The sequence below is a fragment of the Gossypium arboreum genome, chromosome 12 (assembly GCF_025698485.1).
Source record: "Gossypium arboreum isolate Shixiya-1 chromosome 12, ASM2569848v2, whole genome shotgun sequence".
NCBI classification, from domain to species: Eukaryota; Viridiplantae; Streptophyta; class Magnoliopsida; order Malvales; family Malvaceae; genus Gossypium; species Gossypium arboreum.
Window position 1 is genome coordinate 5,037,581 of NC_069081.1, and position 72,089 is coordinate 5,109,669.

Sequence of the window (72,089 nt, forward strand, 5' to 3'; positions counted from 1 at the left end):
CCCCACACGTCCAGTCACACGGTTGTGTGACGCATATGGTCTGCCACACGACCTATCACACAACCGTGTGACAAGGAACAATTTTAAATTCCTTGGGTTTTTTTTCAAATTTTCCAGATTTATTCGCGGGGGTTTCGAGTTAAAAACACACACTTGATTGTTTTCCGATGTCGACTTAAAAGCAACACTACCAACTCCTATTACAACACCAAAATATCAAGTAAACTAATATAGTTTCAACGAACTCAAAACATTCATTCAACTAAAAACGCTAGAAAAACCAGCCCTTACCTAGAAAGCAATTACTAAGGTACTCAATTAGTTGAAAGAGATTTATGTAGCTCGAGATCCTCCCTTAACAGAAACCCCCAAAAGAAATCATCAAAGAGCAATCGAACCAACAAGAATTCCTCGAATAAAACCTTACCAAAAGAATTTTTTTTTTTTTACTAATAACAACAATGGCAAAGAAGACCATACTTATACATCACTTACCACAATTTCGGAAGCCCAAATCACTCACCAAAGAACAAAATCTAAAAACTAGGCATGAAAAACAACAGAACAACGACAAAATAGAAGCATAATTGATCAAAAAGAAAAGATTAAAGGTTGCAAAGGAATAATAGAAAAAAAACAGAAGAAAAGAAAAGAAAAGAAAATGGAAGAGTGGAGAGTGAGAAATAGTCGGTTGAGGGAGAAAAATTAGGAAAATCCCTCGTCACCTTTTTTTTTAAACTACCCCACTAACTAATCACATCAAATTTTTTTTCTCGGAGTTTAAAACAAAAAATAATTCACTTTGCATACGCAAGAATTCAAACACAAGACTAAAGAGTAAGTTGAAGCCTTGTCACTAAACCAACAAACTCATTCTTAATATTAGTTGAGCAAAAATAATTTATAAATCAAAGGTTCAAAGATTGAGATTTTGCAAAAATTCAAGGGAAATGATTTAAACTCAGAACCTTACACACACTACTCACATCTCTTAACCACTGAATCAGAACAAATTACTTTACATAATTTTCACAACCTTAATTCAAAATAGGGCGTGACCACTTTTGATTTCACTAACCCAATTTCTTCTAACCCGATTTTCGGGATGTGACAATATATTCACCTGACCACATTAAATTCTTAATATATGATTATAATAAATTACAATTTTAATGTGCAAGAAGAAAAATCGATTTATATGTATTTATCTTTTGAATAAATATAATATTTAGTACTTGAAATTAATTTTTAAAAATTTGATAGCTATATTTTTGGTCCAAATTGTTATCTAAACTTGTCAAACGTTATACAAATTACTCTAATATACTAACAATATAATTTTCTTACAAGGTAACAAAATAATTAATATATAATTGATATCTGAGGATGACATGAAATATTTTTGGCATTCTAAAAGTTCAATTACTTTTATTTTAATACAACGAGTCTCTTTTATTTTAGATTTTTTAGACTCTAATTTTCTTCTTCAACCATTCTTCATGTAAAACTCAAAGTACAATTTTTTAACATAGATTTCCTCTAATACTGATGATATTTTTGTGGAATTGAAAGCTTTTTGAAAACCATACAATGATTTAAGCATGCGATCCCTCTTAAATTATTTAAAATAATCTTAACCCTAATGAAAAGTAAAATTCAAGCATATAATTTAGAAAATCAGTGGAAACTCCAAATAAATGTAATTATTATTGTCATTAAATTTCATTTTATGTGTCACATATCATGCATTAGTTATTTCTATACCCTTAAAAAAAAGTAACATAGTTAATGTTTTTGATAATTTATATAACAATTAATAAGTTTAGATACCAAATTAAGAAAAAGTGTCAAATTTAAATATCTAATTGAATTAAAAAAATTAAGTATCAAATTAGTAAAAAGAAAAATCAAATTCAGGTACTAAATGGAAAAAAACTTAAATAACAAATTAAGAAAAAGTCTCAAAAATTAACACAAATTACCAGCTAAATCCCTTTTACTTTAAACGTTTACGGTGTCGTTTCAAAATTAATGAGTCCGTGCGTACAGTCTTACATCAACACTTCCCCTACCAGGAACAGCGTAGGAAGAGCCAGAGAAAGAAGAGTCCAGAATCTGGGAAAAAGCAAAAGCAGCCGAAATGAGCGGAGCCACGACGGCAGCGTATTTAGCTCGAAGAGCAGCTCAGAAAGAGAGGGTTCGGATTCTCTATCGCCGTGCCCTCAAAGATACCCTCAATTGGGCCGTCCATCGCCACCTCTTCTATCAAGATGTATCTCTCAGATCTTTCCCCTCATTTTTTTTTCTTTCTTAATTGATCGATTCTTTGATTTTAAGTTTCTTTTTTGTAGGCCTCTGATCTTCGCGAAAAATTCGAAGCCAACAAGCATGTGGTTCGTCTTCATTCCTTTCCCATTTTCACATTATATCATCCTCTTTTTTTTTTTTTAATTAATCATATTCAGTGATAAATTGTATGAAGATTTACCTACTGGGTGTTCTTTTTTTCTGTTTCTATTATGACAAAATGATCTCATTGAGTTTCTGCATTGAACTTATTAAGGACTCATGTAAATGGTGATTATATTTTTAATGGTTTAACTTTGCGGTTGTTTTGGCTTTTCACTTCGTATCTTTGATGATGTTGCTTTGTATAATTTGGGTTTTTGCAGGAAGATCTTGACACAATCGACAAAATGATAGCTGCAGGTGAAGCAACCTATAATAAGTGGCGGCATCCTGATCCTTATATTGGTAAGATTACAATAGTATGTTCAATGTTGTTGGTTTTATAAGAGAACTTCTGTTTGAAGTAATGGGATATGAAACTTTTCTTTTTCTGATGCATACACTTGGTCTCTAAGAGACATGCATATTACCAAAGGCAGAGTTAGTGTATTGGAAATCGAATGTCTATGTCATCTCAATAGTTCTCGCGTGGAAGGAATTTTTGTATATATACGTGTGTGTTCTTTTGAAGTTCTTGTGCAACAACTGAGAGGAAAATGGCTCAAAAAATTGACAATGGGATGAATTTTTTATGGTAACTCATTTACTCTTTGTTAGGATTTTGATTCCATCTCAGATAAATAATAGTTTGGTTATTACCAGTGAATTTTCATTGACTGTGAGAAACAAGGTATTTAGGTGAAGAGAATTGCTACCAAACTAGTACTATGGTACTTCACCTCTCCTTGCTTGGTGCCATCTACTTACATTCTTGTATTTGGTAAAAATTACTTGGTTCTTACTGTTAAGTCTTGCTCTTGTTGTGACACTTGACTGATTGACTGCGATTTCCTTATAAGTTGCTAACTTTCCAGTTTTAAACCTGTTATGTGGTTTGAAGCTTAACATCTTAATTCCATTTGCAGTTCCTTGGGCTCCTGGTGGTTCCAAGTTCACTCGAAACCCTGTCCCGCCATCTGGGGTAATTCTTTTAGTTCCATTCTTGCCATTTGCCAACAAATATGTTATTTCTTTGTTTTCGCATGTTTCCTCACTTGTCTGCAATTCTTGTTGTATTCTATGCATTCTTATTTTTATTTTTTTGGAGTATTCATGTGTCTACCTTTATGAATGTAAGCTATCCTTTTCTTGCTTTTAGAGTAGACATCCACTTGTTTTTGTTTCTTCTTTGTTCATGGTATCTAAAAAATCCAGTATTTTAGCTGGAGAAAATTGAGATTGCACCTCTCACATACCGCACTGTTCTGTTCTGTCCATTGGCCTTCTCTACGGCTATCCAATGTTCATAGTGATTATCAACCCATCATGCTGCAGATTAGAAGAAAAGTAATTAGAGAATCCTCTTCACTTGTCTTTGTTTTGTTTCTCTATAGCAGATAGCTTCTTTCTTCCTACTATTTTAGAATCATTTCTTCCTTTGAATATATTATTTATCTCGGTAGGTGTCAAAAAATGATCTAATTGCTGGAGAAAGATAGGGTGAAGGGAACAGGAGTGTTCATCTTGTCCTGTAATGGGGTTTCTACCCTGTTGCTTAGCTACCTGACCTAGATCCTTTTAGGAGCTTTCAAGCAACTATTAGTAAAATTCCTGATTGATTTAATTGCTTTTTAAATTTTTATCCAGTTCTGATATTTCATTCTTGATGCAGATTGAGATTTTATATGATTATGGTAAAGAAGAAAATGATTAAAACATGATCTTTTCTACCCCAACAAATAAAGGTTAGCCATTTACTTTGTTATTTAGGTTTTCTTTGTTCTTTGTATAATTCCCTTGTCAAAGTTTTGGTTTGTGTCTTACAACTTGCCACTGGTTGGTTGCGCTTTTCTTTAGAAGTTTAGTTGCGATAATCTCTTGGATTTATATTGAAAATACATACATGCAAAAATGTATTAGCAGGGTGTTATTGTGAAAATAATTTCAAGGTTTTTCGAGATACACTCTCCTGAAATCATTTAGTTTATTTAGGGAGTGATTAGTGTGTTCTTGTCTCGAAATAAATGATACTCGACATGTTAGTATCTTTTCAAATTTGAATGATATTTGCACTAAGGATCCAATCTTCTACCAAAGCATCCTCTGTTAAGAAAATGCCATGTCAAATCACGTAGGTACTAGATGCTTTGAACATTTTGTTATTTTTTGTGATGCTAAAACTTTCCAATTTTGGTTGATTCAGGTCTAGAGACTCCTTGAGGGATTCCAACGCAAGGATTCAACAATCGTTTAGCCAAAATCACGGAACTATTCATACGCTCTTGGCAGCAACTCCTTTGTATTCATCCCAGTGAAACGTGATGAAGCTTTAATAACATTAATGTTGATGCTCCTTTTGACTCAAGTGTTGTGTCTGGTTTACGATATGAGATCATTGCTCAGATTGAAAGTACCAAATGGTTGTTGACATTTGCAAAGTAATACTATGATCATGAATCCTTTTTTGTCAAAATCTTATGTTTGCATCTTTTGTCTATATGCCTACGTTGGGTACTTGTGCATTGTGCCATTGAAGACGTTGGAATCAAAGGGTTGCAACCTATGAGCTTTCGGGCATACTGGATATAATTAGTATGAAAAAAGTTGTAGGAACCTAGTGAACCTGTTGGTACGTGTTTTTATTTTGTATCAGTAGGCTTTGAAGTGCCATATCCGGCATAACTAATGGGTATTTAAAAAAAGAAAGAGTTGAAGCGGTACTGGCTATAGTTGTTTATTATATTGGATTCAAATATGAATTTATATTCAAAATCACTATTGGACTTATTTGAATTCAGTCATTTATATCCACTGTTTAATTTTAGAAGAGTTAATTTAATAAATCCAGATATTTAAAAAAAAAAATTGAATACGGAGGATATATTTAGTGAATTTGACAAACAAAATCGATTCATTGCCTAATTCGGAAGAGAGGTCAACAATTTGATATCACAAAAAAGAAAAAGAAAATGTCATTTCAAGGAGGTTTATTAGCTTCGATTCCTTAAAAACACACCACATCATGTATACTCTCATCCATACGCCATTGGATTGAATATTCATTCATTCCCTCTAAAGGGAGAAGTGACGTTTATGAAAACGTGATTCCAAATTGGAAATTTCAATTACGTTGGTGATTGATGTTTCATCTCAATTGACATCTCTGTTATTCATGTTCTTCATCTCCATGCAAATTCTATGACCTACCCACCATTTCCGCAAATGCAAATGGAATCCCATCGGTGATTCCTAGACCCAAACCTCCCATTCCAACCTTTTTATGTCATTCTAATATTTCATCTACCTTTCATATATGCCTACTCTTTGTTTCCTCTTGGGAAGACCAGCTGAGATGGATGATGATAAATTTAAGAGAAGGATGAAGAAGATGAAACGCAGGTATTCCAACCCTACGCCTGCAGTGTTGCGTATAACAGGCTCTGTTGTTACCATGGTGTTGCTCTTATTAACCATCTGCTGCGGTTTCCAATTGACCATTGAACCTGGGCGATACCGCGCCATCGGTGCTCGGGCTTTCCATGTTGGCATCTCCACCATAATCTTCGGCTTTCTATTCCTGATCGTTGGCCTTTCCATTCTGGCTGACATGCTTTTGAATATATCAGAACAGTTGCCGGAGCTATCTGGCGTCCATCAAGGTAGGCTCACTTTCTATTTTTATTTTTTGAGAATGAATAATCTGGGAAATTTGTGTGGGAAAATTGCTTTAAACTGCATATGGTTGGTGGATGTGTGTTCCGTGAAACAGGACAACAGGAGACAAGGACGATGTCGAAAGCAATAAGGCAAGGCCTGGTAACTGTAATCACCATGTTCGTGATATTGTGGGCAATGTACACCGGATTTAGGCTTACAACCGAATCAGGAGAGAGCAAACAATACCTCCTTACGGTTTCCATCGGAGTCACCACCATTTTATTTGGCTTAATTTATTTCATTATCGGACTCGCTGTTGTTCAGGAGCTTGTATTAGAATTTTTTTCCTGTTCTCAATAGAAAAATGACAGAAACAATGCAACATTTCATCACGGTTGTGAATTGTAATGCTTTTCCCATGAAAATTCTTTAGCTTTCCAGCAAGCATGGTTTCCCAATTTTCCCTGTTTCACACTTTAGAACATGCAGGTGGAAGACAAGGAAGCATATGGCTGTTTGTCCTGTTAAACAAACAAGAAAATCTTCAGAAATCATGTCATTTCCGAGAATCTGGGTATAGGTAGAATGTTTTATATCATGGACATCACATAGACGAAATCCATATCAGATTTCCAGTAATGATAATAAGCATGTTCATCCTAAAACAATAGATAATGTACCAGTTTGAAACTATCACCACCAGGCAGTTCAGTCAAAGAAATCATCCAGCCATCCTCTTAAATTAGCAGATGTTATATATTGTATGTTACGTGCAATTATTTCGCATGTAAGTCCAGGGTCGTAGAGGATTATTTCGGAGAAGAAATGAAGAATCAGAACTGCCAAATTTTAAAGAAAGCCTGGTTTTTAGCTCAGTCTTCGCATAATAATGGTGAAGAGTCGAGTATTAGTTGCAAATTGCTCTGCTCTTATGAGACAAGTTTCAAACGCCAATCAACAGCTTTCTTCACTCCCAAAACACAGTAATTTTCAAGAAACAACAACCCATAGGCCTAAAACCTGAACAGAAATTTGTACATAAAAAATGACTCATAAAGAAGTTTTTAGCTAAAACCATTTCAGAAACGTTAGCCATGGAAAACGTTTGGGCCTGGCCCATGGATCAATTCAATTCTAAAAATAAATGATTTCACTAGTTTTTGTAAATGAAAAAGCCATGAAAATGGAGACGTTCAGCAGTCCCATAGGTTTTGTTCTAACAAGTGCATTTTAAAGGATGTTGTCAATTTGTGACGTTAGATGAATAATGGTTGCAGACAAATGAAATGGCTGTTCCATAATAAATAGATAAATTCAAGGTAATCGTTGTGGAATCAAATTCCAATATCATCCTACTTCCCTAGAGTATTAACAGAATGGAAAACTCTCGAGCTTTCACAACAGAATGGAATTTCATTTTGACATGAGAACCCTCAGGTGAGTATTTTGATAACAGAACATCCAAGATGCATATATAATCATTCTGTCACTTTCCACGAGCCACAAAAAAAAAAAAAAAAACATAAGAAATTGAGGACTGATTTAATCAACCCTTTAACGAGTACTTTCTCCCGGTGAATGGCTGGAACTTGGGATCTTCCTTCTTTTCAGGCTGCTCCTGTTTAGCCTGTTTTCCGGGTTCCTGCAAATTAAAAGAAACAACCATATCTTATAGCTTCATTCTTTTCATTAAACCAGACAACCAAAACATGCGGTCTACCTGTTTCGTTTCCTTAGAATGGTTGACATTTGATCCAAATACCAGCTTGCCCTGAGCCTGACGTGCGCTACTTTGTGAACTAGCCCCTGAAGAAGGCTGCCTATTATTCCTATTGGAAACAGCAGGTTCCTTGTCTTTGGTCCCAGACCAAGAAACTGGAGGAGGCTGTTGCTTCAGAGGTTTCCCATCCAACCGTCTTCCTGTACCAGTGAAGGCACTGAACTTTGGTTCAGTCTCTGCCGGAGCTTCTTCAACTGAAGGAAAAAAAATGGTTTTCCTCAGAACAGATAAAAAAAACATTTACTAAGTTGCATCATGAACTTGAGTGCAATATCCTACACAGATGTGAATGTCTTTTGTATCTCACCAGTCAACATAGATCCATAAATTCCCATGAACCGGAATTAATTAGGGTATAACAAGACGAGAAAAGTATCCCTACCAAGCATATTTTTGCTATGTGGTTGTAGAATATTTAACTTAGAATACCAGAAGAAATCTTTTAATAAAATGAAAAAGAAGCAAAACTTACGTTGAGATACAGCACTAGAAATCTGAACAATGAGTTAGAAAGCAAAGAACTCAAGATAAACCATTACATGATATCTACAAAGATATTAGCTCATCACCTTGAGATTGTGCCTTGCTTGAAGTCGGAACAGCAGGCCTTTCCGGCTCTTTGTAATCGAGAGGAGGAGCAAAATCCACCTCACAGTCGGTCTCAATGATACTTATTGCATTGGAAGGCTTCGTCTCTATGATATCTATGTAGTACTTTTTATTGTTATATGCCACCATAATACTGTCCCCAGTAGTCAAACAGGAATAATTCCTCAGTGTCGTCTCTAAGCTGCATTATGAAACAAAAGTGAGATTAGAGTTGAGGTGTCTAAATCTACTTGGAAAGCAACAGGTAGATTACATCCATGACAGCATGAGAAAAAAACAGATTCAAGGAGTTACATTCTCATTTTGCTTACACGAATCTAAATTACACAAACTTCTCAAGGTATATGAGTATATGAATTGATAACTTACTACTAAAATTTCAAAATTCCTTTCTACGCTAACCATCAAACATCAAAGGCTCAAGCATACATATATTCACAATCCTATCCACTCACATAGCTTTTGGGTTTGAAATATCCAAAAAGTCCTTTGTGTGGGGCTGCAATTTAACATAGGTACCCTTTGGAAGAGTTACATTTTTCACCCTCACAATATCTCCCTCCTGTAGGAGCAAATTCTCCATCATCTACATCATAACCATTGAAGACAACGGGTCAAGAATCATATAAGTAGAAGATTTCCTCCATTTTAGTGGACCTAAAGCAATGCCATAATTCTAGTGTGAAGCATAATAATCCAACAAATGTACTGACCCAATATGGCATATAGATCATGCCTTCTTCTGCGATAAACTCTAGCACTCCACAATGGGAGGCACGCTCAGCAGCATCATTCCGAAGCTCAAATAACATTGGATAATCAATATGCAGAGATGCTGCATAATTTGTCATAAATTAACTTTTGGATTATACCGCCAGATTAATGTGAAACTAAGACTAATTACAAAAGTAAAAGTGCTGCCAATATCAAACAACGAACCCAAGCGATCAAGTGCAGATGGAGGCATGATAACTGAAAGAACAGTGAAAGAATGTATATATTAGGAAAGTGATACTCCAAAAGGAACATATTACAAGAACTAAAGGTCAGGAAACTTACTTTTATCACCGCTTTCAATTTGTGGCTGCGGGAAAACAAGGAAAAAAAAAAAAAGGACCAAAATCATGAATAAATGGGAAAGAAGCTAAAAGATTTGCAGGATTTAATATCATAAACCTTCAAATGAAACTAATCAAGTATGATGGGGTTTCAAAGCTGATGACAGATTAATGAATATAAATATTGAATCAAATCAACAATATAACAAAAAGTTGTAGTTTTACAGACCTTTTCAATGAAAGATGCAGGGTAACATCGATAACTCTGCTCAAATGATGTCCCATGGTAACCATATCTATCGAAAAACTGCCACATCAATTTCAAAATTGAATTCAAAACAATTTCCAATGCCACAACCCAAACAAAGCAGGCATTAACATTCTAAAAATGTAAACACTTACCATTTTGTAATGCTTGTAAACAGTCAAACTGGATAACTTACTTCCCTACAAGAATAAAAGATCAGATGAGTCTAAAGATTAACAATAATATCCAACAATACATAAATCTATATATTATATACAACAGCAACAACTTTTGAAGGGAAAAAAGGTTATATTTTAAATTAAAATTCAAAACTTTTATCCCGTAATTTAGTTTGAATGGCACAAGTGAACAGATCTAAGACTAAATTAAAACAGAATAAAATTACCTGAGAGAAAATAAAATTCAATTTCAGGTGCGTTGATCGGAAATCGATGGAGTGATGGAGAGGAAAGATTATGTAAGGTGGTGAATGGAATCATCTAAGATTCGCTTTATCTGCGTTTATTGCACGCTACCTTCAGATTCTGCCACGCGTTCATTTAAAAGAACTGATAGTTTATCATCAATTTTGGGCCAAATTCTGAAAATTTTGGAACTGACCCAAAGTACATACCAGACTGCTCTTTGGCCCATAACAGTTAAAAGATGCCCAATCTAAAATAACAATAATAAATCAATAATTACTCTTATTAAACACTAATTTATTTTAAATTTATTAAAGTAAGTTCTATTATTATGATGTTTTTATTTTTTTATTTTTATATATAAAATCAATAAAAACTTAATTATAATAAGATTTGAACTACATTTTAAACATTTAATTTTACCATTTCAACTAAATATTCATTTCATTTTTAAATATTTTTTAATAAATTTATTATGTATTTTTTCACATTACAATTTAGTAATAATAATAATAGTAGCTATGAGATAGGTTTTTTTTCCTTCTAGAAATTCGCCAGTGGTGTATTCCTTTATTTTGTACTAAGTTTCTTTCTCGGCTTCACTTTTAGTAAAACATATAGTTAGTTACTTATTTAATTAAATAAAATTAATTCAAAATAATATTTTAAAAATCCAAATGTATAATAAATTAAATCACAAATGGTTGTGTTAGGTTTCGATTGTTTTAGATTAAATTAAACTTATGGTTCCTCTACCATATTTAAATTTAGATTTTATTTGATATAATTTGATTCATTTGCATAATATTATTAGTTAGTCGAAATAGTTGATACTCTTGATTATTTCTATTAAAATATTGAGGTCGATTTTAAAAAAAAATTACCCATGCCAACTTCATGCAAAATTATATATATTTATATTACAAAGATATTTTTAAAAGAAATTAACATCATCATTTTAATCGAATAGTTAAAGATAATTACTTAGACTAACCAATGTGATTGTGAAAATAAAGGATCAAAAGTATGCCAAAATTAAATCCCAAATGATAGCATAATAGAGAGATCGGGATTTCAATTTTGCCACTATCTACAATTTTGAAGAACAAAGGTTAATTGTTGTTGTTACAATAGTGGTACACAATTTTATCCAAAAACATGAAGGTCTAGATAATGTGGATTTTTTGGAATATGAAACTAATGATACTACATATGAAAATATTACTGAGGTAGAAAATGTGCTTAACAAACAAAGTGATGATGACAATGAATTCATGGAAGTTATAAGAAATATCATTGCTTGTAGTTTAATGAGTTTGTTTTAACTTGGATACGTTATGATGTATTAATTTAGTAACATTTAAGTTGCATAGATTTAATAGTAATTGTGAACATCATGTGATGACCTGATGGTCAAGGGTGTTCATTGCCCCAAGTATGGTCTAAGTTTGAGTCACGTTGGTTGTTCTGCCTTTATCCTATTATTATAATTCACCAAAAAAAAAATAGTATTTGTTATTATTGAACTAACAATAATTATTATTATATTACTAATATCTAGTATTATATTGATTTTTTTACTTTTGTATAAAAGAAACATGTTAACTTCCAACAGTAATTTTTAATAGCAATGCCAAACATATGAAACTAATAAACCACACACTTTTCAAAAGCACGTTTACTAATCACAACTTTTCAAAAGCATTTCTACAAAAAATTTTAAAAGCATTTTTAAACTGCATAACAATGCCAAACTAGCCTTAATCGAAGATATTTAGATTGATTATTTCAATTTAGTCATATAGAATTGACGGGTTCAATTGGTTATTCAATTATTTATATAAAAATTGAAAAATCAAATCAATTTAACTGGTCGAATACATAGCCTTGTTGGATAATTACTATTGCAAAATAAAGACATTAGCACTGTCAAGTACACAAAATAAGGGACAAATTAATAAATAAATAAATAAATAACTATTGTGCCATGGAGAAACCACTGCTTTAAAAGCGATTTTGCCCTGATCGGTGTAATCGAAAATGGACGTCGCCCCCAAGGCTAATATAGTGCTTCCAAATTCGTACACCTGAATGAGGAAGATAGAATACAATTGATATTGCTCTTCTTAAGTTTACGAGAAATAAGATAAAATATAATTTTAAAGGTGGTCGAAAATTTTGGCTGGAAAAAAACCCATACTAGGATCAATTCCCACAAAAAGTTTGGAGGGGTCACGGACAGTTTCCCTTAAAACTCAAACTCCTAAACAAAACTTCATCTAATGTGATTTTTAGTAAAATAACAAATAAGGATGAGGGAGACGAGAAGAGTGATAGCGACTTTAATTTTTATTGTGTGAAATATGAGGAATATAATCTCAAAAGGGCAAAATGGTCCCAAAATTCAAGGGCCATTTTGCAACGACTAGATTCCAATGGCATATTGTAACGGTCAGATTCCAACAGCATATTGTAATGGTCAGATCCCAACGACCATATTGTAACGGTTAGATTTTTGCATTACTAACATATCCCTACTAATGCAAAAGAAATAAAGATTTTTGGAAAGATGGGAAAAAAAGCAATAGTGAAATTAGCCCTTTTATTTATTTTTTGCTTCTAAATTGTTGATCGTTGCAATATGGCCGTTGAATTTTTAGATCATTTTACCCCTTTGGGAATCCTATAAATAGGAGACTATTTTCCTCATATTTCAAACACCAAAAAAGAAAATTAGAGCCTCTATCACTCTTCTCGTCTCCCTCATCCTTCTTTGTTATTTTATTAAAAATTACATTAGATGAAGTTTTGTTGAGGAATTTGGGTTTTAAGCTGGATCGTTTGTGATCCCTCTAAACTTTCTTGAGAATTGATCCTAGTGTGGTTTTTTTTTCCAACCAAAATTTTCGACCAATTTTAAAATTATTTTTGATTTTATTTCTCATTCGGGTGTACGAATTTGGAAGCACTGTGTTAATTGACCGCCACTAGACATGCGAACGTCTAGACTAGAAATACTGCAATAAATAAATATATGATTAAACAGCGGTGTCCGCAATTATACGAGTTAAATTGTAATATAGTAAAGAATGTTACAACGAAACACTCTGTGAAGCATTCCGAGGATCGTACCCAAGGGTGGTTGAATCAAACTGAAATTAATTTTCTACACTAATAGGACTAAATATTATTAATTTAAAATTTATATTACAAAAAAACCAAATGAAAATGGATTAATCAAATTAACCTAAAATTATCTAAAATAAAAACAACCAATTAACAATCGAAATGAATTCCAATAAAACAAGTAGGGGATTAACTCAATTCAGTGTTCCTAATTAACTTCAGAACTTCGGTTTTATCGAGTTAGCTATTAATCAACTAGTTATTACCTCTCGACTCTAACTAATTAACTAATCGGCCAATACACGCTTACCTCTCAACCTTACTTTTTTGACCGGGATAAATTATAATTTTCTCGGTAAACTATCTCTCGATCTCGTTTATCATTAATTACTTCCTAGGGGCGTCACTTCCTAGGGTTTAATGTCACATAATTTATACCAACTTACTCGGATTGAAACCCTAATTCATTTGTTAAGTAGTCAAACATTCATTCGTTAATCTTCATAAGGAAACTAGATACTCATGGATCTAAATGCAATAATCCTTAAACTCATATTTAGCATACAAAGCAGTAAATTAAATAAAAGAAGGGAATAAGAAAATAAATCTGTTTTGATATCAATTTGTGCGCAGAAGTGGGATTTCCTTTAACAGTTGCGAAGATCACTTTGATTGCAATTGGAATCCAAAAGAAATAAAGAAAAATTATTAAATTAAAAGCTTGGATTGAAATCAAATCCAAGTTAAACAAGAACAAAAATTGTTTAAAGGACTAAATTGAAATAAAATAAAAACTAAAATAAAACCCTAAAACAAACTAAGTGACTTACTTGCCCAAGCTTCTTAAAATGAGGCTAAACATGCCTATTTTTGAAAAGAAATAAATATCGAGACCCTTGTTTTGCAAAGAAAACATAATTGAAATTTTGGTATCGATTTTCAATAAGGTATCGATTTGGTATTGACACCAACTAGGAATTTCTGAAATTAACCTTTAAACTTTGAAAACTTTTCATTTCAATTGTTTTTCATGCTTGAAATTCTCAATTAAGTCCTTTTAGAATTCAAAAATTTTAATATATTTGATTATACGTGATTTAATGATAATTAATTGAGATTTTGTTTAGTAAAGTATTTGTTGATTGTTGGATTTTGTCGTAGCATCTTATTACTCGGGTCTAGCGACCAGGCCTGGTGAGGTGTGTTACAGGATAGTAAACACGAGTGCTTCTAAATATTTCTGTGCCAACAGAGAGATATTCATCGAATTTGAGATTGTAGCTGAAGGTGAACAAGTCTACATGGGTAATTCTAGCAATTGAGAAGGTACTTGGTAAATTAAATATTTTACTTAAGCTTACTTCTGGCAAAACGCTTGCTTTAAATAATGTTTTGTATATTCTTACTTTATGTAAAAACTTGATTAGTGGTGGACTTCTTAATAAGGCAGACATTAAACTAGCAAACATGCTTCTTCCGCTACTAGTAAACATGCTAGGGATTCTTAATATGATGATGATCCTAGGAGGACTAAAAGACAGAAAACTACAACTAGTTTTGGTCATAACTTCCTTACTTCTTTTATAATTGAAATTGTTGACTTAATTCAATAAGTGATTCCATTTCTCATACTTTCCTAATAGATGAGGATCCAAAAACATATGATGAAGTTGTAAAATCAATTAATGCTAGTTTTTGTAGATATGCTATTAACGATGAGCTAGAATCTATTATATCTAATCATACTTTTATTTTTTGAACAATTTAATTTTTTCGAGTAAGGCGAGCTTGTGGAATAGTTTTAAAAAATGGAAAACATTGAAAAACTATGTTAAAAGAAATGAAGAAGGGAGGAAAATAAATGGAGAAGCAAAAAAGAATGAAAAAAAAGAAAAGTTAAAAGAACATAAAAGAAAAAAAAAATTACTCAAAATGAAAAAAAAATATAAGGACCAATTGTAGAATTTAACCTAAAATTTTCGTTTGAAATGATGATTTAACGTGCCACATCAGCTTACCATTACATCGTTGATGTCAATTAATGGCTCAATGACTAAAATGTTACAACACGATAACATAAGTGACAAAAACGTAACATTTCAAACATAAGTGACTAACATTTCAAACATAAGTGACTAACATGTAACCTGAGGCAAACAAAAGGACTATTTTAGCAGTTTACCCTTTTTATTTACTTTTCTAATCTGCATTATTTATGAATGAAAATCTTGTGGAGCTAAAATTACGTTTTTCCATTCTTGTAACTGGGTGGTGATTTAATTCCACAAGTATATCCACTGACATTGCAAAAATTATTCAAGTAATGTGGAGTTATACCTCGTATTTGACCCAAAACAACCCGAAACAAAGGATCGTCCTGATGACGCGATTGTCTTGATGTCCTGATGAGTAGAGAAGCAGCATCACGACGACACAACATCCAGTCCAAGTTTTCTGGTTTCTTCTCTCAATTAAACTTTGTTTTAGTTTCCCACATAAATTTTGATTAGTGTAAGTTATTTTAATATTATTTGAGTTACAAATTTAGTCTATAAATAAGCTTTTTACAATCTTAGAAAAATAACCCATTACACATTTATGTATTAGCTTTTACATGCTTTAAGAGAACTTTGTATTTACATTTTGAAGATTCTTATTTCGAGTTTCGGGGTTTAGTTTTATTTTCATCTTTTGTATTCTTCGTTTTTGCCATTGTAGTGAAAGTACCTTTGCCCGTAGTTTTTCCCTCTTTGAAGATTTTTCATATAAAATATTTGTGTTCATTCTATTTCACTTTTATTATTTCATTATTTATACGGATCGATCCTCAACAAAGTAATATCACAATGCGTTCTAGAAATTGAGGTCAAATTTTTTAGAGTAATACCACTCTGCAAGAAGCAACAATTTATTCGAATGACCAGAATTAAAATAAAGTTTTAGTCGAGACGAATTTAGACATTTATAAGTTTATTAAAGTCTTATTTAAGGTTTATCAAGAAGGAATATTGTGAAGCATGTGTCAGACGACGTTGTAGCCATTTGTGACATAGAGTGGCAATCTTCTTGATCATGGCTTTAGAAACAATACTTATTACTATTCTCCACGTCTGTTAGGAATATAGGCCTGCTACGGATGGCCACTAATCCATTTTCCAAATTTTAGAACCAAAAATCTAATGTTCATCCATGATGCTGCCTAATTTTAGTACGCATACTGCCATTAATCAATTTCTGAAATGTTAGAAAGGAATAAATCGAATTGGCCTAATGTTCATCCCCAGTGCTGCCTAGTACTCTCACACTAGCTTACATGACAGGGTCTTTAGGTATGCTTTGCTGGCCACTTTTAGTTGGGAGGTAGAACAAAGTCCCAATCTCGTCACCTTCCTTTTCTTTTACCCTTCCACTTCCATTAGCTACCTTCATTTATATTTTCCTAAACCTCATCATTTATTTATAATTCCTTAAGTTAAAAATAAGTTATTGGTCCGAAGTTTTTTACTTTTATTTTTAAGAATTTATTTATTTTAAAATTTTAAAATTTTAATGGTGTTAAAAATTAGATTTATATTTTAAATTTAAAAATGTAGATAGTCAAAATTTCTTAAAATAAAAGTAAGAGACTAAATTCTAAATGGTTGAAGAATATACTATTTAACCTCCAAATTATGAAAGTTGGATGGCTTTACGAGGGAAAGTATAAGATTTTCTTGTGGGGTTTATATAGAAATTGCTCCCCAACCTCAGCTCTTTAGGGTATGGCTGTCCAAAAACTACATATCATTCATGTATTCATTTTTGTTACTATCATTCATGTATTCATATCATATGTATTTTTGAAGAGTATATTCTATCATGTTTAGGATATGTATAACCAGGTTATGCATGCAGCTAAACAATTTGAGTTTGTAATCTTTAAGGCAGACCCAACCTTTACACACACGTGTACGCATGCAGCATTACGTTCTCCATACTTTGGAGTGGCTTATAAATGAACAAATTCAACAAGTCTTCTGCTTGATAGTATTAAGAAATGAAATCCTTTGTTAGCCATTATAACATATGACATGTATCCTGTAGAAGCCCAAATTGCCCGGGCCCGATTATATCAAAACCCAACCAAACCTCTAAACCCACTAAAACCCTTAACCCATGACCCATTTACATCTACCCAAACCCATTACAAAACCCAATTATTAAACCCAATTCAAAAGCCCATTAAGCCTTCTCAAAAAAAAAACCCTAACCCTAAAAAAAAAAGAAAAAAGAAAAACCTAACCCCCAAAAAAAAAAAAAAAAAAAAAACCTAACCAAAAAAAAATAAAAAAACCTAGCCACCTAACCACTTTCCCACTTGCCCCATTTTTCCTCCCATTGTCTACCACCACCACCTACAAAATAGAAAAAAAAAATAGAAAATCATGTAAAAGATGGCTATAAAAAGCCATTCAAAAATCATGTAAGAAAGAAGAGGGAGGATTTTACAAGGATTGAAGAAAAAAAACAAAAAATCCTTCAAATTTTGAACACAAAAATATCAATAAAAGGTTGCATTTTTCTTTTTTCCTCTTCTTTCGAATCTTTTTCTTTTTTTTGTGTTGTTTTTTTCTTTCTTTATATATACATATATTGTTAAGAATTTTTTTCCGTACACTGTGGGGTGTGGCGCACCATGATGATTGGCGACCGACGATCGACCGGTGATCGGCCCCCCTTGGCCGGATTTCCTTTCCCTCCTCTCTTCTCTCTTCTTTCCCCCTTCTTCTTTTTTAAGTATTTTATATATATTATGTATATATTTTTTAATGCCATTAGTTATATATTTCTTATGTATATATTCTTAGATACTATTATATATACATATATATATATTTTAAATACCATATTGTGTATATATTATTATTACAAATTATTACTATTGCTAGTATTATTATAACTATTATTATATTAGTGTATATTTTATGTACATATGTATATATATATTTGTACATATCATTATTTTATATTATTGTTGTAAATTTTATGTATATATTTTTTATGTACGTTTCCTAATATTTTCTTTTATTGTAGATATTATTATTATTATTACATACTTTTATTATATGCATATATATATACATATGTATTTTTATGTACATATTATTATTTTATATTATTATTACCAAATATATCATTTTCCTATTTTATTATTAGTACATGATTTGTTTTTATTTTGTAAATATCATTATTATTGTTATTCTAATATTCTAGTATTCCATGTTAATATTTTTCATTAATGATATCATTTTTTTTCGTCCTTTATCTATTTTAATTTCTCACTTTAGGAATATTTTTTCTCATGTTTTAATTAATTTCAAAAATAAGGCAATGTACCGATTTAATATTAAGCCATCGATTTCATCGCTATGTTGGGTGAAATTAAATGGCTTGTGTTAAAAAACGTGACACCCTTTCTAAAAAATCGAAAACTAAAATTCTCATTTTCAATCGGATCACGATTAAATATTATATTGAACTCGTATTTTGAAAATCAAGTCAACACATGTTTAGGAGATACCAATTTTGGGCGTCGCGAGGGTGCTAATACCTTCCTCACAGCGTAATCGACTCGAACCCCAATTTTTCTCTGGACTTTCACGTAGACCTAAATTTGGCCTTCTTTTTGTTTTAAAATAATTTTATTAGGTGTCCGATCACACCTATAAAAAGGATCGTGGCGACTCCTTTGTTAATGAAATCGAAAGTTGGTTTTCAAATGTTTAATAAATCGCCACAATTAGCGACCAAGCGAAACAAATTTTTTTTTTTACGTCGCTACAGATGGCGACTCCACTGGGGACCCTTTTTGAGAGTCGAGTCGAACTAAACTCGCGTTGTCAAAATTTTCAAAGTTCCTTGTTCAAATTAACATTTAGTCGTGATCTTCAAATTTTTTGTTTTCAAAAAAAAAATCATGCATTTGCATCGTGTTGTATATATTCTAACTTGTTTTATCCGGTTGTTTTTCAGCTTTAAATTTTTGTGATTTTAGTTTTGGTTTAGTTTTTTAAATAAAACGTAAAGGTTTGCAAGTTTCTCCCCACACACCGTGCACGTGCATTTTTGTTGCATGACATGAGCTCTCTACCCGGGCTCCGTCCGTTTAAGTGAAAGTAAACGCTACGCCTTCGTGAGTTAACTCGTCCCTCCGCACAAGCTAGTGAATACTTTCGGGTTACATATGACTTATGCTTTCGTGAGTTAACTTGTCCCTCCGCATAGGCATAAGTAAATGTAATCCCTCGAATTGAACTCGTGAGCCTGTGATAGGCTATGACCGAGGCTCCGTGCTAATCTTATCAGATGATAGTACGGGCAATTCGAGTACCTATCTAGAACCAAAACGGAAATAATGAACCATACGAGCCACCTAACTAGAGCCATGTCGAACCTCTGTCCGTTTAGTAGTCCCCAAAATAAGTGCACGGGAGGAATGCCTCTTGCCTTTTGCATTTTCACTTTCTATATAAGAGGATTGGGTCTGTTTAATAAACTAGGTCGAGTAGTTCGATTTGTTGAAGTTCTCTATGTTTTTCTGCCTGTATTAAATTACTAATCAAGTTTGTTTGTCTTTGCTTTATTGTTTTTCATCATGCATTATAGGCATCATATTAGGAAGGTGTTGATTAAAGATTGGTTGCCAAAACGGGTTTCTAATGGAGGAGTCAATTATCGAGTGACCAAAACATTGTGTAATACTCCTTTGATTAAGGAAATGCCTAAGCAGGGCTATCTTGAAATTAACACCAAATTTTTGCATATTCATTCATGACTGACATTCATTTGACATTCATGCATTCATTCATGCATTCATTCATACATTGCATATCCCATACTCGGTCGCTGAAGATAAAATATATAATTCGCAGTTGTAATACCACAAGACTGGAACCACGTCATCCGTATAAAACTCGCCGACAAGCTAGAGTAATGGAGGCTGAATTCAATGAGAAAATTGAAAGATTGAAAAAGGCCGAGAACCAGAATGGGAGCCTATGGAATTCCCTCCTTTGTCAAGAACATTTACGTCTACGGAATGATATACCCGAGGCGAGGACAATGCATAAGGCACAATGTTAATGATCGAAAAGGGTTTTCAGAACATCAATATAAATGTCATTGACAAAGGAGCTGACACAAGTAAAGATGTCTCAAGGATACGCCTTTGTCCCCCTGGTTTCATGTTGAACAATTGGACTGCCGAGGACCTTCTTGTAGTTTATAAGTCTTTAGAGTAATGCTCAAACATTAACATTCTATTGTGTCCTTAGATATAATAGAATTCTTTTGTAAAGCTTGCATTCGCTCTTTATCATTCAAATGAATATCAATGAAGATGCATTTTGTCATGATCTTCGCATTATCACTAATTTCATAATCATTTTCTCATTTCATAGCTTTGTCCTTACATTTGCCTCATGCCATGCCATAACATTTCGTTTGTTGGTTCCAATACTTGGATGCCCTCTATAGTTCCTTTTCCATTCAACTTTCGGTGCTCGGGCGTCAACAAAGATGAACAAACCCGTTCTGAGTCCTGAAATCGATTTTGAGAAGGCTGTTTGTTTAAGAGAATTCGAAGCCGAAGAAAACGCTGAACACTATGTCTCGTCTCCTGATTTGCTAAGAATGGTGGAACAAGAGGATAAACAGATTTTGCCTCATCAAGAATCTGTTGAAACAATAAATCTGGGAACTGAAGAAAGAAGGCAAGAAGTGAAGATTGGGACTTCTATTTCAGGGGGCACCAGGCATAATTTGATTGCTTTACTCCGCGAATACAAAGATGTATTCGTATGGTCATATCAGGACATGCCAGGATTGGATGAAGATGTAGCGGTCCATAAGCTCCCATTAAAGCCAGAATGCAAGCCTATTCAACAAAAGCTAAGACGGATGAGGCCTGAGATGTTGTTGAAGATAAAAGAGGAAGTCAAGAAGAAATTTGATGTTGGCTTCCTACAAGCCTCCAAATATCTAGAATAGGTGGCTAACATAGTCCCGGTACCAAAGAAAGACGGCAAAGTACGAATGTGCGTGGATTATCGTGACCTGAATCGAGCAAGTCCAAAAGATAATTTTCCCTTACAACACATTGATACGTTGGTGGATAACACGGCAAAACATTCATTGTTTTCCTTCATGGATGGATTCTCGGGGTACAATCAGATCAAAATGGCCCCGGAAGATATGGAGAAAACTACTTTCGTAACAATGTGGGGAACATTCTGCTACAAGGTGATGCCATTCGGGTTAAAGAATGCTGGGGCAACATATCAGAGGGCTATGGTGACGTTATTCCATGACATGATGCATAAAGAAATAGAGGTCTCGTCGACGATATGATTGCTAAATCCGAGGGAAGAAGAGCATGTAGTGAATCTCAAGAAGTTGTTCGACAGTGAGAAAGTTCCGATTAAAGCTCAATCCACCAAATGTACGTTTGGGGCTACCTCGGGAAGTTGCTAGGCTTCATTGTCGATGAAAGAGGTATCGAGGTTGATCCAGATAAAATAAAATCCATTCAAGAGTTACCATCTCCGCGCACGCAAAAGGAAGTTAGAGGATTTTTAGGGAGATTAAATTACATCGCCCGATTTATCGCTCAGCTTACCAACCAATGCGACCCAATCTTTCGACTTTTTCGAAAACATAACCCTGGAGAATGGAATAAGGAATGCCAGGTGGCCTTTGATAAAATAAAGCAATATTTGTCTAGTCCTCCAGTGCTAGTACCACCAACTCCGGGAAGACCATTGATATTGTATTTAATTGTGTTTGAAAATTCAATGGGTTGCGTACTGGGGCAACACGACGAGTCAGAAAAGAAAGAAAAGGCGATCTACTACCTCAGTAAAAAGTTCACTGAATATGAGGCAAAGTATTCATCCATTGAAAAATACTGTTGCGCTCTGGTTTGGGTAGCTCGGAGACTGAGACAATATATGTTGTAACATACGACATGGCTAATTTCAAAGCTAGACCCAATAAAATACATGATGGAATCACCGGTACTCTCAGGAAGAATGGCACGATGGCAGATCCTCCTATCAGAATATGACATTGCCTATGTAAGTCAGAAGTCGATAAAAGGGAGCGCAATAGCTGATTTCTTAGTGACTCGAACGACGGAGGAATATGAGCCCTTGAAATTTGATTTCCCAGACGAAGACTTAATGTGCATCACAGAAATGGAATCCGAGTCATCAAAAGAGAAGTCATGGAAGATGTGCTTTGATGGTGCGTCTAATGCTTTAGGGCATGGAATTGGAAAAATCCTGGTATCACCAGACGGGAATCATTATCCGTTCACTGTAAGACTGAATTTATTCTGTACCAATAACATAGCAGAATATGAGGCCTGTATCATGGGACTTCGTGCAGCTATTGAACGAAACATCGAAATCTTAGAGGTGTACGGAGACTCAGCCCTAGTGGTTTACCAAATCCGTGGAGAGTGGGAAGTGAGGGACCCAAAATTGATTAAGTACAGTGATTTAGTAGCTGAATTGATCAAAGAATTCAAAGAAATAACTTTTCATTACTTCCCACGAGAAGAAAACCAATTGGCTGATGCCCTCGCCACTTTGGCTTCAATGTTCAAAGCAAGTAAAGAAGCAGAAATAATGCCCCTCAAAATGAGCATATACGAGGTCCTTGCACACTGTTGTAGCATTGAGAAAGAGGCAGACGGACGGCCATGGTTCCATGATATCTTAGAATATATTAAGAATCAAAGCTATCCCGAACAAGTGAATGAGAACGACAAAAGAACAATCAGAAGAATGGCAGCGGAATTTGTTCTTGATGGGGATATCCTGTATAAAAGAGGAAAGGATCAAGTACTTTTGAGATGCGTGGATGATGTTGAAGCCGAAAGATACTTGAAGATGTCCATGAAGGAATCATGGGACACATGCCAATGGTTTCATATGGCGGAAAGATTATGAGACTCGGTTACTCTTGGTTGACGATGGAAAGCGATCGCATTAGTTTTACCGAAAATGCCACAAATGTCAAATCTCTGGCGATAAAATTCATGTAGCCCTTCGCCCTTCACGTCATGACTTCTCCGTGGCCTTTTTCTATGTGGGGCATGGATGTCATAGGGCCTATTTTCCCGAAAGCTTCTAATAGACATCGATTCATTTTTGTGGCCATTGATTACTTCACAAAATGGATAGAAGCCGCTTCGTTTGCCAATGTAACCAAGACTGCAGTTTGCAGGTTTTTGAAGAAGGAAATCATTTGTCGATATAGTTTGCCTGAAAGAATCATTTCGATAACGCCATGAATCAATAACAATATGATGAAGGAAGTATGCGAGCAATTCCAAATAAAACATCATAACTCCTCGCCTATCGCCTAAAGATGAGCGGGTCATTGAAGCGACCAATAAAAATATTAAGAGGATCATTGGGAAAATGATCGAGACGTTTAAAGATTGGCACGAGAAGCTTCCATTTGCTTTGTTTGCATATCGCACATCTGTCACGAACATCTACGGAGCAACTCCTTTCTCTCGGTTTATGGAATGGAAGTCATGCTACCTATCGAGGTTGAGATCCTTTCTCTACGAGTCTTAATGGAATCAAAGTTAGAAGAAGCGAATGGGTACAAGCTCGATATGATCAGTGAACCTCATTGAAGAAAAGCATCTCGAGGGCAATTTGTCACGGCGGATGTACCAAAAAAGAATGATAGCGACCCATGATAAGAAGGTACGACCAAGAGAATTCCATGAAGGAGAACTTGTCTTTGAGAAAATTCTCCCAATACAAAAAGATCTGCGAGGAAATGGGCACCAAATCGGGAAGGATCGTGACGTCGTAAAAAGGCATTCTCGGGAGGAGCTTTGATCCTTACCGAGATGGATGGGAAAGAGTTGTCGAATCCAATGAACTCGGATCTTGTGAAGAAATATTATGCTTAAGATGAAAACCGAAAAGGGCATCTTAAAAAAAAGGGATCAAGGTGAAAACCCGAAAAGGCGTCTTGATTAGTACAAAAGATTAGGATGAAAACCGAGAGGCGTCCTAATGAAACACACTGGCGGTCGAACGATAGGTCAAGCAGTGAGGCTACAGATTTGAAGCATTTCGAAAGCTCGAAATCTTCTACGCAAGAAGCCGCTCGAAAAGATTTTTGATTGAGGAACGAGGAAGAGTTCATGTGTTGAATATCTAGAGCATTTGTATCCGTTGAATACGATCCTTTCTTTCTTTTGACATTTTTACTCTCATTGGTTAACTTGCTTTGTTTGCCACATTTGAAATAGATGAATATGAAATATCATTTTGTCCCTATCGACCTTTTCATGCATCTCATTATGTGTTTATTTACATGATAAATGGTGAAATGACATACTCTAAACAAAAGAAATGTTAAGCATTACGGATGAAAATTTGATAAGCACAAGAGTCTCAAAGTAAGAACAAAGTTCAATCGAAAGTGGAAGAGTGATATCGAGAAACGTCGATTACTCGTGAAGCTTGAAGATGTATAAGGCACGAAGAGAAAGTCGAGAATCAAAGCAATGAACACAGATCCTCAACAATCGTGGCTAAATGGACATACGACAAACATGCTTAAGGAGCACTGCATAATCATGTAGGCATAAAAGCATTTAAGACAAACATGTGTATATCATGATAACATCATACATGGCATATACAGGTACTCCAACAGAGCAAGAAATCTTGAATGAGAGTCGAACTAAATCAAAGGAAAAGACACCCGAATTCTACTAAAGGACAGGTTTTGGTATTTTGATGTTTTTAATTCATGCTTTTCAAGGAAAATCAACTCATATTGTGAGAGATGAGTTGAGCCTCAAGACACGTTGAGGTATTTTTAATTGTTGTTTTCAAAATCAACTCATATTGCGAGAAGTGAGTTGAGCCTCGGGACACGCTGAGGTATTTTTAGTTGACTCATATTGCAAGAAGTGAGTTAAGCCTTTTAATTTTTGTTTTTCAAAATCAACTCATATTGCTAGAGGTGAGTTGAGCCTCAGGGCACGCTGAGGTATTTTCAATTTTTGTGTTTTAATCAACTCATATTGCGAGAGATGAGTTGAGCCTCAAGACACGTTGAGGTATTTTTAATTTTTGTTTTCAAAATCAACTCATATTGCGAAAAGTGAGTTGAGCCTCGGGACACGCTAAGGTATTTTTAGTCTATGTTTTAAATTGACTCATATTGCGAGAGGTGAGTTAAGCCTTTTAATTTTGTTTTTCAAAATCAACTCATATTGCTAGAGGTGAGTTGAGCCTCGAGCACGCTTGAGGTATTTTCAATTTTGTGTTTTAATTTCAACTCATATTGCGAGAGGTGAGTTGAGCCTCGAGTCACGTTGAGGTATTTTCAATTCATTTTCAATTTACGTTGTTCAAGAATCAACTCATATTGCGAGAGGTGGGTTGAACCTTTTAATTTCTACTTTTTCAAAATCAGCTCATATTGCGAGAGGTGAGTTGAGCCTCAAGACATGCTGAGGTATTTTCAATTTTTGTCTTTCAAAAATTCAACTCATATTGCGAGAGATGAGTTGAGCCTCAAGACACGTTGAGGTATTTTTAATTGTTGTTTTCAAAATCAACTCATATTGCGAGAAGTGAGTTGAGCCTCGGGACACGTTGAGGTATTTTTAGTTGACTCATATTGCGAGAGGTGAGTTAAGCCTTTTAATTTTTGTTTTTCAAAATCAACTCATATTGCTAGAGGTGAGTTGAGCCTCGGGGCACGCTGAGGTATTTTCAATTTTTGTGTTTTAATCAACTCATATTGCGAGAGATGAGTTGAGCCTCAAGACACGTTGAGGTATTTTTAATTTTTGTTTTCAAAATCAACTCATATTGCGAGAAGTGAGTTGAGCCTCGAGCACGTTGAGGTATTTTTAGTTTATGTTTTAAATTGACTCATATTGCGAGAGGTGAGTTAAGCCTTTTAATTTTGTTTTTCAAAATCAACTCATATTGCTAGAGGTGAGTTGAGCCTCGAGAACCTGAGGTATTTTCAATTTTGTGTTTTAATTTCAACTCATATTGCGAGAGGTGAGTTGAGCCTCGAGTCACGTTGAGGTATTTTCAATTTCTGTTTTCAATTTACGTTGTTCAAGAATCAACTCATATTGCGAGAGGTGGGTTGAACCTTTTAATTTCTACTTTTTCAAAATCAGCTCATATTGCGAGAGGTGAGTTGAGCCTCAAGACATGCTGAGGTATTTTCAATTTTTGTCTTTCAAAAAATCAACTCATATTGCGAGAGGTGAGTTGAGCCTCGGGACACGCTGAGGTAATTTCAATTTCTGTTTTCAAAATTCAACTCATATTGCGAGAAATGAGTTGAGCCTCAAGACACGTTGAGGTATTTTCAATTTCTGTTTTCAAAACAAAAAAAAAAAATCAACTCATATTGTGAGAGGTGAGTTGAGCTTCAGATCACACACTGTGGTATTTTTTTCAATTTATATTGCGAAAGGTGAGTTGAGCTTGTAATTTCTGCGAGAGGTGAGTTGAGCCTCGGGTCACATGTCGAGGTATTTTCAAAATCTGTTTTTCAGATTTTGTTTTCAAAAATCAACTCATATTGCGAGAAGTGAGTTGAGCCTTGGCTCACGTGCTGAGCTATTTTCAATTTCTGTTTTTTTTTTCAAAAAAATTCAACTCATATTGCGAGAGGTGAGTTGAGCTTTTTTTCTGCGAGAGTTGAGTTGAGTCTTTTAATTTCTGTTTTTCAAAAATCAACTCATATTGCAAGAGGTGAGTTGAACCTTCAGTCACATATCGAGGTATTTTCAAAATCTACTTTTCAAGTTAAGTTTCAAAAAATCAACTCATATTGCGAGAGGTGAGTTGAGCCTTGGCTCACGTGCTGAGCTATTTTCAATTTCTGTTTTTTTTTTTCAAAAAAATTCAACTCATATTGCGAGAGGTGAGTTGAGCTTTTTTTCTGCGAGAGTTGAGTTGAGTCTTTTAATTTCTGTTTTTCAAAAATCAACTCATATTGCGAGAGGTGAGTTGAACCTTCAGTCACATATCGAGGTATTTTCAAAATCTACTTTTCAAGTTAAGTTTCAAAAAATCAACTCATATTGCGAGAGGTGAGTTGAGCCTTGGCTCACGTGCTGAGCTATTTTCAATTCTGCTTTTAATGTCTGTTTTTAGAGAGTCAATTCATATTGCGAAAAATGAGTTGAGCTCGGGATCACATGCCGAGTAGAGAATAAAGATTGAAGGCGATTAAAGACGTGATTCTGTCTCCTTAAAGTTGCAGTGGAGTTGATCGAGGTATCGATCTTGCCTTTCCGAGTCGCAGAAGAAAAGACCACAAACCTTATCTCACCGAGCGATAGAAGAGTAGATTGAAGTTGTAGATCTCACCTTTCTGAAGTTACAGCGAAGTAGATCGAAGCCATACATTTCATATCCTTGAAGTTACATCGGAATAAATTGAAGCTACAAGGCGTATATCACAAGATGCAGTGGAGTGAACCAAAGCTACAAGATGCGGTGGACTGAAAAGGGACTAACTAAACAAGAAGAGTTCCAAAGCAAGTCAAGACCTAGCAAGACCGGGCAAATTTGGTCTTCCTTGAAAGTCTTTGCCCTATTATCGTTGCACGACAATGAGCAAAGAGGGGCAGCTGTAGAAGCCCAAATTACCCGGGCCCGATTATATCAAAACCCAACCAAACCTCTAAACCCACTAAAACCCTTAACCCATGACCCATTTACATCTACCCAAACCCATTACAAAACCCAATTATTAAACCCAATTCAAAAGCCATTAAGCCTTCTCAAAAAAAAACCCTAACCCTAAAAAAAAAAGAAAAAAGAAAAACCTAACCCCCCAAAAAAAAAGAAGAAAAAAGAAAAACCTAACCAAAAAAAAATAAAAAAACCTAGCCACCTAACCACTTTCCCACTTGCCCCATTTTTCCTCCCATTGTCTACCACTACCACCTACAAAATAGAAAAAAAAAATAGAAAATCATGTAAAAGATGGCTATAAAAAGCCATTCAAAAATCATGTAAGAAAGAAGAGGGAGGATTTTACAAGGATTGAAGAAAAAAAAAACACAAAAATCCCTTCAAATTTTGAACACAAAAAAATATCAATAAAAAGGTTGCATTTTTTCTTTTTTTCCTCTTCTTTCGAATCTTTTTTCTTTTTTTTTTGTGTTGTTTTTTTTTCTTTCTTTATATATACATATATTGTTAAGAATTTTAGTACGCATACTGCCATTAATCAATTTCTGAAATGTTAGAAAGGAATAAATCGAATTGGCCTAATGTTCATCCCCAGTGCTGCCTAGTACTCTCACACTAGCTTACATGACAGGGTCTTTAGGTATGCTTTGCTGGCCACTTTTAGTTGGGAGGTAGAACAAAGTCCCAATCTCGTCACCTTCCTTTTCTTTTACCCTTCCACTTCCATTAGCTACCTTCATTTATATTTTCCTAAACCTCATCATTTATTTATAATTCCTTAAGTTAAAAATAAGTTATTGGTCCGAAGTTTTTTTACTTTTATTTTTAAGAATTTATTTATTTTTAAAATTTTAAAATTTTTAATGGTGTTAAAAAATTAGATTTATATTTTAAATTTAAAATGTAGATAGTCAAAATTTCTTAAAATAAAAGTAAGAGACTAAATTCTAAATGGTTGAAGAATATACTATTTAACCTCCAAATTATGAAAGTTGGATGGCTTTCTGAGGGGAAAGTATAAGATTTTCTTGTGGGGTTTATATAGAAATTGCTCCCCAACCTCAGCTCTTTAGGGTATGGCTGTCCAAAAACTACATATCATTCATGTATTCATTTTTGTTACTATCATTCATGTATTCATATCATATGTATTTTTGAAGAGTATATTCTATCATGTTTAGGATATGTATAACCAGGTTATGCATGCAGCTAAACAATTTGAGTTTGTAATCTTTAAGGCAGACCCAACCTTTACACACACGTATACGCATGCAGCATTACGTTCTCCATACTTTGGAGTGGCTTATAAATGAACAAATTCAACAAGTCTTCTGCTTGATAGTATTAAGAAATGAAATCCTTTGTTAGCCATTATAACATATGACATGTATCCTGTAGAAGCCCAAATTGCCCGGGCCCGATTATATCAAAACCCAACCAAACCTCTAAACCCACTAAAACCCTTAACCCATGACCCATTTACATCTACCCAAACCCATTACAAAACCCAATTATTAAACCCAATTCAAAAGCCCATTAAGCCTTCTCAAAAAAAAACCCTAACCCTAAAAAAAAAGAAAAAAGAAAAACCTAACCCCCCCTAAAAAAAAAGAAGAAAAAAGAAAAACCTAACCAAAAAAAAATAAAAAAACCTAGCCACCTAACCACTTTCCCACTTGCCCCATTTTTCCTCCCATTGTCTACCACCACCACCTACAAAATAGAAAAAAAAAATAGAAAATCATGTAAAAGATGGCTATAAAAAGCCATTCAAAAATCATGTAAGAAAGAAGAGGGAGGATTTTACAAGGATTGAAGAAAAAAAAAACACAAAAATCCCTTCAAATTTTGAACACAAAAAAATATCAATAAAAAGGTTGCATTTTTTCTTTTTTTCCTCTTCTTTGAATCTTTTTCTTTTTTTTGTGTTGTTTTTTTCTTTCTTTATATATACATATATTGTTAAGAATTTTTTTCGGCCACTGTATGGTGGTCAAGGCCAACGATGAACGGCGACCGACGATCGGCGGTGATCGGCCCCTTGGCCGGATTTCCTTTCCCCTCTCTCTCTTCTTTCCCCTTCTTTTTTAAGTATTTTATATATATTATGTATATATTTTTAATGCCATTAGTTATATATTTCTTATGTATATATTCTTAGATACTATTATATATACATATATATATTTTTAAATACCATATTGTGTATATATTATTATTACAAATTATTACTATTGCTAGTATTATTATAACTATTATTATATTAGTGTATATTTTATGTACATATGTATATATATATATTTGTACATATCATTATTTTATATTATTGTTGTAAATTTTATGTATATATTTTTTATGTACGTTTCCTAATATTTTCTTTTATTGTAGATATTATTATTATTATTACATACTTTTATTATATGCATATATATATACATATGTATTTTTATGTACATATTATTATTTTATATTATTATTACCAAATATATCATTTTTCCTATTTTATTATTAGTACATGATTTGTTTTATTTTGTAAATATCATTATTATTGTTATTCTAATATTCTAGTATTCCATGTTAATATTTTTCATTAATGATATCATTTTTTTTGTCCTTTATCTATTTTAATTTCTCACTTTAGGAATATTTTTCTCATGTTTTAATTAATTTCAAAAATAAGGCAATGTATCGATTTAATATTAAGCCATCGATTTCATCGCTATGTTGGGTGAAATTAAATGGCTTGTGTTAAAAAGCGGATACCCTTTCTAAAAAATCGAAAACTAAAATTCTCATTTTTCAATCGGATCACGATTAAATATTATATTGAACTCGTATTTTTGAAAATCAAGTCAACACATGTTTAGGAGATACCAATTTTGGGCGTCGCGAGGGTGCTAATACCTTCCTCACAGAATCGACTCGAACCCCAATTTTTCTCTGGACTTTCACGTAGACCTAAATTTGGCCTTCTTTTTGTTTTAAAATAATTTTATTAGGTGTCCGATCACACCTATAAAAAAGAATCGGTGGCGACTCCCTTTGTTAATGAAATCGAAAGTTGGTTTTCAAATGTTTAATAAATCGCCACAATTAGCGACCAAGCGAAACAATTTTTTTTTTTACGTCGCTACATATCCAAACTTCATCTGGTTGCCCATTGTAAACAAAACAAACCCATATACTACTGGTTATATAATTTGCTCAAGGCAACAATGGGACAGAATTGTATAAGCTTTAGAATGTAGAACCCTAACTTGAAGTAAAATGAAAAGAAAAAAACTATGATCAGATCAATAAGATATTTGTATCAATAACCAATCACCATACCAATGCTTGAAACATCTAAATCTTGCTCTGTTGATACAGCGGATCGATCTCTTTCTCAAGGTCAAAATTCGGCGGTCCTTTAATCCAATGTCCATCAATGGAAACTAAAGGTGCATTCAATCCATCATCCATGGAATCACCAACCCCTTTCGCTTTAGCCTCCCTTGGCATAACAGGGTACTTCCCTGAGAAGCAAGCATAGCAAAACTTTGGAGAATCAGTAGATAACATCTTCTTCAGGCTATCAAATGGCAGAAATGCAAGTGAATCACATCCAATGAACTTTCTAATCTCCTCCACACTCATTCTATTAGATATCAACTCTTCGGCGCTTGGTGTGTCCACTCCATAATAGCAAGAACCTATAATTGGTGGGCTTGCAATCCTCATATGAATCTCCTTGGCCCCTGCTTCCTTAATTAACCTAACAATTTTCGAAGATGTGGTTCCTCTAACGATCGAGTCGTCCACCACCACCACCCTCTTACCTTCCAGGACGCCACGAACCGGCGAAAGCTTGAGCTTAACGCCAAAGTCCCTAATCTTCTGCGAAGGCTCGATGAAAGTTCTTCCAACATAGTGAGACCTGATGAGTCCTTGCTGAAATGGTACCCCTGCTTTGGCTGCATAACCAAGAGCAGCCACCACCCCTGAATCCGGCACTGCAATCACGACATCGCAGTCTACGGGAGACTCGGTCGCAAGTATATCCCCGAAAACCCGTCTTGATTCATAAACAGACCGTCCAAAAACAAGGGAATTAGGCAGTGCAAAATAGATATGCTCGAAAATGCATTGCTTTGGTTCAGGGTGGGGCATCAAGCACAGTGATTGAACCCCATCTTTTTTATCCACCACCAGTACCTCACCAGGGTACACCTCTCTCTCATACGTCGCCTCAATCAAATCAAGAGCACAAGTCTCAGAGGCAAACACAACAGCACCATTACTCCTCCTTCCCATTACCAAAGGCCTGAATCCATATGGGTCCCGCACTGCAACAAGCTTGTCCCCAGTCACAAACACCATTGAATATGCCCCTTCAAGCTTCTCACAAGCATCAACAATCCTCAAAAGGAAAGGCCTCGCTTTTGATATAGCGATCAAATGAAGCACCACCTCAGTATCAGAACTAGTATTGAAAATTGAACCATTATGTTCAAGCATAGCCCTCAGAGCTCTGTAGTTCACCAAGTTCCCATTGTGTGCAACCCCAACAGACCCAAACCGGTATCCAGCAACAAAAGGCTGCACATTTTTTAACATGGAGGAACCGGCAGTTGAATATCTAACATGTCCAATTGCCATTTCACCGGATAATTGGTCGAGCTTAGACTCATTAAACACCTCAGATACTAAACGAACCCCAGTAACTGTCTGAAGAACATTATTGTTCACAGCTACAATACCAGCGCCTTCTTGTCCGCGATGCTGAAGCGCATGGAGAGCTAAATAGCAGAGACGAGACGCTTCAGGGTCACCAAAGATACCCACAACACCGCACTCTTCACGGGGCTTATCGTCATCATCACTAAAAGAAGAGACAATATCGCCTTCTGGGCCACTTTTGTTTGGTGGAAACAAGTCAGAGATGGGGTTTTTAGAGGAGGTGATAAACTGAGATTTAAGGGAATGGGAAAAGGGTTTGCAAGGGAAAGAAGAGGAGTTTGGAAAGAGAGAAAAGGAGGGTTTTTGAGGCGAGTTGAGAGAAAAAGAAGGGAGTTTAGAGATGGGGTTTGAGGGAGTTGATGAAAGATTGACGGTGGCTGCCATGGATGATTTGCTATTCAGTTTTAGGAAGAGGAAGAGGATGGTTTAAAGAAAGAAGACTCTGTTTCTTGGTTTCTTTGGACATACAGGAGAATCAAAGGGAGGCGGGCGTCGATTAAAGTGGGCTTGTCACCACCAGATTCTCAATTGAGTCATCAGATTCTTTGTTTTCTTTTTGACTAATCTCACCGTGAACACTTATATGACCCTCTTGTTCATATTCTCCACTCACAACAATTAGGATGGGAAAGAATCTTAACCTTTCTCATATTTTTCATGCACCGTGTCCATCAAATTTCTATTACAATTTACAATAACCCTACTTCTATTCATATCCAATCGCAATAAGCATCCACAAATATCTTTATTTTTATGAAATTAAATTTATTTAATTCTCAAAAATATATCCTCAATTAAAATTTCACTTCTTTTATGTATATAAAAAGCTTTTATTCAATAAATTTAAGAAATAATATATTAATTTAATTTAACCCAATTGTGAAAAATCAAATTAATGCCAAATCTCCTTTTTCTTTCTCTTTATACAAAACAAGAAAAAAAGTCAAAAAGGATTACTTTTTCCTTACTTTTAGTAAAACACAATTATTTTCATTCCATTCTTTTTCCTAAAAAACTAATTATGTTCAGCCTAGCGGTCCGAGAATACCTTATCTTATTTTAGGGTTGTCTTTTTGACCTTTTTAGTCAAAATTTGGACTCTTTTGAATGCTGATTTTCGCCACACTTGACACATTAAATTATCAAAGGTAAATTTATACTAATTCTTAACATCTGATCTCATATAATTTTTTTAATAATTAGCTTCTTAGATTTAATCTTTTTATTTAAAAAATAATATGGTTTTTATTTCATTATTTATTATTTAAGTTAATTAAATTTTAACTCGGCTGGCATCGATATTATTGTTGATGTAAGTCTATATTGAACCATAAAATCCACTTGAGTTTGAACCTTCATGAGAATACATGTTAGGTCAACTTTTTTTGGACATAATGTGTGTGATATAAATTATATTTAACAATAAAAAATGCACTTTAATATTTTTATTGTTTTATATAGTTTTGATATAATAGTAAAATGTTTTTTTCTTATGTTTAAGACATATCATATGACTTAAAATAATTCAATATTTATTGGATTTTATCTATTTTAAAAATATTTAATTTAATATAGTAATATAAATATTAATTTAAAACACAATGAAAGTGTAACTCAACGTAAGTATCACCTATAATTCAATATACTCTAAATCTTCAAAATTTTAGTTATGATATAATAATAACAACATTTTTTAGGTAAGACATCATTTAAAATAGTAAGATATTCTTTATTTATAGATTTGAATAAATGTAATTTTGTTTTATGATTTTAATGTATTAAAATTATATATGTTAAAATTTTCTAAAAAATATTCTTAAAAATTTTAATTTTTAATTTTATATTTTTAATAATATTATTAATTTCAACTAATTTCTTTTTAATTATCGTATTTTTAAAAATTTTATTATTATAATTTTTATAATTTTTTTCTAGATTATATATTTTCTGAATTTTTATATATTTTTAATGTGTATATAAAGAAATAAATTTTTTTATATTTTTTACATAAGGACATTCTTTATTTATCTATAGTAGTATAGATTATTTAGTAAAGAAATAGTTGAATTGTTGGAGGCGTGGCTTTCACAGCTTGATTTTGAAGCTGTCTATGATGGAAGGAGAGGAGATGAACGTCGACGGTTTGGTATACAAGTAGAAAATGTTAAATGAAATAAGACTATGGTATTTTTCATTTTGGATTATAACAAAACTCATTTTCATACATTCATTATATATTTCTTCGTAATAAATATATGAGATAGATATTAAATTAAATTAATATTTATAAAACTAAATTTATAAATTTATTTAATAAATATTTATTTTAAAATTTCAATAGTTTATAATTTTAAAATTAAATTAAATTTATATTTTTCAAATTAATTACATTCAATTTTTAAAGTAGAGTAAAGATAAATATAAAATTACAAAAATCCAATATTATCTATTTTAAAATTTTAAAATTTTAATTTAACAATATATAAAATAAGTAACTTGTAAAAATTATTAATAATATTTTTAAGTTACAATATATTAATATTAATATTTAAATCATGATGAATTTTTGTATTATTTTAATATTAAATATTTTAAAACAAAATAACATTAATATAAATGGTTATAAATAGCTAAATATTTTGTAATTACATTAGTTTTTAGTTTATTAATGATTTCTTTCAAGAAACTTATTAAAATATTTAAAAAACTAATGTTATAAAATATATTATTATTTAATATATATAACCGACTCATATATCGCACAAGAATATAAATTAATTTAAAATTATCTATATATATATATTTAAATAAGATTAAATTATGACATATCTACGAGAATAGTGAAAAAATTTCATGTAATAAATCTATAAAAAATTGTATGAAAACTAAATGTTATGCCGAATGAAATAGTAAACTTGAAGAAAATAAAATTATAAGGTTTTAAGCTTAAATTTTATTATATATATTTTAAATTATATATAAAAATATAAAAATATTTTAAAAAAAAGGTAACACCAGTTAAATTAAAACTTTAAAAATAATATTATCACATAAATCTACGTGTCGCAACCATATTTAAAATTGTAAGGCATTTGATAAGGGTATCAAGTTAGAATTTTTTTTATAAACATCAATTAAAGATTATTTAATTATTATTTACAACTTTTCATTTATTAAAAAACCAATCTGTTAGCTATTTCTTTTATAAAATTTAATCTTAACTTCTACCTATAATAAATTAATAATTTAAATTGTATTCATTGTTAAAAAATATATTACTGCAAAACGAAATTGTTAGGACTGACAAGATAAAAATTGAGCGTAAATAAATAAAATAATCACTATATTGTGGATGAATTATTGCCTTAGAAGTAAATCCGTCTGATCGGTGTAATCGTGTAATGGACGTCACCCTCCAAGGTTAACATAGTATTTCAATATTTGTATACTCAAATAAAGAATATGGAATACAAATAATATTGGTCTTCTCAAAAATATTCGAAAAAGTAGACTAGAAACTAAAGCTGAAAACTTGGTCGGAAAAATTTTTTGAACAGAAAACAAGCAAGCTAAGAAATGTTGCTATTTATATTGTTTTTGAATGAGGTAAAATGATAAAATAGCAGTGTCAATTTTTAGAAATAGCAGAAGATTTTCTTCAACTAAAAATATTACAATACGTGTCGAGACACGAACACAAATCGAGCCAAATGATATGAGTGTATTCGGCCTTAACTCCCAATTCTCAAAAAAGATAAGAAGAAGACTATATTAGAGATTATCCAATTTACATTACCAACATTTATGTTTAGGCATGGGAAAAGAAATATAATGGTTTATATAACATGAGATTTTATATGGAAATCTGTCCCATAAAAGGAAATGGAAATGGTTTGGGTGTGAGAACAAATATTAGGCAGATTCTTTCCATTAATTTTTCTGTATAAAAATTTTATCTGCTCATTCCCATACTACTATTCAGTAATTTAATGCTTTTTTCATTACCAATTGTTTTTCAATGGGATTTTTTTTTATTGCATGTAATATTGAAATTTCCTTCCTCCAAAACCACGTCCATAAAAAGATGAAAACAAAATGAGGCTTTTGCCCTCGAAAGTGAGCGTTGGGTTCCCACTGACCAAACACTAATGGCTAAAAACTGCACGGACTCTCATGGATACGTACCCACACATCTCTTTATCTTTTAACTATTTAATTATTTTTGGTAAAAAGAATTATAATTTGTTTGATGTGTTTAACTAACAAACTGTTATTATATATTTATGTGTTTTAAAAATATTAATTATGATAAAATAATTTTTAAAAAGTAATAAAAATTAAAATCAAATCATCATATTTATTATGTTAATCTAAAAAAGTTGATAATACTATCACATATTATAATTATACGGTTACATAATTTATAGTTTTTAAAAGATATATTAATCACTACAAAAATATCAGCACAATTTTTTCTAAAATAGTAACGAAAATTGAAAGTAAATAATCATATGTAATATGTTAGTCCAAGAAAGTAGTCGATAATATGATTACTAATGAAATAACAAGAAAAATAAACATCATATATAGTTTTATCTAATTACTCTAACATTCCTTATTTGTTGGGTTATTTCCTCTTTTAACATTTAATATGTACTCGTTATCACCATCTGGTATCATTAAAATTATCAAGATTTCTTTTTTTCATGTATTCTTCAAAGTATGGATCATCCTAATTATACTATAATGAAGTTATGAAACATGTAACATACTAGTACAATCTAAGGACCCCATAAGTCCTTCTAAGGTAGGATTAAAGTGGGTTTTAGCTGCCAAGTTATTGTCAAAAGACAAATTATATTTCACGTAAAAGGTTTAGAGGCATTAAGAAGTATCTTTGAGCTGAGATTGCTTGTAGCGTCATTAGGCTCATTAGTCTTGTCCGCATCCACAAGGTCGGAAGCCTGTTTAGATGTCTCTCCACTAGCTAATCTGACCAAACTAATATTCACATTGGGCCTATTAGCCTTACCCTTCTTCACTAGTCATGGGATTTGTTTAGACATCTCCCTACTAGTTGACCCAACAACACCATCTTCCTGCTCAGGCATAGTAGTAGCCTGCACAACTATGGCCACAAGTGTAACAACTCAATTTTAGTCGTTATCGAAAAATGTGGTTTTGGAACCCAATTTCATAAACCTAGTTTGTGAGATTATAATAGGAGGATTTACAAAGTGAGAATGAATGTATATTAATGAATGATTGAGTAATTAAATCGAGAAAATCGTTAATTAAAACTTAGGGATTAAATTGTAAAAGTTTAATCAATATTGAATTTTAAATTGGAAAATGCTTAAGGACCCAATTAACAATTAATTAGAGGACCTAAATGGTTATTAAACCATTGTCTCAATATGGTCGTGGAAGACAATGGTAATATCTACTTAGATTCAATAAGAGAGGTTAAATAATATATAAAACATGTTTTAAAGTTAGTTAAGTTTAATTAAGTAGTTAATTATATATATAATCTAAGTGAATGGTGAGAGAACAAATCATCCATCTTTGTCACTTCTTGTGCCATCTATGGTTGAAAGGAAGAAGTTTCTCTCTTTTTCAATTTGATTTAAATTACCAAGAGAAAGAATTGGAAAAAAGTGAAGCAAACAAAGGAAAGGCTGAAGTTGTTGATTAAGCCTCGAAAAATCTTCTTATTTTTTTGTTTTGAAAGGTAAGTTCTCATGGAACTTATTATCCTTACTTGTTTGATACGCATGCTTGTGCCTATTTTTGTATTAACTTTATCAATGGTTATAAAGCATGTTAAATTTACAATAGAATTGACATGATTGGCAATGAAGCATTAATGAATATAAATGAGCTTGTGGCAAGTTGAATAATGATATCTGAACTATGAAATGAAAATAATCTTTATACGCAAGACGATATGTCTATTGAAATATAGCTATGAGAATGGAAAAAGTTCTTTTAATGTGTTATTAATTGCATATGTGATTCATACCCGGTTACAACTTATGAATTATGGAAATTGAAATGTGATTGTCACAACATATGTGTATTTGTACATGAATGATAAATGCCTATGTGAACTTAATAGAAAGACTAAGATACAATTGGCATGCCAATAGGGTCGCATGCACATTTCTTTACGGGTTTTATAATAATGTGGAGACAATGTTATGTCATGATAGGATCCAACATTTTTTGTGGATCATCGAGTATGCATTATCTCTACAAAGACCTTGGTGTGGTGGAAAGATGCATTTGCATATGTATATGCATTTGTTGATTATGGGCTTTGCACTATGTGCTTTGATGTAGTTTGCTTCATGCTCTTCTAAGCTATCTTGGTGTGGTGTAGTCCACCTGTGTGTTTGAGTTTGTTTTTACTAAGGTTGCATTGGCGAAATGTTAAATTGAATATGATTTTAAGTGATGAAAAATGAACCTGATACGACATGTTATGAATCCCTCTAGATATAATTGTCATGGTATGGATGAGTATCTCGTTGGAAGGAATTGAGAGTTACATAATCACATAAGAAATGGAATGGCCACTTAATGCTTTTGGTTGCGGATATGATATTTGACACTTGAATATATATATATACCTTGCTTTGTAATGTTATATGCCTTGTTTATCTAGATTTGTGTTTTAGTTTGCTTGGCATTTAATATGCCACATATAACTAAGGTAAGCATAGTAAATTCTATTTTGAACTTGCTAGGCATTGAATTCTTACTTACCATTGTTTTTTTATGTGTAGGTCCTCAGCTATTGGAAATTTCAAATTCGGCTTGGTGCAGATGCCACACTATCCATAAGATGATAGGAGTATGTTTATTTTTGTGTCAAATGTTGTGGCATGTACATAGGATGTCTTTTGTAAGTAACAGTCAAACTCATGTATAGAAGTGTTATGCTTTACCTTGTTATGATGGAGCTAGGAAATGCCTAGTTCTTTGTTATATATTCTTGATCAAGTCTTTCTGTTATTATAAGTCTTATGATTCATTTGCGTATAGGTTTAGTTGATATGTGGTAACAAGTTGATTGGATGGTAATTTTGCATTTCAAATAATGCCTACAAGGTTGTGTTAAGTTTTTGGGTCTCTTAGACCATTTGAGATTAATACTTGGCAGGTTTGGGGAAAATATGTAAAAATTTAGGGGATTTGTCCTCAAAGTAATGGCATCCTTCTATTGGTGTTGCAACATTAAGCTTCTATCCCTATAGTCGCAACATTCCCCTATTTGAAGTCACGACCCTCAACCCACTACCTTAAATTTGCAACTTGCCCCTGTTAAAATCGCGACACTAAACCCTCTGTCATCAATGTTGCGATGCTTCCCCTACTGAAGTCATGATAGCAAATTACTGTCTTCATGGTCGCGACTCAACCCTTTTGAAGTCATGACATAAAGTTACTCTCCGCAATGTCGTGACACCAACCTCATATCTTGATATTTTTTTACATTTTAATCCATCAATTGTTTCCGAAGTATCATGAGAGCTTTCATAAGCTTACTTATGACCTGGATTTGAATAAATGATGTCTTTAGAAGTATTAAATGTTGACTATCCCGTATGAATTTTCTTATTGAATTTTGAAATGAAAGTGTAGTTGCTTCATATCTCAGACCCAGCGATCGGGTTAGGAATGAAGTGTTACAACAAGGGTCAACCTAAATTTCATGAGTACCTCATTCCATTTATTACTAGCCTTTCCAACTTGCTTAGAGTCATACGTATCACAAGGACCATCTTTAAGAGCTAATAAAAGAAAGAGCCTACAATCTGACTCCATTTGATCGTTCCATCATTAATGCCATTAGATTTCTTAGAATCTTTGCTATTTTGCCTTGACTTCCTTTCAACTAACATCCATTTGATTTTGTACTCATATCTAAAAATTGAATGTTACCGTTGTTATTATGACAATTTTTATATTTGACACGTCATCTTTCTATTACCTAATTAACGAAAATTAATGGAAGGTGACCAAAAATGACAAATGTGATTAATTGAGTGATCATTTCGTATTTTTTCTATAGTTGAGTGATTAAAAAAGAAACTTAAGCATTATTGAGTGACTTATGGTGTAGTTTACACTATAGTTTTATTTATTGTATGATTTTTCTACGACATGTAGTGTACTTTGGTTATTTCATTTTTATTGTTAGTTTTACTTGCAAATAATGAGATAGTATATTAATTTCATCAAATTTTTATTGCATTTGCAATTTACTATTGATATCACATTATATAAGTTGAAATTGCATATTTTATGAAAAATAATGACAATTACAATTTACAAGCTATAACTTTAAACAAATTAATACTTTAAGTTATAAGTATACTTTTTTAACATGTTTAATTAAAATCTAGTTACTTATATGGGTCATTTCGAGCTTAGATTATTCAAGTTAATTTTGAATTTAGGTTAAACGAATTGAGTCAAATCAAATTAGGTCAAGTTCAAATTTAATTAGACCTATCCATGGGTTGGGTTGGGTCCTAACAAAATTTTAGACCCGTTTGATAGGCCTTATCTCGGCCCCACTCAAAAAATAAGTTTAAATTTTTGTCCAAGCTCTGCTCAGTATTAAAAATTTTATATATATAAAAATAAAATATAATACATAAAAACATTAAAAATATTAAAATAAGTATCTCCCAACAAATTGAGAATAAATTAAAAGATGATACAACTTAGCAAGCAGACAAATGACTCTAAAATAGTTGCAAAATAAACAATAAAACAATAATTATATAATATTTAAGCAATAACAATAAAATAATAGTAACATAATAGGAAAATTGTAACAAAATAATAATTTTCTTTTTACAAATTCTGGCCAATCTCAGGTAAACAAAACCTTACTAAAGGCTTAACACATTTTTTAAACAATTTTTTTTTTCCCAAGCTTATTTTTCAAGCTTATAATTTTATTTAAATCCTCTTACTTTTCAAACAATCCAACGCAACTTTAAATTTAATGAACTGAATTTTCGAATTCTGTTCAAAATTGCTAGTTCTACTTAGAATACTTCCTCAGCCTTCAAATATTTAAATTCAAAATTTCAAAATTAATTTCCATATCCGCCACATTATCCATGTTCGGTTTAGCAAATTCATATATAAATAGGCAAACAGTAATAAATAATTCCACAGATTAATTGAATAAATCAAACATCATTATATAAATGTTCAGGATGTAAATATATTTTTTCTAAAACTATCAAAATTTTAAATTATTAATTTAAAATTAAGAGAAATATCAAATCACTAAAAAATAAGTTTGGAATGAATTTGGACAATATCACGTCAAGGTTCATCTAAATCTTGACAATCATTTGTCTAAATTCATTTTGGATGTTAATTTTTTTAATAAATTTATATATTTTAAAATATTTTTATTGCTTGTCACATTGCATAATATAAGGTTACCATGTGTCGTTGTATTATTGTTTATAAGTGTCATATCATCATTTTGTTACACTACAAGTACCAAAATGTGTGACAGATTTCAAATTTAAGCACCAATTATGTCAAAAAAGTTAAAGTACCAAATTCTCGAGGGAAATATATATATATATATATATATATATATATTATCCCTAAAAATTAAGTTACTTTAAATAATATTCAAATACTATGATGTAAAAATATCAATTTTAATTACTTTTAAAGCAATTAATATAAAAATTTATAAAAACATAATTTAAATATATAAATCATTTTTAAAATTTAAAAAAACACAACTCTTGCAAATAAATAAAAATTTCAAAACTAATAGAATAAATGAGTTAACTGCAAAGTATGATTATTTTCCCACGATTTCAAACTATTATTTTGGTAAGAACAAAATATTGAATTTAAATTATAGAATAATATAATAAAATAATTTATTTTAAATTAAATTGAATATATAACATAATTTATAACTAATTAATGAGAAGCAAATTTATAATTTGTGTTTAAAAATTTGATTTGTTTTAAAAACTATAAAATTAAGGCTTGTTTGACTCGAAAATGCTGAACACATAGGCAGAAGTGAATTAATGGCCTAAAACATAAACTACCCTCCGATAAAATTGGAATTAGGTTTATAAATTATAAGGCCAAAGCTTTGATATTTTCCAGACTCAGAATCAAAACGAAGGAAAGCAATGGCGCCGCCTCCTGGACCTTACTCCGGCACCAGCACTCTCGCTCTCGTAATTACTTTTACTGTATTTTTGGGGAGTTAGATCAAATGTAGGTAATTGAAAATTTATTATTATTGTCATAGGTTTCTCGTGCATCTGCTTTCTCTTTTGGTCTCGTTTATGGGAGCATTAAGCTCAAGTACCTCAAGGTACTTCCCATTTTCTTTTTCTGTATGTTTTGTTGTAATTTCATATTGGTGGAAACTGGTAATTTTGATCTACTTCTTCGTTGAGGGGGAAAAAGGGTGAAGGCCATTTTAGCTGCCAAGAGCCATTCCTTTTTTTCTGCCTTTGTTTTAGAGATGAATCAAAGAGAACTGTTTACTTATTTGCTTTATTTTACTCCTCCAGGCAAAGGCAAAGTCACAAAAGAAAGCTCAAGCAAAGGCTCACCGCTGAAGCAGAGGCGTCTTGTTCACAGTTAGTCGCATGCATGCACGAGTTGAGTTTGGTGTAGGAATAAATGTATATCAATGGAACTCCACCAGTTCTTCATTTTTGGCCTGCACCTAATGTCTGAAAAGTTTTATTATTTTTCATTTTGCAATGACATTATCAATGTTTAGTTTCTTTCCTATAGTTTTGGGTGATGTTAACACCCAGAATCCTCCAACCTAGACTAGCATTTTGTGTTGATCACTACAGCATGAGAACAACAAGAAGGCAAAAATTTTAGATAGATCCATGTAGAATGATTTGGTATGGAGAGAGATGCTCAGTGGCACCAAATAAGACGGCTCTGTAGTTTAGGGAAATCCACATTAGCAAAAGTTTCAAACAAGTTGGCTAACTAGTTACACAGAAAAAGAAAAAGCCCAAGCTATGTGCTGTTGAATGGAAAGTCTTTTACAATGTTATGGGTCTAATCATCTTCTCTAAAACATCAAGAAACTCATACCTTATTGTTAGAGTTTGTGTAACTCAAATTCTTATTAAAGAAATAAATATAATAACAAAATAAAGGAATTTGTGGGGATTAGAATCTATATAGAACTACATTTTTTCTATTTGACATTTATTAGAATAGGGCATTTCAACCCGAAGCTCCTCTGTTATCATTCAATTTTCAACATTAGTGAATTTTTCCTCTTCTATCCGTGATTTTTTCTCGAAAAAATTTTCATATAAAATCTGTGTTTTTTATTTTTCTTATTATTTTGTGATTGCTCTATTGTCATTATCGACTTCTATTATAACAGTTGCAGACCTAAAACTGCCAATCTCTTTATCTCACTATGTAAGAGCACTTTTAAGCTTCTATGCTTCAACATGACAAAGATCAGGTTTTCAAAATTCTGTCATGCATGTGTACCCACCAATTTTAATAAAAACGTAAGGTGAACTGTTCATTCCTCTTCCAGACATAGTACTTTTAAAGTTTTAACAACAATTTAATTCTTAAATTATACTCATTTTCTTAATTTGGTACTTAAAAAAAAATTCTATTCTATTTTGACATTTAAAATTTTCATTGTTACTTATCTCGGTATTTAAAAGTTAATGTCGTTAATATTAAAAGTTGGCCAATTAGAACGTGCCATGTCATCAATGACAAGGCAGGTTAAACGGTGATGTGGCTAGTTGACCAGGTTGATTGGCCAAAATCATTAAAAATATTTAAAATTGTAAAAAATATTTTAAAATGAAAAACTTAATAAACTTCAGAAAATTTTATAAAATTAGTAAAATTACATAGAACATTTTAAAATTTATTTTAAAAATATAAAATAATTTAAAAATATTAAAAAGTTGTAAAAGTTCTTAAAATTGTAAAAAGTATAAAATTGTATTTTTAAAATGTAAAAACTATTAAATAATTTAAATTCTTTTGAAAATAATTATGCAATTTTAAAAATAATTATAAATTGTAAAAATCATAATATTTATATTTTTAAAATGTAAAAATTATTAATATTGTTCAAATAAAGAGACTGAAGATTCATTCCTACGTCCATGGGTTACTATGACTGATTCATGCATTATTTAGTTAATTAGGCCCGCCCCATTCTCTAATTGAAAATTTTTCAATAAAATGAACTAAAACTTGATTTAAAAACAAGTATTGAATTTGAATATTAGAAGATAACTATAAGGAAAACCGCAAATTTTCTTATAATTTTAACAGTTTTTTTAAATATTATGATTTTCACAAATTTTAATCATATTTATAATTTTTACACTTTTTTTTTATTTTTATAATTAATTTTAAAATTTTCTAAATGATTTTTACTAATTTTTATAAAATTTTAAATTTTACCTTTTTTTTTAATTTTAAATAATTTTTAATGATTTTTTGATCTGTCAATGACGATCAATGTAAGTCAACAGTGGGTCAACTAATCAACATGCCACATCGATGGTCAACTTGCCATGTCATCATGATGTGGCTCGTTCTAATTGGCTAGCTTTTTTTTTTAACTCTATTAGCTTTTAGGTACCAAGATGGGACAAAAAGAAATTTAGGTACCAAAGTGAAAAAACATGTATAGTTTAAGGGCTAAATTGTGAATAAATCTTACTTTTAAGTATACTTACTCATTAATTAACTTAAAGCAAGATAGTCGGGGGTCAAACAAGAAATTAGCCTTAAACAATATCAAGCAAAACCTAAATCTATACAGAGAAAAAAAACCCATAAATATGAAATGACAACAACTTCATTTTGCACAGAAAATACAAAGTAACCGAGAAGGAACGACTTCACGTAGATAATGTCCTCATCAGGGTCATCACCATCCCAATATTTGTCTTCTTGAGCTGAATCAAATGATTCAAATTCATCGTCATCTTCATCTACCACAATCTTTTTCTTGGCCATTATTCTATCTAATATTGCAATTACCTATAAAAGCTTATCAAATTTGTTGAGGCAAGTTTTTGAAGTGACTTGGTAAGTGCCAGTCAAAAGTGACCACTTCCATCGAACTTGCGACAATCCAACAACTTGCCATATTTTGGAGTTGGCAATTCATTGAAACAAAATCTTTGAGCTTTGAATGGTGTTGATATTTTAAATGCATGGAAAATCCATCTTTGAAGACCAATCCATTTAAAGCAACTATCCTTGAAGATTGGATTGGCCCAGATCAAACAACAAATCCCCTTGGATTGTGGAGAACTTATCAAGGTTGCATTGAAGAATTCTTTGAAGAATGAATCTCCATTAGTTCACTTTCATATTGGACTTTATTAGTATATTATTTTTGCTATTTTGTAGTTGCTATTGTTAAGGGTTTAGATTGTAATTTATCATTAATATGTTAGCAAGTCTTGAAAACATCAATATATTGAAAAACTTATAAGAGAGCATAGAGAGCACTTTATTGTTCATTGAGGAACTTATTTTGTTAGTGCGTTTGAAGAGTAAACAAATTATGTTTACAGTCTAAATTCTCAGGTGAGAATTTAGAGATGAGTGATGTAGTCTTTAGATACAAAAGTGGGGTCTCTATACTTGGAGAGTGATAGGGTTTGATTCACTTGTTGTATTGTGGTTTAAAGATAGTGAAATTACTCACTAAGTTAGGCTCCAAAAACGTACGAAAACTAAACTATGTAAACAATCTTGTGTGTTCTTTGTTTACTTATTTCTCGTAGTGGCAACTGAAGTGGCCACTATAGTTAGGCACTTCCATTCAACACATACAGTTCAAGGTAATTAACAACTTTAGGCTCCAACAATTGACATCAGAGCTATCCGCTTAACACATTTAATGAGGATTATTGGTGTTGTTAATTACTAGAAATGGAAGGATCTTTGACTACCTATCACCTATGTTGGAGAGTGGAAATTATCCCTAAAGGAAGGTAAGGATGAAGGTCTACATCATGTCTATCAATGAAAGAGCATGATGCTCTGTGATTACAGGTAGGCAATCCCCTATGGTTGAATCTGTAGCGGCAAAAGTCCCTAAATTTGAACTAAAATGGACTATTGAGGAAGAACGTGTTGCTAATGCCAATTTTAAAACTCTATATGCCATATTTTATGGTGTTGATCTACAAGAATTCAAAAGGATCTCCAAGTGCACTATGGTAAAGAATCTTGAGAAATTCTTCAAACAATCCATGAAAGAACCAACACAATCAAGCAATCCAAGATATAAATGTTGACCACCAAATTTTAAGCCTTGAGAACGCATGGCTCATGAACCATTGGTGAGTTTTATGCTAAACTTTACGACTTTTCAAATTAATATTTTTCCTTTTAAGAGGAGTATTTCGATACTAAGCTGGTGAGGAAAGTTCTGAGGTTATTGCTTGAGAGGTTCTCAATTAAAATGATTGTTATAAAAAAGGCTAAAGGCCTAGAAACCTTGAAGATTGATGAATTGATAGAGTCACTAAAGACTTGTGATATGAGTCTAGATGAAACCAAGCGAAGAAAGATCAAAGATGAAAGAAATATTTCACTGCAAGTAGCAAATGAAGTGTCCACTTCCAACACTGTTATGATCAATGAACTTAAAAAATAGATTGCTTTGCTTACGCAAAACTTCAATAAAGCCTCTAAGAAGTAGTACAGAAGATCGAGACCTCTAAAAACAACCCCAAGGCCAAAAAAAAAAAGGAGTTTTTTATCAAAAGAAGAGACTAAAAAAGATAAGAAGAAAGTTCAATTACAAATAGTTAAAGCCAAAGTTAATCAAAAGTCCAATTAAAATTTGTATTCTAATCAAATACAATGACTCAAATATATACTTAATCATATAATATCTCAAACAAAAATATTTCCAGCACAATTTCATATGAAATGGCTAGAATACCCTTATACGAAAAATTTACACTTTAATTCCTTTTTTTACCTCTTATTACACTTTCATCACAAAAAAATGGCACTTATCAAATTCAAACTTCATAAATCATATTTACTCTCTAATATGTGTCCCTAGGTGGTAAAAATTACACTTATTTCCTTTCCACGATGGAAATGAAAAAATTACAAGTTGATCCCTGTACTTTTTAATCATTTCCAAATTTAATCCCAAAGTGATTTTCATTGTACGAACTCATATTCCAAGTCATTATCATGTCAAATAATCATCAATAACTCATATTTTCTCAATTTGGTCAAATTGTATTTTAGTTGTTCAACTTTTTAAAATTTATGATTTGGTCATTTTCCATCTTTTTTCATTCATAATTTTCTAAATTGATTTCCATATCCAATATCACTTCAATTCCTTAAAGATTTTATTTGTCTGAATCATTTCTTTATTTCCTCTAAAATTTCTTGTGTCTAATCTTAAAATAGTACCAAAAATTTAAAAGGCGTTTTAACCAAGAAATTGAGCATTCGAAATTTTAAACTTGAGACACATTGGACATTCCCCTTAAAGATAATTCGACTTGCAACGTATCTTTTAGGAATCAAAAATCTCCTTTGTTTAAAAAAAGAAACCATGAGAAAATACTTAGAGAGGGAAAATGAGAGGAAGAAAGGTTTCTGTGCATTGAAGTAAGCTGAAAGGTGTGATATTTATAGAATTGAGTGCAATGGTAAATAGATAAAATCTAGGTAAATCAAGGAAATCAAGTAGAGTATATCAAGGAAGATCAAAAGATCAAGCCAAATCTGTGTTTATAAATAAGATTAAAGAATTAAAAAAAAAGACCAAGCTTCGTGATATTACGATGTGCAAGTGTCACGGGGCTAGATCTTTCGTCTCGCGATCCGTGCAGCCTTAGGTGATCTGTTCATTCCAAACTCGCCTAAGTCAGCCTTAACACCACAAGTGAGGATTGATTTAGAATTCCTCTAAGGCACCAATTTGTATAGTGAAAGCAATTTAAGCCAAAAGAAACCACAAAAGAACAACAAAAGCCACAGAAAGAATGCACGAGATGTGTTTGAGTAAATACTCTCAATATTCTATTACTCTCAAGAATAATGAAACAATGAATACAATGGTGTTAGCACAAATGAGGGGGAGGCTCTCTATTTATAATTGAGCTTCCCCAAAACCGACGGTCAAAATCAAGTTACATCGACGGACGAGATTAATCATATCCCTTAAATTATGGGATTTACAAGATATATCATATCAAATCTAATCTAATCTTTACAAGATATTATTCCTATCAAACTTCTAAGATTAGTTACCAAGATAGCCTATGTTGCCGTATCTTCATCATTGGGTCACCTAGGCTTCAATCTAACAAGTTTCTCCAACAGTTTACCGAATCGGGCGAGTTCTTGTGGACTAAATGATCCATATCTAAACAATAGACTTCCATTGGATGCATTTGGTGTAATGACCCGAATTTTTACAGTTATCGAAAAAGTGTATTTTCGAGTCTCCGTTTCTGAAAAATAGATTCGTAAATATTTATTAAAAATATTTACGAATTTAAGAGAGTGATTAATTAAATTTTAATGAAGCAAATTAGCTGAAATAAAGGATAATTAGATAAAAGGATTAAATTGAATGAAGTGTGAAAGTTTAATTATAGGATAAAGAAATTGAAAGGACTAAATAAGTAAATAAGCCAAAGGAGTGGCAAGTGCATGGCAAAAATAAAATACATGTGTAATAAGTATTATACATACATTTGTAATACATGTATGTATTTACTTATTATTTAAGTAAATAATTAATGTATTTATTATTATTAAATTGATATTATATGATGAATAGATTAAATAAAGACAAGTGTATGGTAATGATTTGGTACAAATGTATTAATAAAAAAATACATACATTTGTAATATATGTATTTGATATTAAATGGATATTTATTATTTAGTGAAAGATATTTATTAAATAAATAATTATATTATAATATATTTATATGATAAATAAATGTAAAATGACAAATGTATGGTGAGGATGAAATACAAATGTAATAATATATGTGTGCCCAAATGTAAAATAAATATTTGATATTAAGTAGATATTTAATAAAGTCATTATTATTATTATTGTTATTATATATTATATATATAAAGTAAAACAAAAGAAAAAGAAAGAAAAAAGAAACAGAGAATGAGACGAAACAGGGGAAAGAAAGGAAGCAAAGAAAAATAAAAGGAAAATTGGGATTCTTGAAGCCTTAAGCTTTATTAGTCAATGTGGTACCAGAAATCTCGGCTAAGAAAGGACAAGACAAAGTCAACGGGAGTTAGTTCAGAAATTACGGTTTGTATTTCTAGAATTGGAACTTAATACTTAAATTGTTGGATTTATTATTTAATATATATATGTAGTAGGTGTTTTGAGATGATTATTTGAATTGGATTGAATATTGATTATATTGATTATATTGAATTGATTTATGAATATATGTGAATGTTTGAATTGAAATGAATATTGATGTGGAAACCGAATAATAAATATGTTATATTGGAAAATATATGTAGTTGGAAGTGTGATGAAATTGATAGAAAAATGTGATTATTGTGAACTTGAATATTTATTAGTGAAAAGTGAATGGAATTATATTGAATTGAAAATATATAGTTAATTAATTAAAATATAAATTAATTGAAAACTGAAAAGTGAATTAAATACCCTATTAACTAGTCGGGCTAGTCGGATATAGTTGGCATGCCATAGGATATGAAAGAGTACGGGTTTTTTCCTACCTCTCGATCGAGCACTTATGTGCCGACTCATCGTTACTGCTATCAATTCTCATATCGATTCGGTATTTTGTAGCGCCAAATCTTTATCTTATCACAGTTATCGATCAGCACTTTGTGTGTTGAATACTGTTACTGTTCCAGATTTGTTCCGATGAGGTGCTCTGTGTACCGTACTATTACTGTTATTGTTCCAGATTCGGCCGATGAGGCACTATGTGCCGTACTGGTGTGTTGGTTGGATCCGTGTATCCGTCTGAGTCCGAGTCATGTGAATAGGGGTAAATAAAATTATAAAATAATTGATTATTACTGAATAATTAACTGTTACTGAATAACTGAATATTACTGAATAATTGATCATTATTGAATAATGGATTGTCACTGAATGAATGACTGTTACTGAATAACTTAATTTTTACTGAATATCTGATTTTACTGAATAATTGACTGTTACTAGATAACCGATCAATTGATCGATACTAAATAACTAGTTATTATTGAATAATTAATTGTTACCGAATAACTGACTGTTACTGAATAAATAATTGTTCTGAGTGTTAATGAACATTACTGATTGATTAATTGCTATTGAAAAATAATAAATGATTTGAAATTTAAAGTAGACCAAAATATTGGTTGGAAAGTGAATGTTTGAATTCTCATTGAGTTTGAATAGTTCAATATATATTTGAATTCTCATTGAGTTTGAATAGTTCAATATATATAAATTAATATGTTTTATAATTGTTTAAGTGTTCAAATTATAGAAATACCATCGAGTGTATACTCATTGTCACGGTTTGTTTCGTGCATGAGTTAAGTTAAGGCTAGACTGTTGAATCAGCATCTCAGGCCGATCTTGAATTCAATGAGGTAAAGTATGTTGAGTATTAATAATGGCATGTACCTAGGATGTTTAATGAGATCATTTAGGTTGTAAAAGTATTGATGAAATAAGTAAATTATGGTTGGCAACGGTATATAGTATGAACTTTGAAATTTATTAAAAATTCGTAGTGATTCTAAATTAGTTTTGAATTGAATTTACTGTTCATATTGGATCACGAGGGCCCATTAAAGGGACGACATCTTAAAACTAGGATGAGTGTGAATATTTATTTTAATTAATAACCAGAATTGGACTGTACTGACTGGTAATGTCTCGTAACCCTGTTTCGGCGACGGTATAGGGTTAGGGGACGTTACATTTAGTGCGCTGGTCATGGGCTTTGAACTGCAGCCAGTGACATAAAGGGGTAAATCCATCATTTGCATTTGGATTTGGATTTTTAGGCCAAATTTTTGTACATATGAGCCCGTCCACTCATTTAACACTTACAAGTTTTATAAACAAAAGACAAAAAATTTATTCAAGTGATGTGAAATATCACTTTATTACAAAGAGGAGAAGGTTCATGCATCCAATGGCCAGCCAAAAACAAATAAACAACAACGACAACAAATAGTAAAATAGTAGCACTAACAGTTCCAAGATCCCCCTAAAACTTAGCACTCAGTAGCTCATTCTTTCCTTCTTTTTGGACAAAAATCCAAAAAGCATCAAGAATGCATGAGCCTGAATATCAGCCCTATATTGAGCAGTGAGAATCCTCCTCTTTGTGAGATACTTGATCTGCTTATCCAAATACTTAAAATTTTTTTATTGAAATGTTGTAACAATCTAGCATGCTGCATTTGAGTGTACATCTTCCTTGAAACACTAACACTGTGTTTTCTTTTCAACCATTTGCTAAAAACTTAAGTTTAGATTGTGGTGGCTCATGGTTATCATCCTTTCCGAACACACTCTTTTGACTTAACATGATTTGGAAGATCAGTGAAGGAAATGACAACATTTGTCTCTTGTTACTTTATGTTCCACTATCTTATTAAAAATAAGCTGGCCCAAATCGAACGGGATAAAAGAGGCTACCTTGTAAAGCAAAACTATCATTCTCTTGTTCACACACTGTTGAAAGGCCGTTGTTTGTTATTGATTAATTTGTAATTCCAACTAAAAGTCGTTACTTAGTTAAGTAGTTAGGGACTAGAGTGTTGATATATAAATAAGTTGAGGGTGTAACTTAAAGTTTTATCCTTTTATATCTTAATAAAAGTGTTTCTTCAGATTGTTTACATTTCCCTTTTTTTAACGCCCTAACTATTGATGCAACACCCCTGCTCTATTTCTTTGTGTTCATCACCAGTGTACCAACATCTGACGACGGTCGCTAGTGTTTTCCAGCATGGTTTCAGACCCACCGATGGCGCTTCTTCTTCGGTCGTTGTGAGTTCACTCTCCGTCTGTCTTTACTATTTACAGATGCGATTCTCCTTTTTTTCTGCATTTTTTAGTTGCTTGTGTGCTAGCTGCTGGTTGTTGATTGTTTACGATGGTAACTCCTGCAAATTGTGTCAATTTTAATCATCCATTATATTTGCATCCATCGGATACTTCAGGTACACAATTAGTTTCTTATCAACTTCTTGGACCTGAGAATTTTACTGTTTGGAGTCGTGCAATGCGAATCGCACTGTTGGCAAAAAATAAATTAGGTTTTGTTGATGGTTCTTGTTCTAAAAAATCGGTGACAGCCGATTTGCATCTACAATGGGATAGATGCAATGCTTTAGTGTTGTCATGGATTTTAAACACTATTAGCAATGAGCTTTCGGCTGGAATAGTATTTGCTTCTAATATTGCTTCAGTTTGGACTGATCTTAGTGAACATTTCAACAAAGTAGATGGTTCTCGAATTTTCTTTTTGCATCGAGAAATTGCTTCTCATAGTCAGGGGATTACATCATTATCTTTGTATTTTACTAAAATGCGCTTGTTGTGGGATGAGTATGATGCACTTGTGGCTTTTTCCTCTTGTGGTTGTTGTGAACATTCAAGGCAGAATGCTGAACATATTGTTCAGCAACGGTTATTCTAGTTTTTAATGGGTCTAAATGAAACTTATAATGTTGTTCGTAGTCAGATCTTGTTGATGATCCCATTTCCCATTGTTAGTCAGGCTTATTCCATATTGATGTAAGAGGATGCTCAACGATTTCATGCTTCAGGACCAGTTACTTCTGAACCAACATCGGCATTTTCAGCTAATGTCACTCAGAAGAAACGGTTTAATGGTATTTGTGACCATTGCAAAGTTAAGGGACACAAAAGAGAAAACTATTTTCGGTTAATCAGCTATCCTCCCGATTTTAAGTTCACCAAAAGGAAGAATGTTAATTCTAGTAACTCAGTGGTGACTAATGTGATTGCAACTAACACGGTGGACAAAATGGCTAATGTAGACTTGCACACCATAAGCTCCTGTCTTCACACAAGCTCAATATCAACAAATATTAAGCTTGTTAAATAAAGAGTCTGCTGTCGCGCCTGTTGCAAGTTTGGCCGAGACTAGTTTAGCAGGTATGGTGTTACCTTGTGAATGGATAATAGACACTGGTGCTATTAACCATATGTTGTCTGGCTTTCATTGTTTAGAATCTGCTGTTTCATGTGTATCATCTCCATCTTACGTTCGGTTACCTACTGGTTCATCCTCGCCAATCATACATACTGGTTCTTACACCATTTCTCCTGATGTTAAATTAGCCAATGTGTTGCATATATTAGATTTTCGCTATAATTTGCTTTCCATTTCTAAGCTTGCCAAAAACTTGTATTGTTTTGTCTCATTTTATCCCCATTTTTGTATCTTTCAGGATCTCTCAAGTGGAAAGATGAAGGGGATTGGTAAAGAATAAGATGGTCTGTATATTTTTCTTCCTTCTCGAACTATTTTTTCCCAAGATACAACTTCAATTCTGTCACCAAAGTCTGCATCGACCTTAGGTAACAACTCGTTTTGTACAACTACAACTACTGATTCGTCCTTACTCTAGCATTCTCGACTTGGTCATACTTCTATTTCGAGGTTGAATAAAATTCCTTTGCAACCGTGTACTTTTTCTAATAGTACTTTCATACAACAATGTCCTGTATGCCCTTTAGCAAAACAAACTAGGCTGCCATTTCTTATAAGTAAAACTAGAGCTGAGACAACATTTTCACTTATTCATTTAGATTTGTGGGGTCCTTATAGAGTTTCAACCTCTAATGGACATAGATATTTCTTAACTATTGTCGATGATTTTACTCGTTTGACTTGGGTGTATTTTTTGTGTTTAAAAAGTAATGTTTTGGTACAGCTCAAACAATTTTTTCTTATGATAGAAAATCAATTTTCTGCTTCTGTTAAAACTTTACGGAGTGATAATGGAAGTGAAGTTTTCAACACTGCGTGTACTAAAATTTTCCGCACAATGGGAATTGTACACCAAAGTTCTTACACTCACACTCCACAACTAAACGGGGTGGCTGAGCATAAGCATTGACATTTACTTGAGGTAGCTCATTCTTTAAAATTCCAATCTAATATGCCTAGTAAATTTTAGGGCAAATGTGTTTTAACAGCCTGTTTTATTATTAATCGCCTATCGACTCCTCTTTTAGATTGGAAAAGTCCTTTTGAGGTCTTTTACAAAAAAATTACCGGATCTTTCTTGTTTAAAGATTTTTGGTTGTCTCTACTATGCCACTACGCCCCATTATCATGATGAATTTTCTCCAAAAGCAATACCATCTGTGTTCATGGGGTATTCTACTGTCCAAAAAGGCTACGTTTTATTCAACCTCCACACAAAAACTTTTTTTGTTAATCGGGATATCATTTTTCATGAAAATATTTTTCCTTTTAAATTTCCAGTTCAGTCACTTTTTTTCTTCCCCACAACTGATAATACCATGTTTCTTGACCTTGATGATTCTTTTCCTCTTTTCCCTAATACCATAGCTTCATCACTAGATTCCTCATTCATTCCTCCTGTTTCTTCCCCCGATTCCCCTGTTGTTTCTTCTTCCACTACACAACCCTTCTGTTGCACTTCGTTTCTACCTAAACGACCACAGTGGATGCTAGATTATGTTTGTTCTAACCAATCTTCTGCTTCTTCCATTAGGACAGGTCCGTATTCCATTTCTCAGATTTATTCTTCTTCTCATTTACCATATCATTCTCACTTTTTTGTTGCTAATATTTCTGCTGTTACTGAACCTCAAACTTATCAAGAGGCTATTCTGGATTCGAGGTGGATTGATGCAATGAAACAAGAAATTTGGGCTTTGGAAGAGAACGGCACGTGGGAGGTGGTGTCTTTGCCTCAAGGCAAGTTTCCCATTGGTTGCAAAGGGGTTTATAAGGTGAAATATCAATCTGATGGCTCCATTGAGCAATTTAAAGCCCGACTTGTTGTAAGGGTTATCGGCAGCGAGCAGGATTAGATTTTCAAGAGACTTTTACTCCAGTCGCAAAGCAAGTTACTGTTCGTACTGTTATTAGTGTTGCTACTATGAATGGTTGGTCGCTCCTTCAAATGGATGTGTATAATGCGTTTCTTCAGGGGGATTTGTATGAAGAGGTTTATATGGACCTTCCAGAGGGCTTTCGTAAATAGGGGGATCATAAGGTGTGTCGTTTACTCAAGTCTTTTTATGGTTTGAAACAAGCTTCACGACAATGGAATTTGAAGCTGACTGAAGCACTCTTACATGGTGGATATGTTCAGAGAAAGCATGATTGTTCTTGTTCACAAAAAAACAAGGTGATAAAATTGTTGTGCTACTTGTTTATGTAGATGATTTGTCAATTACCGGAAATAATATTGGGATGATTAATGGGTTAAAATGGGTCCTTCATAGCAGTTTCAAAATGAAAGATTTGGGAGAGCTGAAATTCTTTCTTGGTATTGAGATAGCGTGATCAAACAGAGGCATTGTTTTAAGTCAGAAGAAGTATGCATTGGAGTTGATTTCGGATGCTGGGTTCAGAGAAGCCAAGCCGGCCAGCACACCTCTTGAGCAGAATAGGTGGTTTACCACAGCCGAATATGATGATTTTGTGGATTTAAGAGGTTGTAATGACGAGTTGTTGCAAGATGTGTCAATATATCAAAGACTTATGGGTCGATTGTTGTACTTAACAAATACTCAGCCAAATATTTCATATGCGGTTCAGCATTTGAGCCAATTTATGCAAAAATCGAAGAAATCTCACTATGAAGCAGCACTTTGAATTGTTCGGTACATTAAAAACAGTCTAGGGCAAGGGATTTTTTTGGCTGCTGAAAACAAAGCGCAACTCATTGCTTATTGTGATTCTGATTGGGCAGCATATCCTATGACTAGAAGATCAATAACTGGGTTTTGTATCAAACTTGGAAATTCACTTGTGTCTTGGAAGTTAAAGAAGCAAAGCACAGTTTCGTGTTCATCAAATGAAACTAAGTATAGAAGTATGGCGTCAACAGTTGCCGAAATAGTGTGGTTAAATGGTCTATTAAAATATATATGCTTTGATCAAATTGATCCAGCCCTGTTATTTTCTGACAGCCAAGCAGCATTTCAGATCGCGGTGAATCCAGTATTTCATGAGCAAACTAAACACATTGAAATCAATTGTCACTTTGTTAGAGAAAAAATACGAGAAGGGCTAATTCGAACGCAACGTGTACGGACAGATGAGCAGCTCGTAGATGTGATGACAAAGGCACTTGGAGTCCAACAACATGAGTATTTGGTGACCAAGTTGGGGGTTAAAGATCTTTACCACCCTCCAACTTGAGGGGGAGTGTTGAAAGCCTGTTGTTTGTTATTGATTAGTTTGTAATTCCAACTAAAAGTTGTTACTTAGTTAAGTAGTTAGGGACTAGAGTGTTGATATATAAATGAGTTGAGGGTGTAACTTAAAGTTTTATCCTTTTATATCTTAATAAAAGTGTTTCTTCAGATTGTTTACATTTCCCCTTTTTTCAACACCCTAACTATCGACACAACACCCCTGCTCTATTTCTTTGTGTTCATCACCGGTGCACCAACATCCGATGACGGTCGCTGGTGTTTTCCAGCACACACATGTTCTGTTTGGGAAAGGAATGGATGGTGGGGTGCAATAGAATTAGAACCGAAAAGGAAATCGAGGCAAAAAGAAAAAGTAGCAGGGGAGAAGGTTACTACGGTGGATGTTAGCTAGTCAAAGATTTGAGGTTAATTGCTTTTTTTTTCTAATGGAAATTCAAAGATTTTTGAGGAAAATTATGGGAGCTGGTCTCTTAGGTGAGTAATTTTGAGGTCTTTATAATCCTGTTTTGTGTTAATTTATCCTTTGGTAGGTCTGTTCAGTTTGTTTATATTTTTTTGGAATGTTTGAGCTAAGAGAAGTTTATCCATAATAATCGGCGTTGATATTATAAAATTGATCTGAGAGAGTAAGATGAAAGACATTTAGGAGACCATGATACAACTATATGGTACAGGGAAGATTTCGAGTGGGTTCTGGAGCTCGTCTATACTTAAAAATGGAAATTAGATATGGAGTGAATTAGTGCAGCTAAAGGCAAGAGCCCCGTGTATCGTGTTATATTTGTTGATGGTGATCTTTGTGGCTTGCGTTATAGCCATTTATGAATCTATTTGGTAAAATCTGTCCTACAGACTTATTGCACTCTAATTTTGCTCGCTCTATCATGCTTTTAAGGCCTGAATAGTGATCTTGTTTGGTGTTGTATCTTTTGGTATCTTTCCAATAAATTTCTTAATTGCCATTCAAATAATAACTCAACCCTAGTCAAATTTTACTTGGAAGTTTCAATCAAACTTAATCTTCAGCTGCAGATTTTATGCCTTGATGATTGGAGCTTATATTTCTTAGTGTCAGATTATGACTTTGAGCAAATAAACAGTACTAATCTTCTTGTCCATTAATATATGTTATTGCTAGTGGTTCATAATTAAAGATTCAGGTCCTGATTTCAAACTTGTTTAACTTTGAATAAACGATCGGCCTTCAAAAACTGAAGACTATGGCAAGCTTTCTAAGAATTTTAATTAGTTGGTATGATACTTTATGTGGAACCTTTCTCCTTATAAAGTAATGCCAACTAAGTCCTTTAAAAGTGCCATAAATAGAGGTTTATAGATAGAAGAGAAGGTAGAGGTGAATCCTTAACTTAGCTAATTATGAGTAACTAATTAATTTAAAAAACAACCAACTTTAGCAAATAATAAATTAATTGAATGTGTTATAACTAACACCAGAATCGATCCAAGAGACACCTTATATTGTCCGGATGATTATTCGGTGATTGATTATCTATGTGCTTCGTATCCTCCACGAAAAGAATTGTTCATAAAACCTTAACACGCTAAGCTCTTGGCCTCCTCTACCTGAGTCCCTCTACTTTTTCAACTCTCGACCTTAAAATGGATGAACTGACTTTCTTCGACACCACCCCTCTCTTTCTTCTTTGCTCTCATTGGTACCAGACATCAACAAAATGCTAGCTAGATAGATGCTTACTTTAAACAAGATGATTCTTCCAAAAGAAATGGGTGTTTGAATAATTAGTTGTTATTAATTATTTTAGGATTAAGACCTTAAGAAGTATATATACTTCAATTTTAATCCATTATTTGATTATTACAGGCTAGAGTTTAATGTAAGGTTTCAACAATCATTATATATAAATGTCTTCGTTTTAAGATTATAAGTTATATTAAACGAGATTTGAATAGATGTTAGATGTAATAATACATTTAAAACAAATATATATTAATTTTTTAGAAAATATATATTTGAAAATATGAAGAATCTATGAATATATAATATAATAAAAATTAATAAATAATGTCTAATCAAGCATTTTCATGACAACTCATTTATCCATAATTGAAATTTATGGTGATCCGAAGTCTTAAATATTCATAGATGTGGGTTTATGAAATGAATAAGAATGAACAAAGTCGATTTGACCAAGTCTCTTTTCTCTTTATTCCAAGGCATGGGGCAGTGCCTTGGCTTAGTTGCTTTATACTTGCACCAAAGCTTGCCTTTTATTTTAATTATTTTTAATGGAAAGTGGGATTAATTTATTATGCACAAATCATTATCAAAGCTTTGAAAAATTTCCACTTTGTATTCTAAACCCATTTTTGAAAACAATCTTTTTATCCTTTAAATACTTTATCTATTTTACATCTTTAATATAAATATATATTTTAGTATACTTCAATATAAATGGGTTAATGTAATTTAGGTGTAAATTGAAATTTGCCACTATATTTTACTCCATTGATATTTGTCGTCATACATATGAATTAAATGTAAATTTATCACTGTATTTTTACTCTATATTGAATTTTTTCTTTTTGCTTTTGTTTGATTACTTTTTTCTGTTAAAGGTTGTATTTTTATATACAACAGTTAGAATTATTTATAATCATTTTCTATCCGTTAAATAAGAATATAAATGTGTTTCAACATACTCAAGTTTACGTTCTTCTACATTGACAGAAATGTTGATGTCAATCAAAGACTCAATCGACAAAATTAGTTTTTTTGTTGCATTTTGCTATTCAATTTCAAATAAATTGAAGTCAAATTTTCATATATATTATATATATATATATATATATATATATTTATTTTAACGTTAACAAGGTAAATAACAAAATATTAAAATTAATAAAATTTTATTTTAAAAATAAATTTATTTTTTCGAATATATATTTTTATTTTTAAGTATTTATTTCATTAAATAAAAATAAATGTATTAATTTTGAATATTTATAGATTAAATTATTGTTATCTATTAAAATTGAATATTTTAAATATTTTTTGTATTAAGTTATATTTCCAAATCATCAAAATTAATATTAAGTGGTAAATTTTAATTAAAAACTTAAAGTTGACAGTAAAATTTAATAAAGTTCTAAGATTAGTAGTGAAATTCAATCACATAAAGGTTAAGTGGAAGTTTACTCGTATTTTCGAAATGTAATGACAAATATCAATGAAAATAAAGTATAATGACAGATTTTAATATTTATGATGACAAATTTACCCTTTAATCTATATATAAATATATTAAAATCATATAAATACATTATACGTGTATGTGTATATCTATAATCCCGCATATATTCACTAAATCTTGCATCATTTGTAATTTAATTAGGATTATTACTGTGTTTTTAAGAAAGAAAGATACAAGAGATCATCCAAGTAGAAAAATAACAAAAACATGAAATATGCAAAAACATATTATGACTTCCTTTAGATGGACGGTGATTGTGGTGTGATGGAAATTTTTACCTTGCAATTATATTAATTAATTTTATCGTTACTGTTATTTTTAACCTTACTTGAGGTAAACACACCGACCATCCAAAGGCTCCCTATATCTTCATATTGTATATTTTTATGTCCTTTTTGTCTTTAAATAATGAAATAAATAAATAAATCTTTAACCTTTAAATTTGTGATTATTATATACAAATAAAATAAAATTATGTGTTATTTGATAAATTGAAAAATTAAGTATTAAAAAAGTTAAATGTTGACTTTTTAATACCGATGAATTTTATAAGTATTAAATTCATATTATAAAATTATGTGGTATAATAGTAAAAATAAGTATTGAATATATTATGTTGTTTGATAAAAGAAAATATTGATTTTTGAAAATTAATTATTTTTAAATTTAGTCTTACCAATATAATATTTTAAATTATTTTGGATAGTTTTGGATAAATATAACAAATTGAATATTTTATTTTTCAATAAAAATAGATCATTTATTTCAAATATGATTTGGTAAATGATAAGTTCTAAAAATAACATATTTTAACCTAATTCTTAATGCATTTTTGAGTGATTATTCGATGTTAATTGTGAACTTTATGCTCCTAATAATTTAAATTCATGTTTTGATGTTTAATAGAGTACTTGGAAGCAAAAGGAGCGAAAAACAAGTGAAAATCAAATCATCAGAGCAAGCTACAGGAGCCACACAAGCTGAACTATTCCACACAGGCGTGTGATAGACCGTGTCGATTTCACGAAATTGTGCGCCGAATAGCAAAAAAATCACGATTTTTAGGTTTTTCGGGTATTCTAAGACATATATATGAAAAAAATAATAATATAGGAGAGAGTCGTTAGAGAATATTCAAGAAAATAACTCAAAAAATACTATTGAAGATTCCCGTTTGACTTCTTTGGAAGTTATTATGAGTTTCTTTAGTTCTTTCGGTTATATTGTGTCTTGGATGTTTTTATTTTTAAGCATGAACTAATTTTCTAAATACCTAAGGAGATGAGCCCTATGATGGATTCTATCATTTGATTTTTATTTTACGCAATAAATACTTAGTTTCTTGTTCTCAATTATGTGTGTTTAACTTTTGGTTTAATATTTCTAGAGTATCGATCCATGTTTGATGTGCTTAAATTAGTGATTGAATAGACTCTGTTTAAGAGTAGATTTTGCGTAATTGAGCGGAGTTGCATGCAATCCTAGAAATATGACGACATAAATTTATCAAATTAGAATCAAATCTAATAGGAGAATCCATAACACGAGTTAATACGATAATAGAGGTTTTAATTTGAAAGAAATTTCAATTAATCAACCTAGAGTCAATTGCTCTTATACTCAAAAGAGATATTTGTATAATTTAAGGATTTCTACGGATCAAGTTACTAGTAAAGAAATTGCGTAACAAATAAAATCTATGTGAGTTCTTTCACTGGTATTGTTTTGCTCTTGGTTATTAATCGATTATTTTCATGTTTTGTTATTTGTCTTGTTCGTTAGTTAATTAATTTAGTTAATTTTAGTTTTTAATCAATCACTCAAATTATTTGGTTAAATAATAGAAAGACAGTAATTATTAGTGCTTATAGTCCTCTTGGGAACAATATCTTTGCTCACTATAACTAAACTATTAATTGATAGGTGCACTTGTCTTAGTCGAAATTTTAGTTAGTTTTGTGGACATCATTAAAAATAATAAATCAACTTAAAATTTCAACATTAAGGTCTTGTTCGATAAAACTTTGAAAAAAATCAATTTAAATTTAATATTTTAATAATTTAATATTTTTTACATATGTTTGGTAGTCCAACATAAAACAACCTAATATTTTTTTTAGGGTGGAAAATAACAAGTTATAAAAGTTACTTATCAGTACTTAATGGAGAATATTTTTAAGTCATTCAATTTCATTTTATTTATACGAATTGTTGGGTGCAACAGTAGGACACATTGTATTTCCAAGGGTAAACATATATGTTCGCACTTTGGAGACAATTATGAACCTTGAAAATGGACCATAAAAGGACATGGAGAATACAAAAATATATTTTACTTTTTTTTAACATTGTATTAACTCGCTTTACAATTAAAATATGATTTTATTTAGAATAAGGTGAAATGTTTAAAAATTAAAAATTAAAAATAAATTGTAGTATAATTTTTTCATAATTTAAAATCTATATTTATCAAACAATTTAATTATATCTAATACTTAATTTTAAGTAATATATTAAATAATTTTTTTATAATTTTTAGTTTATTAAACAACACCTAAGTGACAAGTAACTATCCACTTATTTATCTTATTTTATATTTTTAAATAAATTTTTATTAATTAAAAATTTAATATTATTATCAAATAAAATTTTCAATAATTTCTCAAACAAATACATATTTAATTAAAAAATGTAATTAAAAAAAGAGGTAATTTAGTATTTCACTTTTTTGTTAGTTGAGCACTGATAAGGAGCGATCATAAAGCTTGAAACCAATGAGAAATGTTGCTGCCCATAATTCATAATCCATAAATACCTCCTTGAAGTCCATGTTTCCCCAATAAGGCTAATGCTTTGATAAAGAATAAAACTGAAATAAAATAAAAATTATTTACTTTTACATAAATAAATTAAGAATTAATGCTAACTAATATTTAGCACTAACCACATTTAATAAAACAATAATGAAATATTTTAATAGAATCAAGATTTATTTTTATTCACAACAAAATTTGTTATAATTTCCTTTCATCACTCATGCTTATTTTAAAAGATTTATATTTGATAAATCGGTAGTGTATAGATACATTATCAATAGTTAGATTATTCGTTTAAGCTTAAAGGTCTATTAAAAATATGATAAGGTTTGGACAAAAGTACGTGGTTTAAAATATTGAGCTTGAGCAAAAAGAAAAATTAGACTTCAACATTCAAGGCTTGAGCCTAATCCATCCTAACCCGTTTTATACTTTTGAATTTGTTATTTCTATATATTACACAATTTATATCACATAAAACTAATGCAATATAATGTAAACATTAAAAATATGTTAAGTTGTCTAATTTTAAAATTTTAATTAAAAATCATCTAAAAATACTAAATATTAAATTAATAATAATACATGTGAGTTTAAAATAAACTTGAGAATCGTTTAAAAATATGAGTGGACTTGAGTAATATTTTAAATTCATATTTAGGGTTGGATCAAGTTTAAACAAACATAAAATACGTAATATCATATATAGACTCAACCGATGTATGAACACCAAAATAATAACTCGTCATTGAAAATGAAATTACTTGGATTTGTATATAAAATTATACATTAGTGCTTGAACAAATATAAACTCTTATTTAATTTTAGTTTATTTTATTATGCTAGTAATATTGTTATTTTTATTTAAAATTATACTCTAATTTAATTATTATTCAATAATTATTTCTCATTTTATTGTGAAAAACAGATACCAAACTTTTTTTCAAAAATAAATTTTCATTTTATTTAACAAATGTTTTTCAATTTTCTAAAATTAAAAATATTTTCTTCGAAGTAGCAGAACCTTAATTTAGGTTTATCCTTCTTTATTTTAAAAGATTAGAAACTCCTATTTTTAAAAGAAAAATCTTTCAATGTACAAATTAATATCAATGGTGTGTTTCTTCCACTCTCTTACCTATTTTGCAAGTAAAAGGAAGCCACAAACTTCAAAGAGAAGACCTAATATTATACATCCTTTAAATTTCACACATGCTTATATATAATTTTTAAGATATATTTAGAAAAATAAAAAGTAAATAAATAAATCTGATCATGGATTGGGTAATCCGTTAGGCTCAAAAGCCCATTCGAAAAGTGAGAGGTTTTGGACAAAATAATAGACTTGAAAAATAGATTTGGACAAAAAATAAGGACCATTTTCTAAACGAGTTAGGCTTCGGGTAAGATTTTTTAAATATATTTTCAATTTATTGAAAAAAAATATTTTAATATTTTTAGTGTATTTGATGCTTTATATTTTTAATTTTGCTTATATATATAAAAATAATATTAAAAAAATTAATACTGGCAAAAGGTGTAGTGAGGCTCGAGTTTAGCATTTTTTATTTGAGTTGGGCTTGGGAAAAATTTTAGGCCTATTCTCGAGCTGAGCCCAAGCCTAAAAAACGAGTCTAAAATCTTGCATTGGTTGGGCCTGAACCCTACCCATGATCAGTTGTAGAAATAAATGGACATCTGATAATTTTTTTTATCCCAACATATGATGTAACTAGACTTGATCATAAGTCGGGCCACTTGTTCAAGCCCGAAAGCCAACTTGAAAAGTGGGAGAGTTTAAGAGAAAAATATAAGCCTGAAAAATAGACTTGGACAAAAAATAAGACCTGTTTTTTAAATGGGTAGAGCCTCAGCTAAACTTTTTTGTTCAGGTCTAGTCTGAATTTACCTAATTTTTTCTCTCTATTGTTGTTTTGCTTTCATTTTGCTATTATATTGTTATTATCTTCTTGTTATTATTTGGATATTGTAGAACTCTTGTTTTATTGTTAATTTTATTACTATTTTAGAAATATTTGATTGCTATGTTGCAACTATATTAGTGTTATTTAAATATAAAGATTTTTAATGTATTTTTAATTTATTTGGAAACATTTATTTTAATATTTTTACTGTATTTGATATATTATATTTTTAAATTTATTTTTATTCAATTTTTTGGAAACATTTATTTTAATATTTTTAGTGTATTTGATATATTATATTTTTAAATTTATTTTATATATAAAATAATATTAAAAATTTAAATACGAGTAAATTGAGCCAGGCTCGAGTTTAGAATTTTTATCCAGATAGGGCTTGAACAAAATTTTAGGTCCATTTTTTGGGCTGGAGCGAACCTAGAAAACGGACCTAAAATTTAGTATCGATCTGACCTAAACCCGACCTGACCAGATGTAGATGTAACAAATTAATTGTTTATTTTATAAAAGTTTGATTATTTTTGTAGAGTAAGTTTCATTATCTAAAATTAAAAATTATCAATAAAATAAAAAGCTAAGTTGAAAATTGAAACAAAACAAATAGGAAATAAAATAAAATTTTAATGAATTAAAATGAAGGATTGATTAAAACCTAACTAAACTCTCATTAATTTATGATAATAGGTGATCACATGGCTATGACACCAACTGCTCGTAATTATCTCCACTACCAGGGGCAGTTTCTTTAACCCTTAACCTTAAAATACTTCATTCCAGCCTAAATTCAACGCAAAAATTGGAAAAAGTTCCCACGCTCTGTTTTCACTTTTTCTTCTGTCACTTTTCTTGGGAAAAAAATGTCTCATTCGATGGGAAAGTGCCAGAAAATTCGTCGAATTGTCCGCATCCGACAAATGCTGAAGCAGTGGCGAAGAAAAGCCAGCATAACGGCCAGCAACAACACCATCAACAACAACGGAGATGCGCCGTCTGATGTTCCTGCTGGACACGTGGCGGTCTGTGTGGGCACAAGTCTCAGGAGATTTATCGTACGCGCGACGTACCTAAACCACCCAATCTTCAAAAAACTCCTCGTACAAACCGAAGAAGAGTATGGTTTCAAAAACATGGGACCATTAATCATCCCATGCGACGAGTCGTTCTTCGAAGAGATTCTCCGAGTCGTATCCCGATCTGATTCTTCATCAAACTCGGGTCCTTTCTCTACTTTCAAAGATCTTCAGAGATGCTGCGACGTGGGCATGAAGGATAAACTCGGTTTTTTCAGCGAGTCTCGACCGTTGCTTCATGGGGTATCCGACAAATCCGTTTACTGATAGTATGAAGAACTCAATGGAGTTGGAAGACCTGACAGCTATATTATGATTTCCTTGAGTGATTAATGGGTAATTTCTAAGTAAGCTTTTCTAACTAATGGGCAAAAGAAGAAAAAGAGTAAGCTTTTCTAACGCCATAATTATAGAGTTTAATTATGGAGATGGCGAAGAGGTTTGTTTTTGTCTTTTACTTTTTTACCGCGTCATCCCCAACCCTAGTGCAGTAGTATAAATATAATGGTTTTATTATCATCATCTCTTAAAAGTAAATTATTTCAGTTTTATATGGGTGTGATTATATATCTCCATAACTTATTGAAACCCTATAAATACAAGTATACTTGTATAAGATTTGCATATGAAATAATAATATATATATATGTGAAGTTGTCTATTTCATCTTTTCATATTTACTTTTATAACAGGAGGATGCTCCAATCATGGATTTCCCAAAACTAATTTTCTATTATGTTGCTAAAAAATATGCATTAAATTGAAACTCTCAAATTTAAATATACATATAGTATTGGTAGTGGTTCATAAATAAAGATTCAGCTGGGTCCTAATTTTAAATGGTTTTAACTGATCGGCCCTCAGAAACTGAAGACTATGGCAAGCTTTCTAAGAATTTCAAGTAGTTGGATGTGGAACCGTTGTCTTTATACAGTAATGCCAACTAAGTACTTTAAAAGTGGCATAAATAAAGGTTTGTAGATAGAAGAAAAGGCAGAGGTGAATCCATAACTTAAAAAACAACAAACTTTAGCACATAATAAATTAATTAATAATGCTGATTCTTCCAAAAGAAATGGGTGTTGGATCATTAGTTGTTATCAATTATTTTAAGAAATATATATATGCTTTAATTCTAATCCATGCTTTAATCATTACAAACTAAAGCTGAATGCAAGGTTTCATCATTATATGTTAAAAGTGAAACTTGGGTAAATGTTGTATGTGATAATACATTCAAAATAGGTATATTTCAAATTTTTAAAAATATATATATTTATTTAAATTTTAAATATTTGTCGAAATTTATGGTGATCTGAAGCCCTAAATATTCATATATATATATATATATATATGTAACCATGGCATGGGTTTATAAAATGATTAAAAATGAACAAAGTCGATTTGACCAAGTCTCTTTTCTCTTTATTGCAAGGCATGGGGCATTGCCTTCGCTTGCTTGCTTTATACTTGCAACAAAGCTTGCCTTTTATTTTAATTATTTTTAATGGAAAGTGGGATTAATTTATTATGCACAAATCATTATCAAAGTTTGAAAAGTTTCCTTTCTCAAAAATCTCGTTTAGCAAACCCATTTTTAAAATTATTTTTTTTATCCTTTAAATACTTTTACGTATTTTTATATCTTTAATATAAATAAGGTTAATGTGCTAATTTATCAGTATACTTTGGGTGTTAATTGACATTTGTCACTACCTTTTTACTTCATTGATATTTGTCATTACACATATGAATTATTCCCCACTGCTCCAAAGAGAAGACGAACGTGTCTGAGTTCAATTTCTTTAGATTCAGACTCTATCCAGAATGTGCCTCTCAATCTTGGAGGTATGAGAAGTCCAAGAGGCCAAATATCCCTTAGTCCGCTCTCTCAAAAAGTCACTATTGATCCCTCTTCCAAATAAGAATATGCTCTACTGCAAAAGACGAAGCAAACCTTTTTGTCACCTGCTTGCACCAATAGGTATTTGCTCTTTGCAAAGAAACACTTCATCTGAATATCAGAATATAGATGAAAGAAGTTTTGAGAAACAAGGTATTGATGTTATCCTTGAAAACAATGACCTACAACCTTTTGCTTTTGTAAAACCATATGTCAAGGAGGTCGTTTATGAGTTCAATGTTAATCTTCTCAAGTCTGTCAATAAGCCTTCGAGCAAGCTTTTCCACAAGGCCTATGATCAAGTAAGATGGTATAATTTTGGCCCTGCACAAATTAGGGAGTTGCTGCTTCATCCATACTCCATGTTGAGTTGGATGAATTTTATTAAGGGTGAGCATTTAATCGAATTGAGTTAAATCGAGTGAAAAATTTCAAGTTGGCAAGTCTCATTTTATCATTCTAATTCGATTTGTTTTTTTCGAATTGAGTCAAGTAAAATGAAATTCGAGTTGAATCGAGTGAAATTGTTCGAGTTAAATTAAAAAAATTAAACATGTCAAAATAAAATCTAGTTACACTATAACTAATTCCATGTTAGAACATTTAGATTTGAAGCCATATATATTTAAAAACTCTTTCAAAGCAAAATAAGAGAAAAATAGGATTCTTTAGTACGATAAACTTGAATAATTAATTAATTTATTTAGGTCCCAAAATTATTATTTTAGATAAAAAATTTAACTTTTTTTATACGTTCTTTATAATCTATTTAGAATTTAGAGTTTTATATTTTTTAAAATATAAATTTTAGAATTTTATAAATGTTTTGAATTTTTATTGAGAGAGATCATTTTGCTCATTTTCAAAATTGATAGGACAAAAGAAGTATTTACACTAATATGTTATTTGAGTTAATTTGAATTATTCAAATTGTAAAATTCAATTCAACTCAAACTTAAAACTTGAATTACTTATTTGAGTTTATTTGAAAAAACCAAATAGCTCAAATAACTCGATTAGATTAACTCAAAATTTAATTTTTTTTTAGTCAAATCAAGTTTTGTTCACCCCTAAATCTTAAGATACAATGGCCAAAACCATCACCAATGGAGTTTACCTTACTTGGCCTCAAGCAATCGAGATTCAAGCCTTCAGTCTAGAGCTCGCATATGTTAGCCTATTTTCCATTGCAAACAAAAATTGGATTCCTAACAGCCAAAGTAATACAATTAGAAAGAATATGGCCACTCTACTTAGGAAGATATACGATGTGATTCAATTTGACCTAAAAGAGCTCATTTTTCAGGAGATCATCAAATGTGTTGGTCGTGTCTACTCTAGGCTATGTCTTCCTTTCTATTCTCTTATTTATAATCAAAATCCTTAAATTTTCTTAGCAACTAAAAAACATGAAACGAAGCTTGTAGAGTTGAAATTTTCATACAAGTGGCTTGCAGGGAAACACCAAGCTCCACTCCATAAAGTTGTTCTAAATGCTATAGCTTACCTTGCTGAAGTAGTACCAGCTTCAGTTGGCACTAGAGAAGGCATTTCATCCCAAATTTTAACCTTTGAACAAAGGATCCAACAATATCTTGGCACTGAGATTGCCTCCCAAGAAAATTCCATTCAACAACTTCAGGTCAATGTTCGTCACACCAAAGCATTGAGGAATGAACTCTTAGCCAAGTTGCTTCAGTAGGAGCCAAGTTGCTTCAGTAGGGATTTGACAAATCTCATGATAAAAAAGGGGAGTGTAACAGCCCGATTTTCAGTTATGACGAAACTGTGGTTTCGAGACCACAAATTTTTATTGTGTTGACTTGTAAATATTATTTTTAGAATATTTATGGAGTTATTAGAGTTGTATTAAAATTTGGTTAAGAAATTTTAACGTTTAGATAGTTAATTAAAGAAAAAAGACAAAATTGTAAAAGGTGCAAAATATAGTAATTAAAGCATTTAAGTGATCAAATGGCTTAATTAGTAATTTAGGGAGGATCTATGGGGTAATTAAGCCTTAATTAATGTAGTGGGACAGAAAATTGAGTTAAAAATAATAGAATATTGGATGTTAATGGCATAATGGTAAATAAATTAAATTTGAACAAAACAAATTGAAAAATTAGTTGTTTCCTATTCATTTTTTCTCTTCTTCTTGCCGAAACCACCATCGGAGGGAGCTTCAAGCTTCGGTTTCCTTATCTTTATGCATGTGATCTCAATTCTCACCTATTTCTTGTAATTTTTTGTGTTTTTGAGATCGTTACAACTAGGTCCAGCTAGCCCGTACCTTCGTTTTTGAATCTGATAAAAAATTTAGAAGTTTCCATTTTTGAATCTTGAATTTTTTTTATGATAATTATGTATTTTAAGCTTTTATTGTGTTGTTTGGTGATTTTGTGAAGTGATTTTTGTTAAATTTTGATTTAAAGATTAGATTGTGAAAATGTCAAAATTTCAAGGTTTGATAGTGAATTTGATATTTAATAGGGATTTTTAAGGGCCTAGTATATTAAGCTATAATTTTAACTTGAGAAAAATGGTTAATTTGATGATTTTCGGGTTAATGGACTAAATTGAAAAAGTTGTAAAAGTTAGGAGTAATTGTATAAATTTGAAAAATAAAAAGGGTATAAAATGTAAAGTGAATTGGAAGATGAAATGTAAGCTAATAATTAAAGAATTTTACATTTTAGATCAAGACCTAGCTGATACTCGTGGAAAAAGAAATTACAGAATAGTCCTTTAACTTTTGCAACTACTACAATTCAGTCCTGGTAAGTTCGTACAGTTTATAATTTAACATTTATATGAAATTTTTGATGGTATAATGTGAGATAATAGATATATTTGATTATGACTAATGTAAAGTTATTTGAGAAAAATTGTTGAAATTCAATACTTGGTTCAGATTGAACACGGGACAGAGTACAATTAAGATATGGTGTGTTATGGGGGATTGGAGTGGAGATTGTTGTGGAGTTATATATATATGTTTCCCGAGTAGACTGAGGTTCAGCATTTGCTGCGAACTCTCATGTTATACTCTTTGTTTTGGTGTGTTTCAGTTGGACTAGCTCTTCGGAGCCATTGGTGTGTTATAGGGTAGACTAACTCGTATAAGCATTTGGTGTGTTTCGGATGGATTAGATATTATGAGCATTTGGTGTGTTTCGGTTGGACTATCGATGTACTTATATCCGTAAGTCCTTCATCAGATTGTAAATCTCGGTAAGGTAACTTGTTTAGTGATTTTGATGGTTTTGTCATGTATTTGAGTTCTGAATTGAATTTTTACAATTCACCAGTTGAGATTGTGGATGACAGGAAACACATATGGTTGTATTAATATTACTTGATTTGTTGTACTTACTTCAGTAAGATTTATCTTTTTAGTACGTCCAACTTGCTAAGCTTCAATGTGCTTACTTGTGTTATTTTCTGTTCTTATAGATACTTTGAAGGTTGGACGATCAGATCGGCACTCAAGTCACACTATCCACCTATTTTCGGTAGTTTATGGAATGTTCATTTTGGATTATATGGCATGTAATAGGCTTGTATGTCATTACTATTGATTTGATATGTAAAATGTTAAAATATGATCTTAAGTGCAAATAGACTATTTATATGATATATGTGAATATGGTATGATGTTTAACTACTAGTTCATGGTAAGTGAGATTGAAATGTTATGATTGAGGTGCTTATGTTTGGCATATTGGTTGAATGTTAGATGGTGTGATTTAAAATACTTTGAATGATAGTTCTTTTTGTTGTAA

At 31.6% G+C, this 72,089-nt stretch overlaps 7 protein-coding genes across 7 annotated transcripts; 5 read left to right on the forward strand and 2 right to left on the reverse strand.

The window, feature by feature from the left end:
- Positions 1 to 2,010: 2,010 nt before the first annotated feature.
- LOC108477184 (NADH dehydrogenase [ubiquinone] 1 beta subcomplex subunit 9-like) lies at positions 2,011 to 4,921 on the forward strand. Its single transcript, XM_017779652.2, has 6 exons — positions 2,011 to 2,272; positions 2,352 to 2,393; positions 2,673 to 2,754; positions 3,375 to 3,430; positions 4,121 to 4,193; positions 4,652 to 4,921. Exons 1-5 carry the CDS (start codon positions 2,141 to 2,143, stop codon positions 4,160 to 4,162), a joined length of 354 nt encoding a protein of 117 aa, XP_017635141.1. The 5' UTR covers positions 2,011 to 2,140; the 3' UTR covers positions 4,163 to 4,193; positions 4,652 to 4,921.
- Positions 4,922 to 5,062: 141 nt separating this feature from the next.
- On the forward strand, positions 5,063 to 6,549 carry LOC108479021 (uncharacterized). The gene is made up of 2 exons (XM_017781454.2): positions 5,063 to 6,107; positions 6,218 to 6,549. Exons 1-2 carry the CDS (start codon positions 5,762 to 5,764, stop codon positions 6,463 to 6,465), a joined length of 594 nt encoding a protein of 197 aa, XP_017636943.1. The 5' UTR covers positions 5,063 to 5,761; the 3' UTR covers positions 6,466 to 6,549.
- An 827-nt stretch (positions 6,550 to 7,376) lies between these two features.
- LOC108476819 (uncharacterized) lies at positions 7,377 to 10,345 on the reverse strand. The gene is made up of 10 exons (XM_017779166.2): positions 10,206 to 10,345; positions 9,955 to 9,999; positions 9,782 to 9,859; positions 9,554 to 9,578; positions 9,434 to 9,466; positions 9,208 to 9,329; positions 8,950 to 9,080; positions 8,455 to 8,675; positions 7,826 to 8,079; positions 7,377 to 7,747 (listed from the first exon to the last, which is right to left on the reverse strand). Exons 2-10 carry the CDS (start codon positions 9,955 to 9,957, stop codon positions 7,652 to 7,654), a joined length of 963 nt encoding a protein of 320 aa, XP_017634655.1. The 5' UTR covers positions 9,958 to 9,999; positions 10,206 to 10,345; the 3' UTR covers positions 7,377 to 7,651.
- Positions 10,346 to 31,147: 20,802 nt separating this feature from the next.
- LOC108478602 (amidophosphoribosyltransferase, chloroplastic-like) lies at positions 31,148 to 33,521 on the reverse strand. The gene has a single exon (XM_017781069.2). It carries the CDS (start codon positions 33,207 to 33,209, stop codon positions 31,452 to 31,454), a length of 1,758 nt encoding a protein of 585 aa, XP_017636558.1. The 5' UTR covers positions 33,210 to 33,521; the 3' UTR covers positions 31,148 to 31,451.
- Positions 33,522 to 42,895: 9,374 nt separating this feature from the next.
- LOC108479079 (uncharacterized) lies at positions 42,896 to 43,633 on the forward strand. The gene is made up of 3 exons (XM_017781500.2): positions 42,896 to 43,072; positions 43,147 to 43,212; positions 43,415 to 43,633. The coding sequence occupies exons 1-3, from the start codon at positions 43,025 to 43,027 to the stop codon at positions 43,460 to 43,462; spliced, it is 162 nt and encodes a 53-aa protein (XP_017636989.1). The 5' UTR covers positions 42,896 to 43,024; the 3' UTR covers positions 43,463 to 43,633.
- A 12,617-nt stretch (positions 43,634 to 56,250) lies between these two features.
- Positions 56,251 to 57,322, forward strand: LOC108477978 (uncharacterized mitochondrial protein AtMg00810-like). The gene is made up of 3 exons (XM_017780431.1): positions 56,251 to 56,303; positions 56,470 to 56,673; positions 56,797 to 57,322. The coding sequence occupies exons 1-3, from the start codon at positions 56,251 to 56,253 to the stop codon at positions 57,320 to 57,322; spliced, it is 783 nt and encodes a 260-aa protein (XP_017635920.1).
- An 8,685-nt stretch (positions 57,323 to 66,007) lies between these two features.
- Positions 66,008 to 67,062, forward strand: LOC108478414 (protein SMALL AUXIN UP-REGULATED RNA 12-like). Its single transcript, XM_017780869.2, has one exon. It carries the CDS (start codon positions 66,189 to 66,191, stop codon positions 66,666 to 66,668), a length of 480 nt encoding a protein of 159 aa, XP_017636358.1. The 5' UTR covers positions 66,008 to 66,188; the 3' UTR covers positions 66,669 to 67,062.
- Positions 67,063 to 72,089: the final 5,027 nt, after the last annotated feature.

Excerpts from the sequence above, each read along its gene's own strand:
- LOC108477184 (XM_017779652.2), top strand. The coding sequence starts at position 2,141 with ATGAGCGGAGCCACGACGGCAGCGTATTTAGCTCGAAGAGCAGCTCAG. Across the intron at positions 2,273-2,351 it reads GCCACCTCTTCTATCAAGAT|GCCTCTGATCTTCGCGAAAA; the intron begins GTATCTCTCAGA and ends TCTTTTTTGTAG. Across the intron at positions 2,394-2,672 it reads TCGAAGCCAACAAGCATGTG|GAAGATCTTGACACAATCGA; the intron begins GTTCGTCTTCAT and ends GGGTTTTTGCAG.
- LOC108477978 (XM_017780431.1), top strand. The coding sequence starts at position 56,251 with ATGGTGGATATGTTCAGAGAAAGCATGATTGTTCTTGTTCACAAAAAA. Across the intron at positions 56,304-56,469 it reads CTTGTTCACAAAAAAACAAG|AGGCATTGTTTTAAGTCAGA; the intron begins GTGATAAAATTG and ends GTGATCAAACAG. Across the intron at positions 56,674-56,796 it reads AGACTTATGGGTCGATTGTT|TCTAGGGCAAGGGATTTTTT; the intron begins GTACTTAACAAA and ends CATTAAAAACAG.
- LOC108478414 (XM_017780869.2), top strand. The coding sequence starts at position 66,189 with ATGTCTCATTCGATGGGAAAGTGCCAGAAAATTCGTCGAATTGTCCGC.
- LOC108478602 (XM_017781069.2), bottom strand. The coding sequence starts at position 33,209 with ATGGCAGCCACCGTCAATCTTTCATCAACTCCCTCAAACCCCATCTCT.
- LOC108479021 (XM_017781454.2), top strand. The coding sequence starts at position 5,762 with ATGCCTACTCTTTGTTTCCTCTTGGGAAGACCAGCTGAGATGGATGAT. Across the intron at positions 6,108-6,217 it reads GCTATCTGGCGTCCATCAAG|GACAACAGGAGACAAGGACG; the intron begins GTAGGCTCACTT and ends TCCGTGAAACAG.
- LOC108479079 (XM_017781500.2), top strand. The coding sequence starts at position 43,025 with ATGGCGCCGCCTCCTGGACCTTACTCCGGCACCAGCACTCTCGCTCTC. Across the intron at positions 43,073-43,146 it reads GCACCAGCACTCTCGCTCTC|GTTTCTCGTGCATCTGCTTT; the intron begins GTAATTACTTTT and ends TTATTGTCATAG. Across the intron at positions 43,213-43,414 it reads TTAAGCTCAAGTACCTCAAG|GCAAAGGCAAAGTCACAAAA; the intron begins GTACTTCCCATT and ends TTACTCCTCCAG.
- LOC108476819 (XM_017779166.2), bottom strand. Across the intron at positions 9,579-9,781 it reads CTGCATCTTTCATTGAAAAG|CCACAAATTGAAAGCGGTGA; the intron begins GTCTGTAAAACT and ends GTTTTCCCGCAG. Across the intron at positions 9,467-9,553 it reads AATTGAAAGCGGTGATAAAA|TTATCATGCCTCCATCTGCA; the intron begins GTAAGTTTCCTG and ends CTGTTCTTTCAG.